This window comes from Felis catus, chromosome A3 (genome assembly GCF_018350175.1).
Source record: "Felis catus isolate Fca126 chromosome A3, F.catus_Fca126_mat1.0, whole genome shotgun sequence".
In the NCBI taxonomy this organism is placed as follows: domain Eukaryota; kingdom Metazoa; phylum Chordata; class Mammalia; order Carnivora; family Felidae; genus Felis; species Felis catus.
In genome coordinates, this window is record NC_058370.1 from 14,528,838 (window position 1) to 14,592,217 (window position 63,380).

The 63,380-nt window shown below is 43.8% G+C and overlaps 2 protein-coding genes and 1 long non-coding RNA gene across 3 annotated transcripts; 2 read left to right on the plus strand and 1 right to left on the minus strand.

Moving 5' to 3' along the window:
- Positions 1–4,797: 4,797 nt before the first annotated feature.
- LOC101084866 (thyrotropin-releasing hormone receptor-like) lies at positions 4,798–12,169 on the plus strand. The gene is made up of 2 exons (XM_003983507.4): positions 4,798–6,533; positions 8,918–12,169. The coding sequence occupies exons 1-2, from the start codon at positions 5,769–5,771 to the stop codon at positions 9,230–9,232; spliced, it is 1,080 nt and encodes a 359-aa protein (XP_003983556.1). The 5' UTR covers positions 4,798–5,768; the 3' UTR covers positions 9,233–12,169.
- A 3,466-nt stretch (positions 12,170–15,635) lies between these two features.
- On the plus strand, positions 15,636–55,526 carry LOC102899752. The gene is made up of 3 exons (XR_002740946.2): positions 15,636–15,763; positions 18,118–18,176; positions 53,883–55,526. It is a non-coding gene; the product is annotated as an uncharacterized LOC102899752 (long non-coding RNA).
- Positions 22,695–34,841, minus strand: LOC123384294 (putative zinc finger protein 840). Its single transcript, XM_045053520.1, has 5 exons — positions 34,330–34,841; positions 33,946–34,034; positions 31,726–31,852; positions 31,020–31,115; positions 22,695–24,550 (listed from the first exon to the last, which is right to left on the minus strand). Exons 1-5 carry the CDS (start codon positions 34,406–34,408, stop codon positions 23,304–23,306), a joined length of 1,638 nt encoding a protein of 545 aa, XP_044909455.1. The 5' UTR covers positions 34,409–34,841; the 3' UTR covers positions 22,695–23,303.
- Positions 55,527–63,380: the final 7,854 nt, after the last annotated feature.

Here is a 63,380-nt window from a genome sequence, read left to right on the forward strand (position 1 = left end):
CCTCTGTAGGTGCTTGGAGCAGACCTCGTCTGGGAGCTCTTCCCTGACACTGGCGTGGATGGGTGCTCCCCATTTCTTTCACCCAAGGTGGGAAGCACAGGAGGTGAGAAAGCAGCGTAGAGCATGAAATTTAAGGAGGCACTCACTGAGGGTCACGTGTCTGTAGGATCTCTCTGTCTCTCTCCGTCTCTGTCTCCCCCTCCCTCTAGAACTGGTTACAGAAGATTACAACCTTCCCAGAAGCCCCCCCAGCAGCAGCCATTCATGACTCATTAACTAGAATTAGCCACTTGTGAATTCCAGCCCAGTCACTGGTGAAGGGTTGGGATTACCAAGACTGGGTGAGATGTTTTTTACATGGTGGGTCACCAACTGTGGATCAGGAACCAGATTAGCAGATTGTAACCAGTATTTCTTAAAAAAAAAAAAAAAAAGAAATAGACTAGGAAAAACCAGCATACATTGCTATAGTAAGTATAAGCATAATTTTGTAGACCTTGTTTCACTGTGTGTGTGTGTGTGTGTGTGTGTGTGTGTGTGTGCTGGGATGCTATATGAAATGTATTTTTTTTGTGTCGGTACTGGGAGAAAAAGAAAACTGGTGTCTTACATTAATTGTTTGGAATAGGGTTGGTGATGAGCCAGAATGACCATTTCAGTGGCTCTGCTGACATGTCACTTTCTTGGGGACGCATTCCCTGAATCCTGTACCCAAGCCTCACTGCAGACTAGACATGGCACTCCAACACACATTGCCATAATAGCTTCAAAACTCTTACGGTGGGGCGCCTGGGTGGCTCAGTCGGTTAAGCATCCGACTTCGGCTCCGGTCATGATCTCACGGTTCGTGGGTCCAAGCCCCGCGTCGGGCTCTGTGCTGACAGCTCGGAGCCTGGAGCCTGCTTCGCATTCTGTGTCTCGCTTCACCACTTCACCTCAGTTTCCCCATCTGCAAAATGGGAGCGGTCGTGCCCACTCTGCCTAATTCCCAGAGCTGACTATTCATCCCAGTGACCCAGATCAGTCCCTAACTCAAAACCAGTAAACATGTGTTCAGTTATTGAATGGGTTTCCCTTCCCATGGCGATAGTCTTTACTTCCTGAAAATTGGCGATAGCCCGAGTCACACGAGTCCTGCTACTATCTATTGCGATGTAGCAACCACCCTGAATTTAGTGGCATAAACCAACAACCCATGTAATAATGCTCGTGGATTGGATTAAGAATTTGAACAGGACAGTGGGGATGGCTCGTCTTCGCTCCGTGATGTCTTGGGCCTCAGCTGGAGTGACTCAAAGGGCTGGAGGCTGGAATCTGGGGGCTTCACTGACATGTCTGAAGTCTGAGCTGGGATGTCCCATCTGGACTGTTGACCAAAGTACCTATAGGTGGCTGCTTCTGTGGCTTGGACCTCTCATAGCATCTGGGTTCTGAGAAGGAGCATCCCAAGAGCAAGCATCCAGGAACGAGTGTTTCAGGAGAATCAAGTGGAAGCCGGTGGCTTTTTATGACCTATTCTCAAAGTCACATAGCACTGCTTAGGTCATGCCCTATCTGTTGAAGAAGTCTCAAGTCCACCTAGATCCAAGGGAAGGGAACATAAACCCTACCTCTCATGGAAGCAATGACAAACAATCTGGACCATTATGAAAGACCTCTACAATGGGGGGCCCCTGGGTGGCTCAGTTGGCTAAGTGTCTGACTTTTGATCTCAACTCGGGTCATGATCTCACAGTTCGTGAGATCGAGCCCTGCGTCGGGCTCCACACTGACAGCACAGAACCTGCTTGGGATTCTCTCTCTCCTTCTTTCTCTGCCCCTCCCCATCCCCACATAAATAAGTAAACTTTAAAAACTTATTTCTAAAAACAAAAAACAAAACACCTCTACAATGTGTCTAGGCCCATAGCAATATTTGTTGAATGACTGAGTGAATGGAGCCTCTATTTCCCCATCGGTTGGCATGACCTTTGCTCCCACCCTAGGAACCACATGCCCACGACTGGGGGCATCTGGGCTGGGCACTGAGCTGAGGAAATCGTGTACAAAGTGCAGAGGCTCCAAGGCAGGAAGGTGCTTTCCACGGCTGCGGTCAGAAATCACCACAGACTCGGGGCACCTGGGTGGCGCAGTCGGTTGAGCATCCGACTTCAGCCAGGTCACGATCTCGCGGTCTGTGAGTTCGAGCCCCGCGTCAGGCTCTGGGCTGATGGCTCGGAGCCTGGAGCCTGCTTCCGATTCTGTGTCTCCCTCTTTCTCTGCCCCTCCCCCGTTCATGCTCTGTCTCTCTCTGTCCCAAAAATAAATAAAAACGTTGGAAAAAAATTAAAAAAAAAAAAAGAAAAGAAATCACCACAGACTGAGGGGCTTAAAATACCAGAAGCTTATTCTCTCACAGTTTTTGGAGGCTGGAAGTCTGCAGTCTAGGTGTCAATGAGGCCGTGCTCCCTCTGAAGTGTCAAGGGAAGAATCTTTCCTTGGCTCTCCTAGCTACTTCCTTGGCTGTAGCCGTAGTGCCCGAAGAAGACCTCGTACATTGGATTTAGGACCACCCTGGTCCAGGATGACCTCATCTTAACTAATTATATGTGCAAAGACCCGATTGCCAAACAAAGGCACGTTCTGGGGTGCTGGGGAGACATGACCTTTGGGGGGACACTATTCAACCATCACACCTGATAGCCGGATAGAAATATAGAGGCTCTGGTTGAGTAAGAGGGAGCGGTGGGGAGGTGTCGCTTCGTGCAGGGCACTCTAGGGCTCACAGAAGGAGTTTGGGCTCATTTTAGGTGCAAAAGGATGCCGTTGAAGGGTGTAAGCAGGGGAATGGCTTACATTTTTAAGAGATCACTTGATTCTATATGACGAGGCTGTAGAGCGAGGGGCAAGAACGTAGTGGAGGTCCACTATGGGAATTGGGATGGGTCCACAATGGCAGTTGTCCCACCAAGAGGTTAGAGACGGAGGAAAGTGCTGGAAGAGGACGTGGTGGTGAAAGGTGGATTAATGTGAGGTGTGCTTTGGAGGTTGAATCGAGGGATTTGCTTACGTATTGGATGTCAGCAGTGAGGGAGAGAGAGAAATAATTCCTGAATATTTGGTTTCAGCGACTGGCGCCTTCACTAAGATGCCTTTACTAAGGTGAAGAAGACTGGAGATGGACAAGGTAGGGCGCGGGAAAATGAAGAGTTCCGCTTGAGATGTACTTAGTTCATTGTCAGGTACTGCCCTTTGCTGCCAGCAACTGAACAGCTCAGTTAGGCAGGAGAGAGAACTGAGCTGGCAGACTTAGAGGGCAAGAAGCCCAAGGAACCACTTGCATTTAATAGGGCTAAAAGAATTGCTCTGGACCACAGCCAGGGAGGACTGCCACTCTCTGGACTGGGAAGGAGGAACCCTGGGCTTCACTGGCACTTGGTAAGGGACCAAGTAAGGGACCGCTGGGGTTGGGGTGGGGACAAGGGGAGTGGGGTCCTGCTTCCTGCTTGGCCCCCGCCTGCATCACATTGGAGACCATTCCTCTCTGGACCTCAACGTCCTCATCTATAAAATGGGACTAATAATGCCTGCGTAGCCAGTGTGGGAAATAAAGATAATGAATATAAGACACACAGCACCACGTCTGACCCTGAGTAGGATGCTTTGCTATTGTTACTGCTGAAGATCCCAGAGAAGAGTATAGTGCCGAGAGGTGGAGCGTGTGTGTGTTTGGGGGGGGGGGGGTGGGGAGGGATAAGAATGGAGAGTCTACAGCCAAACCACTGGGCTAAAATGCTAGCAGCGACCCCCCCCCCCCACTAACCTATGTTAGTCATTTAACCTCTCTAAGCCTCAGTTTCTTTGTCTGCGAAGTGGGGACCTAATAATAACGTCCCAATAGGATATTGTGATTATAGAATGAATTAATATGCGTAAAGCACACAGAGCATCACCAGGCAGAGTTGTAGGAGCTTCATACACCCTAGCATCATTCCTTATAAAGACTGACAGTGGGGGATGTCTTGCTGGTGCTCCCAAGATACTGTCCTGCCAAGTTCCCCATCATTCATTTCTTGTCCATTTATCAGATCGGTAGACTGAGAGTTTGGGGTCATACATAAGGCAGGGGGGAGGATACATGTTAACACAACTGTCATCACTTAATATATTCACCCCCTGCCCCAGTCGAGCCACAGCTAAGCACTTGGCATGGATTTTTTTCCTCTGTCACTCATGTAAGCCTCCCAGACGAAGAAATCATTTTTAAAGAGCATAACCGATGGGTTGGAAGCAGCAGACAATCCCACAGCATCTGCTCTGTGCGGGCACCGAGCTAGACTCCCTGGAAAGCAGCCCTTTCATGAAGCTTAGTGGGTTCCACCTTCAGGAAGAAACAAGTTCTTTCTTTCATTCAACTACCATTACGCACCTTTTCTGCAGTGGACACAGAGCTAAGGATTCCTAACTGGTTTGTGCCTCGTGAGTGGCACAGTCTTAGAGATGGGAGAGATCCTTGTGAGGGTGGGGCACACCCGCTAAGAATTTCCAGATCTTCTGCTGGGGGGAAGAAAGGAAGACTAGGGGGCCGCCTGGGTGGCTCAGTCGGTTAAGCGTCCAACTTCGGCTCAGGTCATGCTCTCACAGTTCGTGGGTTCAAGCCCCACTTGGGGCCTCTGTGCTGACAGCTCAGAGCCTGGAGCCTGCTTCGGATTCTGTGTCTCCTTCTCTCTCTGTTCCTCCCTCACTCATGCTCTGTCTCTCTTTCTCCTTCAACAATAAAAAAAAAAAAAAACATTAAAAAAAGAAGAAGACTAGGAAAGGGTAGCAGGAGAAAGTGAAAAGTAACCAGTTTAGGAGGAGAGGGGATCAACCCAGGTCTAGATGGGCAAATACCTTCTCTTCGCCCCAGGTCTAGGCCTCCGCTGGCCATTTGTCAATAGCAGGGCTGAGGTTTCTGCCGGCGGAAACAAGATAGGATTTCTGGATTGAGTCCAGAAGCCAATGGGTGGCCGACTCCTCCCCCAGTGCCCAGTGGAGCTGCCTTGTAGAGGAGAGAAAGAGGGGAGGGAGCGAAAGCCCAGGCCAGAGGCGCGGGAGCAGGGTGCTTAAAGCATCCCTCCTCCCTCCCACCCCCCACCGCACCTTGCATTCCCCAGACCCCAAGTGTCGGGCGTGCGGTGCCAGGAGCCAGTGGGAAAGAACGGGTGCTGAGCTCGGTCAACCAGCATCAGCCCAGCTGTATCCGTGGAGAGAGCCGACGCGGGGTGGTGGCGGAAAGCCGAGCCAAGAGAAAGTCCAGCGAGGCGAAGACCCAACACCACACACCGCGCCTCGTTGACGGGACACCCCAGATCGGAGTCCTGAGACCCGCGAACCTAGAGAGCGGAGGGAGGGAAGACCCGAGAGGGCTGCCGCAGTCGGTCCTGTGGGAGGCGGCGTCTGGGCGCCCAGTGCCCTCCTGGAGCGCCACGCTAGTCTGCGAAGCGCCCCTGCAGCAAACCTCACCCCGGGAAAGATCGCGCCAGTTCAGGCTTAAAAGTCGTCTTGGAAACTGAGCGGCACGCGCCTAGCTCCACGTTCCTGCTCCTGATTCCTCGGAGTCCTCAGCTTCCTGAGCGGCGACAGTGAGACCCTGCACGGAGCTGAGAAACCTGTTCGGCCGGAGACAGCTGCCGGACCCCCAACTTGCGGCTAGGAGAGCGCCTCCAGATCGCCGGAGGGCACCTTTGCAGCCGGGGTGATCCCCCCAACTCGCCACTGCCTTCGGGGTGCAGGGCGGACCCGCGCGCATGGAGGACCACACCGAGCACCCTGAGCGCGGGAACGCGTCGAGCCTGGGCACCTTGCCCCAGCCTCCGCCGGCTGTACAAGCGGTGACCTTGACCCTGGTGCCTCTCGTGTGCGCCATGGGTGTGGCCGGCAACGCCATGGTGGTCCTGGTGGTACTCCGGGGCCGTCACATGGTCACGCCCACCAACTGTTACTTGGTGAGCCTGGCCGCGGCGGACCTGCTGGTGCTCCTGGCGGCCGGAGTGCCCACCGTCGCCGAGGCGGCGTCCGCCCGCGTTTGGGTCTTCGGCCACGCAGGCTGCCTGGGCATCACCTACCTGCAGTACGTGGGCATCAACACGTCCACGGGCTCCATCGCCGCGTTCACGGTGGAGCGCTACCTCGCCATCTGCCACCCGCTGCGCGCCCAAACTCTGTGCACCGTGGCGCGGGCCAAGCGCATCGCGGCTTTGCTGTGGCTGGGCACCAGCGCCTACTGCGTGCTCTGGCTCTTCCTGGTGGACACACGCGAGACCGCGTACGCCGACGGCGTGCAGGTGCAGTGCGGCTACCGCGTGTCGCGCTCTCTCTACCTGCCCGTCTACTTCCTGGACTTCGCGCTCTTCTACGCGCTGCCCCTGGGCCTGGCCACCGTGTTCTACGTGCTCATAGCGCGCGTCCTCTTCGCGCGGCCGCTGCCTCCTGCACACCCGGGGCACTGGGGCTCTGCGCACCAGGGCAGCTCCTGCAGGGGCAAGAAAGGCGCCCTCAACTCCCGGAAGCAGGTGGGGACCTCCGTCTTCCTGGAAACCCTTGTACTGAGCCAGCAGATGGAATGGATGGGAGCTTGGGCCCTTTTGGAGTCAAATTCCTCAAGTATACACCCCTGCCGTGCCACTTACTAGGCTTGCTTTTGAAGCTCTCACTTCTCCCTTTCTGAGCCTCACTTTCCTCTTCTGTCATATGGGGTGATGACAGCGCCGACCACACTGGGGGGTCCCGAGAAATGGGATGAACCATGTGAAGTCTGGAGCCCATTTGAAGCCACATCACAAAGCAAATGTTCAATCAGTGCTGGCTATTATTCAACTTGCACAACCAGTGGCTGGCCCCCACGGTGGTATTCTCCTAATGATGGGGAGACCGAGACTCAGACAGGGGAAGTGACTTTCCCGAGTCCACACCACAGCTAACACTAGAGCTGCCTGGATGGCCTCGGGGAGCCAGACAGACCAGATGGGCATGGATTGGGGTGAGGTCAGCAGAGACCCAGCACTTATGGAGCACCTGCTGTGTGCCTGGTTCTGTGATCATTCCTGAAATTACCCCTTGTTTGGAGACTTAACACCCATTGTTATAGATAAGGAAACAGGCTCAGAGGGGACAAGGGAGTGAGGTGACACCTGGAGGCACCTGAGGTGAGAACCCAAGTGTCCAGGCTCCTTATGTCCTCTACCCGTACTCCAGCAGTGTGGCCTCCCAAGGGTATTCAAGGACTGCAGGTGGGAGGAGGGCTCCCAAGCCCAACCAGTCTTAATCCTCAGCCTTCCGCCCATACCCTCGGCTTGAGGAGGAGGGGGGAGGCTACCTCACCCTGCTGAGTCACTCCTGAGCCCGGGAGGACCATCCGTATCCTCTCCCTGCCTCCCCCCGGGGTGGGTGCACTGTGGGGGGCTCTTACAGCCACCTCAAACACGGTGGTCTTTAGAGGAAAGGGGGGCAGGACACAGGCTAAACTGGTGTGGACCTTTAGCTCTGGCTGTAGGCCCATCATGACCTGAGGCTCCAGACAGAGGCCCCTCCTTCCCTCCCCCCACTCATCTACTTCTCCATTTACTACTTTCCTGCTCAGCCTGAAAGGGCTGGGCTCAAGCTCCCCGCTGGCCGATGCTTTAGATGAAACTTTTGCTGGTACAAATAGTACTCCAGACCTGGGTGGGTTCTTTCTGGCCCCCAGCTTTGTTAACATCTTGCCGCGTGGCCTTGGGTGAGTCACTGAACTTCTCTAAGCCTTGATTTTCAACCCTGTGAAGTTATTAGAATTATAGGAGTGAATTCCAAATCTGGCACCTAGTAAGTGTTCAATATAGGGTACCTGTTATTACCCAGTTGTTGGCACATGAATGTCTTTTTTGACAGTGGGCAGTCTAAGGACTGAGCATTCTCTGATGCCCAAGAGAGCCCTTGCAGAATGCCACCTACGACAGCAAGAGGGAAGGTGCCTCCCATGAAAGCAGAATGTGTCGGAGAGCAGGGTGGGGAATACTATTGCTGATAATAATAACTATATTATTACTATATACATCCCCAATTATCGGGGACTTGCTATGTGCCGGGCACTTTACACAACTTAGCCTGTTGAGTTTTTGGTAACAACTCCAAGGCGTATAGACTGTTACCATCTCAGTTTGACAGACGAGGAAACTGAGCCACAGAGGGGCAGTCCCTGGGTACAGAACTGGTAAGTGCTAGAACCAAGATTTGACCCCAGGCAGCCTGGCTCCAAAGCCCACACACGGGCATCCAGCGTGTATCACCTAAATGAACCTAAAGTGGAGTAGAATTAAATCTGAATCCGGTAAAACCAGGAGCCGAGACTGTCTAGGGAATCCCTGAGATTTTGGGTTCCTGGGGACTATCACAGCCCTGAAGTCTACTGATTTAGTCAGGGCCAGGCCTCGTTGCAGAGGTCGCTTATAGGGACTACATTCCTGGGCTCTGAGAAGCAAGCTTAAGCCCAGCTGTGCCTGGCTCTGAACCCCATGCACTTGTACCGGAAGGAACAGGGGCTATGTCCACAGCAACAGTCAGCCACAGGGCATTTATCGCCTTCCCGGCACTATTCTGTGTTCCTTAGCTGGGTTCACTCCTCTAATCCTCACCTGTGATGTGTAGATGGTGACCCATCCAAGGGCTTTGGGGGTGGATTGGGGTGGCGGCTCCCCAGCGAAAAGGACTGGAGCAGGGCCTGCAGGGGTGCACAGCAGTTTCCTAGCCGGGAACGGAATTGAAGTGGTGGGGAGGCGGGGGGCGAGGCATGAGGGCACAGTTTGGCAAAGGCCCGGATGTTCTTTGGGCTTTCTCCTCTTGCAACCCTGCAGAGAGGCCTGGAACTTGGGATTCTCCCTTGGCACCCACGTGTCCCTTTTTTTCCTGTCCTACCTGGCAGGTCACCAAGATGCTGGCTGTGGTGGTGGTGGTTTTTGCTCTGCTGTGGCTGCCCTACCGCACCCTGGTGGTGGTGAATTCCTTCCTGAGCCCGCCCTACCTCAACCTTGGCTTCCTTCTCTTCTGCCGGCTTTGCATCTACCTGAACAGCGCGGTCAACCCCGTCATCTACGCCCTTATGTCCCAGCGCTTCCGGGAGGCCTTCCGGGGACTATTTCAGTGCCAGCTGGCCCGGCCCCAGCTCCCGCCCCAGGAGGCCACCCCGGTGTACTACAGTGTCATCAAAGACTGTCCCCAGATCAGACTGGGCTCTTAGAGGGAACCAGGGAGTATGATGTGCAGACAGGATCCTGGCACCTGAGGGCAAGGCCCACTACTTTATTTCTACCGAGGAGGGAGCGGCGGAGGAGGGAGTGGCGTCCAAGGCTGTTTAGCAGAGGTGCGCAGGTTGTGCACTTTACAACCCTAGGGGTCACTGTTCACATCACAGCCTAGATTTGTATATTTAGTAAAACAATTTCCAAGTTTAATAAATAGACAAATCTAAGCGGGAGGCACCTTTTTATAATTTACACAAAGGCACTCGAGGGCCTAGAGGCAGCCTGGGTGGGTCAACATTTGCAGAGACTGAGTAGGGTAGGAGCTATTACCGGGGATCTCTTGGGAATCTGTGGGCCCTCTTCCCGAAAATTCAGAGAGCCTTCCCCCACCCAAGGATAAACCCCAGACGCTGCCTCCCTCTGAATGGTGACATGTGACTTTGTCGGGGACCTGCTCCACACAGGGCAGCCTGCTGGGCATTACAGATACTACGGCGAGGATGCCAGCAGGGCCCCTGCTCTCGCGAGCTCCCAGTCTAACGGGGAGGGAGGAAGGACATGTCCATCCTGGCACTGGAGTCCTGGCTGATGTGCCCAAGGAGGCAGCCAAGTGGGTGCTGGAGACATCTGTCTTGTTTCAACTGGGCCTGAGCCCTCTGGTCTGTGGCCTGGGTCCAGGCTTCTAGGACCACCCAGCCTGGTAGTGCAGGGAAGGAGGACAGGGAAGGACTTCTAGAACCAGCCTTACCACAGGCAGGGGCTTCAGGACTTCATTTAAGGGAATGTGGGACGTTCCCTCCCCTGCCCCCACCACATCTACTTATATTTTTTTCTCTATAGGTGCCACCAAGCCACCGTGGGTACTTATTTGAAGTTGTTGAGGATTGTGTTTCCCAGATACACGCATGAGGAGTTAACGGAGTCCCTGAAACTTCAGTGTGGATGGGAAGTTCTGGAAAGCTATTCCTCTAGAAAGGATTTGGGGTGCCAAAGGTTACAGCACAAAGAAGATACCATTGACAGGTAGGAAGATCGGGCAGAGATGGTAATTAGGGCAGGGAGGACAGGGGGTTTCTAGGACCTTGGCAAAGCATTGTTAGGGTAAGGTGGTCCCTTTGGGGTCCTCACTCATCGGGCTCAGGAAAAACTCAAAGACATCTCATAGAACAGGTTGGGCTAAGATTTACCGTGTAGGGAGTAAAGTTCAAGTCGAGGGTCAGGGAGAGAAGAAAACGCACAGGTCCCCCCATCCTACCGCCACCCCAAAGGAATGAGTGAGGGCACAAGGATTTACTGGACTCTCAGTGTAAGTGATTGTGTTCTGGGGGAAGGACCCCACACCTATCACTGTCCCTTCTTGTGGGGGAGCATGTGAAAGCAGCCTCATCAATGAAGGGAAGCGACAAACTGGGCACCAGGCAGAAGGGATTGAGGTTGCCTGTGGTTCACCGTTGTCTGGGGACTGCACCTGCTTTTGGGGACACTGGGGAAGGTACAGCCTCTCCTGCGGAGGAAAGGACCCCTGGTCTCACAGGAGCTAAGAAGGAGGCACTCCTCCTCGATGACCCAGCTGGCTCGGTGCCCAGGCAACCCCGTGAGAACTTTTGGGAGCCACTTTCGGACGACTCTGTACCTGGCAGGATGTTTCTTTGAACATCCCCTACACGACGGCATGGGTGCACCCGGCGGCCGCAGAAGCGGTATTAGGCATTTTATTAGCATCCACTCGCTTTGGTTCTTTGACTTCTGACCATACTTTCTGTACATGGGAAGTCACCCACGTGTAAATCTTGCTTAGGAAGCAAGGCACTCGCTCCCACTATGAACACCTCAAAAGCCACACACTTGCTTTCTTCACCCCTGGCACGTGGCCGTGAGCCATGTGACTTGGGTTCAGCTAATCAGACGCCTGGGATTGGAATCTTCAGCAACTGATACAAATGCACGGGGAGAGCATTTTATTTACAATGTGGCAACAGTAACAGCGGTGTCCGTTATTCAGTGGCGGTGGAGGCAGCCTCAGCAGCGTGACAGCCAAGGCCTGGGGCAGTGGTATCCCCACCAGAGGTAGTTGATTCCTGCCACTCAGCCTACCCTCTTTCTCACCGTATTCTGACTTGGTTCTATGAGCCTCCTGACACCCTCATTAAAAAGTCCCCCTCTTTGCTGATCTGAGTCAATGTCTGTTGCTTGCAACCAGATTTCCTGACTGATCCTGAGGCGTTTAACCTCTAACTCTTCTCTGGGCTCTGACAAGCTAAGCCAAGGGGATTCCCTAATTCCGAGATTCTTCTCCAACCGTGTCCTAGCATTTCTACCTGGATGGCATACCCACTAGAGCCAATCTGAATCACCCTCTTCTACCCGGATCGCTTCCACCCCACTCCTGAGCCAAAACCCTGGAGTCAACCCACTTCTGCCCCCTCCTCCCTTCATATCCAAACGGTTACTGATGGTTGTAAGTTTCTGATCATCTCAACTCCCATCTCTTCCTGGACCCCAGCCTCCTCGCCGACCTGCCTTCAGCCTCTCCTGCTCATCTCCATTTCTCCATGGACTGTGCACATCCGAGGGCACCCGCGGGGTGGTCACTATGTACGTGAGCTTCGGGGTCAAACTGGAGCTGGAGGGAGTATTCACCCCACCACTCCCTGAAGTGTGACCTTAGCCAAGTTACTGAGGAGAATGACACCTTGTCCACGTTTGCCCAGGACGGCCCCAGTTTTAGTTTTGAAAGCCCCCGGGAAAATCCTATGTATATTTATACATTATTAATGATATCTATTTATACTTAATGTAGGCTTGGTGATCACATCTGTGAAATAAGGCCCCCAGTAGTATTTAATCTGCAGTATTGTTCTGGTGATTGCTATGGGACATAGAAAGGGCTTGCCCTTAGTGAGCCTAAAATAAATGCTATCTACTTAAAACTACCTTCCACACGGCCTTCCATTCTTTTCCCTCCCAAAGCTCCTCACAATTCGGAATTATACAGCTATTTGAAATGCTATAGCTAGTTGTGGCTAATAAATATTGTGGTCTCCCTCACCCGTTTCTGAATAGACAGATTCCATGAAGGCAGGGGCCATGTCTGTTTTTTTCACTGTTGCTTCTGAGCCTAGAACAGTGCCTGGCACGTAGCAGGTATCCAGAAATATTTGTTGGATGAAGAAATGATGGATAATGAATAAAGACTAGCTGAATCTTAATACTCAAGACGCTTTGCTGTGATTTGGCTTCTGGTTTGAGGTGTAGATTGCGACTTCTTGAGATTCTTTGTTGGCAACAGAGAGTATCTCTGAATAACTGCATTAAAAATGAATTTGTTGGAGTTGGAAAGAACCAGAACTAGGATAACTCTAGAGACCTACATAATAGGAATTAATGGGCAGTTGCTTCAAGGCATCCATATCAGAATGACTCAGTTCCGCCTAGGCCAGGGGTAGGATGGGCAACTTACTAGACCACAATTCAGTGACTGCCATTGACAGTTGTATAGGTCTGGCACTGCTCAATTCCAGAAGATACCACTCAGCAATGTACATGGATGAATCCAGGGCGCCTGGGTGGCTCAGTCAGTTAAGTGTCTGACTTCAGTTCTGGTCATGATCTCACGGCTCGTGAGTTTGAGCCCTGTGTCAGGCTCTGTGCTGACAGCTCAGAGCCTGGAGCCTGCTTTGGATTCTGGGTGTGTGTCTCTCTCTGCCCCTCCCCTCCCCCTCTCAAAAATAATAAACATTAAAAATTTTTTTAATAAATAAATGGATGAATCCTCTGGAGTTTTGCAGCGTGCCTATGCAAGCATATATATATATATATATATATATATATATATATATATATATATATATATATATGGCAGACCTTAACAGAAGTGTGGGAGTTCCCCCGAGCAAAATTGAACTGATGTTATCAGAAAAAGGCAGCATGGATGTGAGGAGGAACCAAAACACCAACAGATATCAGCCACAGATGAGTTGACTAGGTTAACATCAGTAAGGAGCCTCTGTCATCCTGGTAGTCAATGACAGCTGGTCCTTGTGAATACTGTCACCTGGTGGCCTTCGAGGAAACAGCATTATCCAATATCTGCTTTGCAGGCCTCCCTTTTGATGTCTTTTCTTCCTCTTTCCCAGCCTCCCTCCCTCCCTCCCTCTCTCCCTCCCACTTGCTGGCTTTCTCTCCTTTCCCTTTCTCTGCCCTCCCAATCTCTCAGCTTCCCTCCTGATCCCTTGGCTCCACTCCCCTACCTGTCTCTTCCTCCCCCTAGACTCACTGACTAACTCAGACGCTCTAGAGACCAGTCCCTGAGTGTTGTGCTGGCCAGACTGAGCCCCAGAGTTGGGGACCCAGCAAGCTATAGAACTCAGACCATATCCTCTCTCATCACTTTCCCTATTTTCCTCTTCCTTCTTGCAGTATCTTCTCTCTTTTGGAAACCATGCACTCAGCAAACGTTTGATAGCTGGAGCACCACCTATATGCCAGCATCAGCCCGAGATTCACTAACTCTGCTGGAGATTCAGTGCGTGGCTTTCTACCCTTCCAAGACCTACTTACGTTGTATTGCCCAAATACCTCTGAGGAGAGATGCCCATACACATATCAAAATAAATACGAGCCCATATTTCATTTCATTCTACTACAGCTATCAGGAAAATTGCTGGATGGTCATTCTATCCCCCAAAAGGATGTTGAAGTTTTAACCCCCAGTATCTGTCTATATGACCTTATTTGGAAATAGGGTCTTTGCAGATCATCAAGTGAAGATGAGGTCATTTGGGTGAAACTTAACCTAATACGACTGTATCCTTACAGAAAAGGGGGCGGGAGAATTTGGACACAGACGTGTGCAGGGGGGAAGATCATATGAAAACACGGAAGAATACCACCTACAAGACAAGGGACGCCTGAGGCTACACAAAGCGAGGAGATGGGCAAGGAACAGATCTCCCTCACAGCGCTCAGTACAAACGAACCCTGTGCACCCCTCGATTTCACACTTCCTGCCTCCAGAACTATGAGACGATGAATTTCTGTTGTTTAAGCCACCCTGTGGTGACACCTTTTTACACACTCTTTAGCACACTAATACAGATGGTGAGATGGCAGAAAGAATGGTTTGAGGACAGACAGAAGTTACTGAGACATTAAGGAAATTTTTGGAAAGAAAGTCCCTTAACATCAAAAATAAAATTTCCCGGGGCGCCTGGGTGGCTCAGTCAGTTGAGCATCTGACTTTGGCTCAGGTCATGATCTCGCAGCTCATGAGTTCAAGCCCCGCTTCAGGCTCTGTGCTGACAGCTCAGATCCTGTGTCCCCCGCTCTCTCTACCCTTCCCCTGCTCTCTCGCTCTCTCAAAAATAAATACACATTAAATAAATAAGAATTTAAAAAATTCCCTATAAACCCGTACCTATAAGTGATGAACATTTAATATTTTCATTTCCAGTACTTAGTTCCATGAGAGTTTGTGTGTGTGTTTATTCTATTTTCTCTCTCTACACAGAGATACACATTTGAAATTCAAATTAATAGGCCAAGGATGCCTTGATATTTCTCTTTCATTTTGTGTATCTTTCATACATAGAATGGAAATATCATCCATTTTACTAATCTCATCTCCTGTGGCTTACCATTGTTAATTTGGGAGCATATCTTTCTAAATGTTATCTGAGTTAATACCTACTTAAATGCGCATATCTTTATCCAAAAGTGTATATGTAAAAGATAAAATTATGCTTTTTATATTTGTTTGCCTATTGTCGTATTTAAGAGTATACCATACTTATTATTATTATTATTATTATTATTACTACACTCCCATAGATTTTCTTTCAGCGTGAATTCCTGGATAGATGTTTGAATTCTACCACGCTTTCACACATTCAAAATGTTCGTATGGATCCACCAAAGTGGGTGAAGGCTTCACTGTGCGGCTACATTCTTCTGAGTGCCCCCCTATAAAGGAGAATTTATCACATTTAGAATGTTCGTCGGGTCATTCCCGTGTGTTTTCTCTGATGCTCAGTGGGAAAAACAGTACAAAGAATAAGATAAACGGCTTAAAGAAGAAGAAAAGTTTAGGAGGAAGATAAAGATTTTGGAATCATTCACGTTTGGGTGGACATTTCCGAGGCTGTAATCTTCGCTTCTCAGCTATAGTCTTCGACGAAGTTAATAAGCAACTTTTCTCCTTGTATGAATAGTTAATAAGCGATCAGCCAAGCCCGGTAATCAAAGTCGACCTTCCTGGAGAAATCCTTCAGCTTGGGGCGGGAGGGAGGGAGCGCGCGGGGCGGGGCCGCGGTGCCTTATGGGGACTGTAGTTCGGAAGCCGACAATCGCCCCTTAGGTAAGCCTGGGAAGGGCCGCCCGGAGGCTTCTTCTGCGCATGTACAGATCCTGGTGCTCTACCTGGGCGCTCCTTCCGGTTCTCCAGGTCCTTCCGGGGGCGGGTCGTGCCGGCTCCGAGCTGCTCGGGTTCCGCTGTTCGCTGTACTTGGTGCGAAGTGGAAGCGAAGCAGGTGCACCGGGGAGCTGCGGGAAGGGCTGGCGGGGGCCTCCGGACCCTCGGAGGTCGCAGAGAAGGAGGGGCGGGGCTGGCCTCGGTCCGACGAGGGGGGACGCGCCCTCCCCCACCCCTCCGCCTCCCTCAGCAGGGAGGCCCCGAAGCGGGTTTCCAGTGGTCCAGGAGACGGGCGGCGAGAGCCGGGCTGAGCCCCTGACCCCCAGGCCTCAGGGTGGGCGCTCCCTGCAGCCCTTCCTTGCCTGAAGAAGGTGCTCTGTGAGGGTGGAAGGTTTGTGCATCCAAGCGACTAAAGCCTGATTCCAGAAGTTTCTCTGATGCCCTTGGCTTTGCAGGCTGTCGGGCTGGAGGGCAGCAGGGAAGGGAACACATAATCCTTATGAGAAATAAATACTGTTATTGTTAGGTTAGTTGTTTTACACTAACGATCTGTTGGGATAAAGATGCGAGCTACGGTTGAAGGGAATGGCCAGGGTGCAGAACTGACTGGACGACAGTTCAGTGAGGAGGGACTAGAGGGTGCGGGCGGAGATGTTGGCAGCATTGCATAAGATTTTAAGAGCCTGATGTTTGGGTTCAGGTCAGGTCCTGTCACAAAACAGCATCGCATCCCAGGGCGTGTTATTTAGACCAATCCTGTTTCCTCACCTGTAACATGGGCACAGGTCCAGCCCACCAGGCACTTGACCCTTGGGACTCCCAAGTGTAAGTTCCAGCTGCTGGAAATGTGGCTCCAAGGCCCAGGCTGACACAAAACCAGTCCAGTGAAGTAGGAAGCAGCAGGCCTGGGGAACAGAAATCACGACGGGAAGAACATATTCCTGAACTGAAACCTCTCCCTAGAATTTCAGTGTGGAGGCAGAAGAATCCTGGAAAGGAACGTGCTCAAGTTACTGGCCAGAATTTTCCCCTCTGGTGTGAGCAAAGTCTGGGCGATAACACCGTAATTGTAGCTCAGCACAACTTTAGTTCAATTTTCAAAAGAACGATGTGAGCTGCAATTGAAGGGAATGGGCAGGATGAGAATCTGATACGAAAAGACACTTTCCTGAAGGATTTGGGGGCTATGGGTTGAGGAAAAGGAAGGAATAGGGACCAGCTATAGCCAAGGAAATGGTTTCTCATCACTTCCCAAGCCCATATGTGTCATTCCCTGTACCCTCCACTCTGTTTATTCTGAGCTGCTCAGACCATATTTACCACCACCCTTGGGGTTCATTGAATGGCCCCCTTATAGAATCGCAGTGGAGGTAAAGAGAAGGTTTCTAAAACTCTGTAACTTTGCCTTATTTTTTTAAGCTTATTTATTTATTTACTTTGAGAGATACAGAGAATGCAGGTGGGGCAGGGGCAGAGAAATGGGGGGAATCCCAAGCAGGCTCCACGCCATCAGCGCAGAGCCCATGTGGGGCTTGAACTCACGAAACCGTGAGATCCTGACCCGAGCCGAAATCAAGAGCCAGATGCTCAAATGACTGAGCCACCCAGGCACCCCACTCTGCCTTATCTTATAAGTAGAACTCAGAAAGTAAATATCCAGTTACACGGTTTGCTGGTAACAGCCAAGAACTGAATCCAAGTCTCGATTTCCAGGTCGGGGCTCTATCGTCTCCCACATTTAGGTTAAAGCAAGTTTGTCAGCAAAAGCTCCTCTTGTGAAACTTCATCTAAGAGAGGCCAGACAAAAAGGCAAACATCTGAAAACACTTGCCCTCCTTTCTGAGCCTCTGGATTCTCTGCCCTCAAGCGGCTAAAAAATATTAGGAAAACAGGTAAATGACATCATTTCAACATTTCCCGTGCCAAGAAGTATTGTAATCCTAGTGTTTTTAATGCTGGAAAAGTGTTCCAAACTTTGTATATCCTAAATTGTATTGTTCCAGTTACTGCACACAGGTTCTTTCTGATTTTTTTCAAAGGCTTAAATTGGTGGTAATTCCATAAAAAACAACGGTTTATATTCACTCAGTAAGAAAAGTTCTCTGTGATCATTTCAGAATTATAAACAGGCAAGTGGAGGGGCGTTTGGGTGGCTCCGTCGGTTAAGCATCTGACTTCAGCTCAGGTCTTATCTCACGGTTTGTGAGTTTGAGCCCCGCGTCCATGTCTGTGCTGACAGCTCAGAGCCTGGAGCCTGCTTCGAATTCTGTGTCTCCCTCTCCCTCACCCACTCACACTCTTTCTCTCTCAAAAATAAATAAACAGTAAAAAAAAAATTTTTTTTTTAAGTAAATGGACAAGTGGATAATCAGTCGCCAGATTGGTCAAAGGACCACTCTCTTGATAAGTAATCCTAAGCCGCTGAGTTACCCAGACCTCTCATGATTCCATTCCTCATTCTTCCTTACCCAGCTCTGGTGTCACCACTCTTGGCCCTTTCTCAAGAGCATCCGAAAATGAACAAATCCCAGGTAAGTTGTTTAGGGCTTTACTTCCCACATTTTACAGTGGATTTCGAGGAGGCTGATAGTAATTTGTACATGCAGATGAAATAGTAGAAACGTGTAAAATAAAGCATCAGAGAAAAGTATCAGATCACCACCGGAAAGGCTGGCATAAATATACAGAAATCATATGTTCCTATGGACTTATTCAAGTTATACCAGAAAGGCCCAGACAATATGAACTAGGTTTTACACTGGCTATTTGAATGGCTTTCTTGTCATTTTCTTAGATGGTCTCTGAATAACTGACACAGAGGGCAGTCTTGCCAAGGCAATGGGTTTTCTGTGACTTTCGTTCTCCGTTATTAGAGGGGACCGATTCATTGTCATCTGAATAGACACCATGCAGATGATTCCCTGTGATCTTGTTTTTATCCAGGGATAAAAACTAGAATAATGGATTGCATGCTCCCCAAATAGTGCCCTGTAACTATTTCTTTCAGCTTTATCTTTGAAACAGGCTTAGAGGGAACAATGCAGTGTTCTGTTCTGTGGATAAAACGTCCTCACTTGACGGTGTCATTTCAACTCACTTCATGTAGTCTTGTATCTGTTCCCACCACTCCCATGGATCTGGTCAAAGTTGGCAGTAGCCTAAATATTTTCACACCCAGTGGGTGTTTTCCAGTCCATGCTTTATTGACTCTGTGGCCTCTGACAGTCGATAATATAGATTATAATATAATCTAGCTTGGTAATTTCTAAATTATTTTAGACCCCTCCCTAAAAATCATCTAAGAGCCACTGATTTCATGCAAATATCCAACATTGCTTATGTGTACAGCTGATTATAGTATGCTGTGCACTTACTCCCACTTTGCATTCTACGAAAGTTGAATTGTCTTCAGAGATAATGTGATCTTTATTATTTTTTAATATTTAAAAAATTTTAAGTTTATTTTGGGAGAGAAAGAGAATGCGTGGGGGAGGGGCAGACAGAGAGGGAGAGAGAATCCCCAGCAGGCTCTGCACTGTCAGTGCAGAGCCTGACTTGTGACTCGATCCCATGAACCAGGAGATGACCTGAGCCAAGATCAAGACTTGGACACTCGACCAACTGAGCCACCCAGGTGCCCCGATAACTCAATCTTTAATACAGGGAAAACGTTCATCCAACAGCAGTTATTTTGTGTTGACTCCCATAAGGACCTCGTCGATTGGATTTTGACCTCATCTTGATTTTATCTGCAAAGGTCCTATTTCTAAATAAGGTCACATTTGCAGGTAGCAGGGTGTGAGATAATAGAAAATACATATATTGATTTCTGCTCCTGGTTCGTGGCACAGAGCTCCTAAACCCCTTAGAGTTTCATCGCTGACCGTGGTGTCTTTTCTTGTAACGGGGTGACTCTTGGTGGGCTCCTGGATGGGAGACAGTCACCAGAAGGACCAAGCCACGATTAGAAGCTTGAAATTTTCAGCCCACCCCCATTCTCCAGAGAGGGGAGAGGGGCTAAACGTGGAGTTCATGATCCATCATGCCTACATGATGAAGCCTCTGTAACAAAAATGCCAATAGCACGGGCTTCGGAGGCCTTCCAGGTTACTGAAAGCATGGCGATGCTGGGAGAGTGGCGGCCCCAGGACGGACATGGAAGCCCTGTGCCCCTTCGCATAGCAGGTCCCACACATCTCTTCCGGTAAGATGTTCGTCCTTACCCTTTATCTCTTTTTATAATAAACTGGTGAACAGCAAGGACGCTTTCCCTGGGTTTTGTGAGCTGCTCTAACAAATTCATCAAACTCGAGAAGGGGATCACAGACCCTCTGATTTGTAGCTGAAGGGTCAACACAGATGACGACCTGGTCTCATGATTGGCGTGGGGGGGGGGGGCAGTCTTGTGGGACTGAACCCTTAACCTGTGGGATGTGACACTGTGTCCAAGTACATAGGATCGGAATTGAGTTACACTGCAGGATACCTGGCCCAGGTCACAGAATTGCTTGGTGTGGGAACCCCCCCCCCCCCCGCACGGCTAGTGTGGTCGTTGCGTGAGAGTAAAGGAGAAACACAGGAGGACAGAGTGTCTCTGCACATGGAGGTTAAGACTTCAGCTCAACCCACAAACATCCTGTTAGATTATATCTTCAGATGTGTGACAATGAAAACAAAGTAAATAAGAATTTCGTGATTAAAAGCAAAAAAAAAAAATTTAGTTGTATACACTAGGTTAGTATTCAGATGACATTTCAAGTTTAAATAGAAGCCTTTAGGGACACCTGGATGGCTCAGTTGGCTAAGCGTCTGACTTCAGCTCAGGTCATGATCTCACAGTTCGTGAGTTCGAGCCCTGCCTCAGGCTCTGCGCTGCCAGTGTGGAACCTGCTTGGGATTCTGGCTCTCCCCTCTCTGCCCCTCCCCACTTGCGCTTTCTCTCGCTCTCAAAATAGATAAACTTCAACGTTTATTTATTTTTGGGACAGAGAGAGACAGAGCATGAACGGGGGAGGGGCAGAGAGAGAGGGGGACACAGGATCGGAAACAGGCTCCAGGCTCTGAGCCATCAGCCCAGAGCCTGACGCGGGGCTCGAACTCACGGACCGTGAGATCGTGACCTGGCCGAAGTCGGACGCTTAACCGACTGCGCCACCCAGGCGCCCCAAAATAGATAAACTTCAAAAAAATAAATAAGCATTTATAACTTTGCTCTCCATTATTTATCACACCAACAACTCCAGTTAAACAATGTAAACATCTTATGTGATTTTAATATTAAAAATTCAATTGGAAATAAGCAGAAAACAAAAATTTGTGCTGAAATTTTATAATGTCTCGAATAGCCTAACTTTTGCATGAGGACTTTTTTCTTTTTCTTGTAATTGAGGAATTATGGCTTCTAATTAGTGATAGCCCCCAGGAAACATGGCAGATCTAAAAAAGTATATGAGGAGAATTTTTGTTGAGATCGAAATTTCTGTTGAGCTTAGTGATGGCAAATTTGGAGGTCAAGACTTTTCAGAAGATGTTCTGTTCTATTAAGCTTCTTTCTTTTCTTATAGACTTTAGAATTAGCAGTTTGATCCTGATAGGAGCCATGTTGGAAAGGTTAATGGATTTGAAGCACGTGAAATAGTTCGTTTAATTTTAACTCTAACCTAGAATTTTGAGAACCAAGTTTAGGAGTAAGGAGTCCACCACACAAATTTTTTTCTCTTTATCCCAATAACCATTTCTACTTCTATAGTTGTATTGATAAGTGTGGATGATTTTTTTTTTTTTTTAAGAGAGGGAGAAAACAAGTGAGCAGGAGAGGGGAAGAGGAAGGAGAGTGAGAAACGCAATAATCTACTGGTGAACAGCAAGGACACTTTTCCTGGGTTTTGTGAGCTGCTCTAATAAACTCATCAAACTCTGGAAGGGGGTCATAGGACCACACTGGGCGTGGAGCCTGACACGGGGCTCAATGGCACAACCATAAGATCACGCCCTGAGCCAAAAGTCAAGAGTTGGACACTTAACGGACTGAACCACCCAGGTGCCCTGATTCTGTACTCATTTCAAAAACTTATTTCAGTTGTAAGAGCAGAAAACAAAAAAATCTTATTTCAATTGTATCTTCAGCTTATAACTTAATCTATAAAACTATAAGGGGTCTTATTTATAAAGGTAAGCCATATATATATCACACATACATATACACATGTGTGTGTGTGCCTATATATATATATACACACATATATACACACACACATATATATATGCATACACACACACTATTTTCTTAGAGATAAACACATAAGGAATAAGACGAGGAGGGGGCCCCGTCTGGGGATTACACAATTTAGCTCTGTGCCAGCCACTGTAACATCTAGGAAAGCAGAAAGACATGGGAATAACAAAGAAGAAACAGGATGCGGTCTTCCCGTCACTTTCTGTGGATCGAGGCCAGTCGCTAAACAGACTTGTTGGGCCACACCTGTCCCACCTGGCTGAACAGCAAGAAGTTGCTACCAGTAATGATGGGAACCGATTCAGGGAAGTATAATTAGATTTCTGACCCAAGGCCCGAATGGATTCAGCATCATACACCCGTGTTAGCACATAACTAGAAGACTTAGTATTTATTTATTCATTAAAGCATACAGGAAATCAACTTACTTCAAATTACACGGCAAGTAATAGATACTCTGTGTCCTGAATCTAACTAGAATTGTTGCCATTCGTCCATCTCTTTCGGTTCTCTAGATACATCGAAGCAGTGTGTAACTACTCAGGGAGGCTGGATGTTCCAGAGTTATATCTGCTTTGACTAGAGGGAGAAGCCATTACGCCCCCAACCAACAACCTTTAGATTTCTTATGTCCACTCTTAGCTTTTTAGCCTTCAAATCATGATCAGCTTGGGTGCCCGGGTGGCTCAGTCTGTTAAGCATCCGACTTCAGCTCAGATCATGATCTCACAGTCCGTGAGTTCAAGCCCCGTTTTGGGCTCTGTGCTGACAACTCAGAGCCTGGAGCCTACTTCGAATTCTGGGTCTCCCTCTCTCTCTGCCCCTCCCCTGCTCATGATCTCTCAGTCTCCCAAAAATGAATCAACACTAAAAAAACAAATTTAAATCGCGATCAGTTTTTCCTCTTTCATGGTCCATTGGCAAAGTTTCTTCTTTTTTGATAGTTCTAATTCCAAAGGGAAGGCTTTCCCCTCCCCTGCCCCCTTATTTATGCTTAGATTCAGGTTGGATCATCTCCCTACAAAAGTTTACATCTTTAGAGAGCTGGCTCCGTTAAAAATAGGCTTTTTATTCATCCAGCGAAAATAGATTATGAACAAGCAACAAAACCAGCGTTCTTTTCGCTCCACCCTTCTAGCCACCTCCTAGCCTACTTTTCATGATAGGAGCAGCCTTCTACAATTTCCTGTTTCTGGTGAACATGTGCAGCCATTTTTGCTCAAAAAAAAAAAAAAATCCAGTCAATGCAATATATATAATCCCATCTCCGTCTCTTCAACATACACATATTTCTGTTTCTCTGATGTTTTACACAAAAGGCTTTGAGCAAAAACCTTTTTCCACATTGACCTCTTTTGTTAGAATTGGGAATTGAACCCAAGCGGAAGTGCTTTCGAAAGGCCTCTCTGCCTCTTACAGCTGTTCAGGGTTTCTTTTTATCATGAGTTTTCTGATGTCGAGTAAGTTTGGAGTTTAGGCTAAAAGCTTTTCCACATTGGTTACATACAAAAGGTTTCTCTCCAGTATGGATTTTCATGTGTTTGTTAAGATTTGAGTTATTGTTAAAGACCTTTTGACATTCACCACATTTATAGAGTTTTTCTTTGGTATGAATGTTTTTATGCCGGTTAAAATCTGAGCAGAAGCGAAAGGCCTTTTGGCATTCAGGACACGTAAAGGGCCGCTCTTCAGAATGAGTTTTCTGATGTTTCATGACGCTTGACTGATACTTAAAGGTTTTGTCACAAACATTACACTTGTATGGCCTCTCTCCAGTATGACTTCTTTGATGTTGAGTTAGGTCTGAGAAACGGACAAAGGTCTTTTTACAACTGCTACAGATGTACTGTTTCTCTCCAGTGTGAACGTGTTGATGACGCTGCAGATCGATGAGCTGGGTAAAGGCCTTTTCACAGCTGTCGCATGAAAAGGACTTCTCTCCAGTGTGAATTTTCTGATGTTTTTTAAGATTGGAGCTGCTCTTGTAGGACTTGTCACAGTCATTACATTTGTAGGGTCTCTCTCCGGTATGAACTCTCTGATGGAGGACAAACTGTGAGTATGGGCTGAAGTCCTTTTTGCAATAGTTACACGTGTAGCATTGCTTTCTCACGTGAATTTTTTGGTGCTGCATTTTCTCTGCGAAACTGTCAAAGGCCCTTCCACAAGACTTGCAGGCAAAGAGTTTCTTTCGAGAATGAGGTTTTTGGTGGAGGATCAGGTTTGGTCTCTTGCCGACGTGAAGCCTGTGGTGAACGTTAAAGGAGGAGAGAAACCTGAAGGCCTTTTGACACACACCACACTTGTAGGGCTTCAGACTGCTGTGCGCATCCTGGTGCTGAATAAACTTGGAAGTCCCGTTAAAGGTTTTTCCGCACTGGCTACACTCCAAGTGCTTATCCAGAATAGAGAGTCTTTGAAGCGTTGTAAAGGATGAGGGATGTCTGAAGGCCCTTGCGTTTTGGCCCGGTTTGTGGGCTTTCTGCACTGTGTGAATTCTCCGATGTCCAGTAAGATGGGAGAGGTGGCTGAACGCCATGCCGCAGCCCTCACAGTCATAAGGCTGGACAAAAGTACAGAACTTTTGATATTTCGCATGGTGACAGCTCGGTCTGATGCCAGTCACAGATTCACTAAGGGCATGATAACTGGCCAGTGCTGGCTGACATGCTGTCGGGAGAACAATAGGGAAGCCGAATTAAATTCAGGCACTGCCACAAACATCAAGATCATTAGTAAGTGGGGTACAGGGAGGGAACGGCTCAGTGACTGGGGACTTCAGAGAGATAGGAGGAAGGAGAGACCCATTCTCCAAGTAGAAGAATAATTTAAACGACCAACAGGTGGCCCGTGAAAGATTTCTGCAAACTTGAAATACTTACATTGGTGACCATGTTAAAAAAAAAAAAAAAAAAAGGCGAGTAGTTAAAATTTTAAATACCAAATCACCAAAGCTTAAAGAATCTAAAAAGAATCACATGAAATTCTAGCGGGGAGTAAAAGTTGATTTTCATTAAGATCCTTTAAAATAGCTCTGCCATATAGATACAGCAATTTGTAAAAGTGATTATACTTTAAATATTTTCCATTAAACGATAAAATTGGGGGTATTTAAAAAAAAAATTTTTTTTCAACGTTTTTATTTTTTTGGGACAGAGAGAGACAGAGCATGAACGGGGGAGGAGAAGAGAGAGAGGGAGACACAGAATCGGAAACAGGCTCCAGGCTCCGAGCCATCAGCCCAGAGCCTGACGCGGGGCTCGAACTCACGGACGGCGAGATCGTGACCTGGCTGAAGTTGGACGCTTAACCGACTGCACCACCCAGGCGCCCCAAAATTGGGGGTATTTATATGAGTAGATATAAACCTGGCTTCTTAATTTTACTGGTGTATGATGTAGATTTTATATATTTGACTGTAGGACAGAGTCAATATTGATTGGGCCAGTGCTCTACTTGGGTGGTTGAGTTGTATTTTTGTTACTTCAAAGAACACCAAGCACATCTTATATATCCATCCTTGTAAAATTTTTTTGAAATGAATTCTAGGCATAGATTCTTCAAAATGAAAGGGAGTCCCAGATTCTGATACACACCCTACACTCAAGCTTTATGATGCACAAGCACATCATTTTCTAGTATCTTGATGACCCACTGTTAAACTTAACTTTTTTGTCAGAGTGTGGGGCTAGAAGTTCTAGCTTTTGTGATAAAGAAACCTAAATTAAAATTGGTTAATTGCTAGGGAAAAAAATCATTTTGAGCATTTCTGCAGAACACAGAAAGTTTTATATAGATTAATAAATATAAAAAGTTTTACAGTGCCAAGACGGTGAGCTAGCATGGGTTTCTGTGATCTTCCTCATTCTAGATCTTGAGAGGTACTGAAGTGAAAATGGATGGGTACCGAGGAATAGTTTGAAACAGACAGGAGTAATATTTTCTAAAAGATAAAAGGTCATTATAACGTAAGACAGGATCAGGTGAGAATTAAAAAGAACAAAGTAGAAATAACTTGTTTGAAGGTATAAGGTTTAAATAAACTTAATAGTTCACATTTATAGCAAAATTATGCAAAGACAAAGCAGGAACATGGAGATCCTGGTTGGAGAACTTGAGGAAAAGGGCTGAAGAACTCGGAAGCTGGAATAGAAGGACTAAAAGAGAAGGATCACCATCCATTAATAGAAGTCCTCGAGAGGAAAGAAAAGAAAAAAAAAAGGTGAGAGAATTTACCAACTTCACATGGCTGAGTACATGGGCAGCTGGAAGAGAGGAGAAAGAAGGAAGGACCAGAAAAAAAAATATTTGAGGGAATAGACCAAAAACTTTCCCAGCACAATGAAAACTATAAACCCACACATTCAAGGAGCCCCACAAATCCAAACTTGAGAAACGTGGAGAGACACCAAGGCACATGATGATCAGATTGTTCAAGATCAGCAATATAGAGAAAACTTTTTTGAAAAAAGAATAAAAAAGACATTCTGCACATTGAACAAAGATCAGGATGATGAAGGACATCAGATTTCCCACTGGAAACACTACAGGCGAAACAATAACAAAAAAAAGGGAGTAGAGCAAAAATTTTAGTATCCTGAAAACAAACAAAAAACACCCTACCAAGCAGAATTCTTGCGCCCAGCAAAAAACTTTCAAAAATGAAGGCCAGGGTGTCTGGGTGGCTGAGTTGGTTAAGCATCTGACTTTGGCTCAGATCATGATCTTGCGGTCCATGGGTTGGAGCCCCACAATGGGCTCTGTGCTGACAGGTCAGAGCCTGAAACCTGCTTTGGATTCTGTCTCTCTCTCTCTCTCTCTGCCCCTACCTTTCTCGCTCTCTGTCTCTTCCTCTCAAAATTAAACAGAAGAAAAAAAAAGGGCAAAAAAAAAATTCAGAAATACAGAAGTTGAAAGATTTCCAGCAGAACTATACTACAAGCAAATGTAAAAGACTTAAATTTTTAAAAATTTTAAGGCAAAAGAAAAAGGCTACCAGGTGGAAATTTGGCTCTATACAAAGGAACAAAGAATATCAAAAATTGTAACTACATGGTAAATATGTAAGGTTTTAAAAATTACCTAAGGCTCTTTAAAAGAGTATTGGGGCACTGGGTGTCTCAGTCAGTTAAGCATCCGACTTCGGCTCAGGGCATGATCTCCTGGTTTCTGAGTTCAAGCCCTGGGTTGGGTCTGTGCCGACAGCTTGGAGCCTGGGGCCTGCTTTGAATTCTGTGTGTGTGTGTCTCTCTCTCTGCCCCTCCCCTGCTTGCTCTCTCTCTTTCTCTCTCTCTAAAATAAACAAACATAAAAAAAAAAAGTATTGGCTGATTCAACACAAACAACAACAGTGTGTTGTGGGGCTTGTAACAGGTGGAAAAGTAAATGTGTGGCAACAGCATAAAGGCCAGGTGGAGAGAAATGGAAGAACTGGTGTATGAAAGATGGATACTACAGGGGCGCCTGGGTGGCGCAGTCGGTTAAGCGTCCGACTTCAGCCAGGTCACGATCTCGCGCTCCGTGAGTTCGAGCCCCGCGTCAGGCTCTGGGCTGCTGGCTCAGAACCTGGAGCCTGTTTCTGATTCTGTGTCTCCCTCTCTCTCTGCCCCTCCCCCGTTCATGCTCTGTCTCGCTCTGTCCCAAAAATAAATAAAAAACGTTGAAAAAAAATTTTAAACTAATTAAAGATGGATACTACAAACCCAAACCTTAATGCAATCACGCATAAAGAGTTATAGCTAATAAGCCAACAAAGAAGATAAAGTAGAATTCTAAAAAGATAGTCAACTCAAAAGAGGGCCATAAAGGAGACAAAGGGGAATAAAGAACAGATGTGACAAATCAATAACAAGATGTGTTCAAACCCAACCATATCAATAATCATATTAAATGTAAATGGTAATAAACTAGGTTTCTCAGTCGGGGCATTATTGACAATTTGTACCAGATAATTCTTTGTTGTACAGACTGCCTTGTGCACATAGGATATTTAATAGCATTTCTGGCCTCTGCCCCCTAAATGCCAGTAGCACACTCCCATCCCCAGCTGTGACCACCAAAAAGGTCACCAGACACTGGCAGATATCCTAAGGGGACAAAATCCCCTACACACACACACACACACACACACACACACACTGAGAACTACTGGTATAAATATTCCAATTAAGAAGGTAGAGATTATCAAGATTGAATAAACAAAGCCAAATTATGTATTCTGTAAAGAAACTCACTAAGTATTTAAAGACACAATTAGGTTAAAAGGAAAAGGATGGAAAATATGTCCACCATGTTACCAGTCAAAAGAAAGCTTGAGTGGCTAGTTATACTAATAGTAGACAAAACAAATCTCTGAGCAATAAATATTTCCAGGAATGAAAATATTCCGTAATAATAAAGTGATCAGTAGCATAGCAACCTTGAAGTTCATGCACCACAGAGCTTCAAAATACATGACACAGAAATAGACAAACACAATTATAGAGATCTCAATACCCTTTTCTCAATAATTGATTAAAGAAGTAAGCAGAATATCAGCAAATATATGATAGGTTTGAACAGCACTATCAAGCAACTAGATCTGATTGCTGTTTATGGAACATCAACCACAGAATACACTTCTCAAGTGCACAAGGAAACATTTCCCAAATTGGACCACATTCTGGCCATAAAACAAGTCTTAACTCAAGAGGATTCAAATAATGCAAAGTAGGCTCTCTCGCTCTAACAGAATTTAAAATTTAGCAGAAAAATCCCTGCAAAATCCCTCAATATTTTCAAACTAATATACTTCTAATTATGTAAACAAGAAATGAAAAGAGAACAAGTATTTTAACTGAAGGAAAATGAAGACACAATATGTAAGAATTTGTGAGATGCTACTAAAGCAGTATTTGTGTAAAATTCTTAGCACTAAGTGTCTATATTAGGAAGAAGAAAGGTCTCAAATCAAGGACTTCAGCTTCCACTTAAAAAAATTTTTTTATAGGAGCAAATTAAACCAAAGTAAGCAGAAAAAAAAGGAAATAAAAAAGAAGAAATCAGTGACCTAGAAAATAAGAAACCAATACAGACAAAAACAGTAGGACAAAAAGATGATCCAGAAAAGTGGTAAACCTAGCCAGACCTATCAGGGAAAAAAGGAAGACACAAACTACCAACATCATGAATGAAATGGTGACCTAACTACAGATTCTACAGCCGTAGGAAGGGGAGTAAGGGAAGGGGTACCTGGGTGACTTGATACCCATAAGGTAATAACACCAGGGGCACCTGGGTGGCTCAGTTGGTTAAGTGACTTCGGCTCAGGTCACGATCTCATGGCTCGTTAGTTCAAGCCCCGCATCGGACTCTGTGCCGACAGCTCAGAGCCTGGAGCCTGTTTGGGATTCTCTGTCTCCCTGTCTCTGTCCCTCCTCCCGCTCATGCTGTGTCTCTCAAAAGTAAATAAACATTAAAAAAATTTTTTAAACAGTATATTGCACTACAAAATAAGGCATATATGTAGGTATATAGAGGTACACACACTACGTGCACACACATATGACATGTAAAGATCTCAGAAATAGAAATGGAAAGATAAGAGAGGACACTTCACAACACGTCATGCAAATTAAAATGCACTCATATATGAAACAGTATTTTATATCTGATATGTGCATAGGTAACATAGGAAATACATCGGACTGGCTGTGGGTAGAGAGAACCAGACTGGACTACAGAGGAAGGGATTATAAAATCATGGGGGATTCTCGAATAGAGCGACAGTGATCATTAGCTATCAACTGAAGAATCTGACTGAATTCTTCTTACGTGATTGCCAGTCTGCCCACCACCTCACTGCCAGCCATACTGTCTAAACTGTAATACTCAAATTGGTGTGTGTGTAAGTGGTGAAAGCAAACAGGTTTGTTTTCTAAAACCACAAGTCTGAAGAGAGGAGGAAAAAATACTGTAGGAAATCTAAAAGTGACTACAACTTGGTAGAAAAGTATGCAGCAGTGCACAAAGAATGAGAAGGTAAGGAAGAAAGGCAAGACACTAATGGAATAATGAGAAAGTCCAGAGAGGACCCCTCTGACTAGATGAACGAGCTTGGCGTGAGAAAGGCGTTTGGGCCAGGTCAGGAAGTTTTTAAAGAATAAGAAGGGGGCACCTGGGTGGCTCAGTCGGTTGAGGCTCCGACTTCAGCTCGGGTCATGATCTCATGGTTCGTGAGTTCAAGCCCCGCATCGGGCTCTGTGCTGACAGCTCGGGGCCTGGAGCCTGCTTCCAATTCTGTGTTTCCCTCTCTCTCTGTCCCTCTCCCCCTCACACTGTGTCTCTTTCTCTCAAAAATAAATAAACGTTAAAAAAATTAAAAAAAAAAAAAAAGATTAAGAAGGCCCAGTGTTACTTGGAATTCTTGTGAACAACCTTACAAAAGCTTTGAATTTCTTCCTGGGTTCCACGCCCTCTTCCCAAAATGCCTATTACAGCTTATATGCATTTTGGGATTTTATTCCACTCTTTGGATCTAATAATGTCCCAAGCCAGATCATCATCTGTTCCAGCTTTTAACTTTCTATCCCCGGACTTTCAGGAGTCTGCCTTCTGTATTGTGCCCTGAAACTTAAACACATTTCTCTTAAATCCCCAGTGAACTTGCATTCCGGCAGCTTCTACTTTCTGTTGGTGATGGGGGTGTCCTTGCTCTCCATTAGATGGCAAATTGGATTGTTTTTCTGGGGATGGTTCATCTGATTAACCTATTAGCTTAATCTAGAGATAAAAAAAAATCCCTCTCCAGAACGCTTTCTTGGGGGGGAAAAAAAAGGCTTTTCAGGACACTTTTCTGAGCTAAGGCATTCATTCATTCTAATTACTGATCAGTTATTTGACCAGTTCAGCTATTCATACTTCTAGCTCTTCACATGGTAATTTTAGCCTCAGGATTTTACCAGCATGCCATTTAATGTCCTGAGACTAGGGGTATAATAAAAGGAGTCCAGGGAGAGTAAGAAACATGCAGGGGAAAAATAAGAGTTCTTTGGAAGCCTGTGGGGAGCTCTTCTGTCACTTCAAGGGTCCAGGTTACTCTGACTAACTAGTCGGGATATAAGCTAGAACAGTTTCCACCTGCTTGGTGCTTGTCAGTTACCTGGGCACGGAGCACCGGTCACTTCTCTCTCTACCATCAAGAGGTCTTTGCCTTGCTTCAAAGAGGATATGACTTCCGCCTTGTAAGTCCAGTGTCCTAAGAGAAACCAATGACCTTGATCGTGCTGTGGTCATTACAGAATTTAGACCCACACTTTTCAGTAATAATGTATCTCCTTACCACCCTAAAAATCTCCCAGCAACCTCCAAAGTATTATTGTTTTTCTTTTTTAAAAAAGTACCACTCAGGGGCACCTGAGTGGCTCAGTCAGTTATGCGTCCAACTTCAGCTCAACTCATGATCTTGAGGGTCAAGAATTTGAGTCCTGCTTTGGGGTGTCTGCTGTCGGCACAGGGCCTGCTTCAGATCTCCTGTCCTGCCCCGCCTCTCTCAAAAATAAACATTAAAAAAAAAAAAAGGACCATCTACATTTATAACCGTTCCCCAGCTGTTTCTGAGGCACGCAGTAGCCCGAGAAGCATGGTTCTTAAGGCAAGTGTGATGGTTTGGAAGATGGTGGAGAAGGTGAAGCTTGGGGCATCACAAGATGAAAATGTCCTTTCCTAGCATCACAGGGCCCCAGTCCTTTGCTGAAGGAGGTCAAGTTGAAATTCAGTGAAGCGTTCTCAGGGGTTTTGAGATATTCACACAGAAGGAAAGATTCCACCACAGGCAGTTTTAAACCAGCAGGGAAAGATCTCCTTACCCAAAGACACAAGGTAATCACAGTTATCCAGCATCACATCCTTATACAACTGTCTCTCTTCAGGGCTCAGATAAGCCCACTGGTCCGGAGAAAAGATCACAGCCACGTCTCTAAATTTCACAGACTCCTGAAATAACAGTTTATGCTTTATATGTATGCAAGCTTCCGTGTGCCTCTTGGTAGTTTTCACGTTGGGCATAAGAGGGTGACAGCATATAAGGATAGATAAGGGGACACCTGGGTGGCTCAGTCGGTGAGGCATCCAACGCTTGATTTCGGCTCAGGTCATGATCCCAGGGTTTGTGAGATGGAGCCCCGCATCGGGCTCTGTGCCGACAGCACGAAGCCTGCTTGGGATTCTCTCTACTCCCTCTCTCTGACCCTCCCCCACCCATCCTCCCTCTCTCTCTCTCAAAATAAACATTAAGAAAGAAAAAAGGATAGGTAAGAATGTGTGGCCGAAAGCGGTAATGGAAAGCGGAAACTGTAAGAAATATACGTTGCCCTTGTAGAGTTTGGGGAGGCAAAAATCACCCATCCTCATGAAACAGGAACAGCTAAAGAAAGATCTTTGGTGTGTGTGCCGAAGTCTCAAGCCTGCCAGATTCCTGACTGGCACTTACACCGTCGACTTCCCCGATTCCCAGGCTCTCTTGCTGGGCTGGAACTACACCATCAGCCCTCCCGGGTCTCCAGCTCGCCAACTACAGATCTAGGGACTTCTCAGACTTTATAATCACATGAGTCCTTATAAGAAGTCCTGTATATCTCCTGTTGGAGAATCCTGATGAATACAATCACTTGTTAAATGCCATGCAGTGTCGATTGATAAAGATTGACAATTACAGGAGCTGAGATATCGTGGGGCACCTGCAGAAATGAAGTAAATTTGTCCTTTGAACAGACCCCTTTGGTTCTGCCATGATGGAGTAGCTGCTGGGAGTTGCCCCTTTGCCGTGAAAAAACTAAAAAGCTAGATAAGCAACTCACTATTCTTACACTCTAGAAAGTGACATATCCAAGGCTGTGACTTTTTGACAGAAGAAAAGCGCATGATCCTGGCATTCTCTTGGATGGCACTGCTAGGGTCACAGTGCAGGAACATAGAACCCAAGCTGGGATCTTGCTGGATGGTGGGAGAGGATATCAGAGTTTGGAGCTTCCTTCCAACACAGCTGGGGTGTGGAGGGCAGGATGCTGGAGGGGGAGCCCTAAACACCTATATAAGAATTTCCCTCAGGCCCTTGGTGGACATTGAAAATGTGCCTGTACAGGACCAGACTTGTGAGAACAGCTCTTGGGATACAGAGTCCGACAGAACTCTTGGAGGTCACTAATCCTACTTTCTTGGGTTAGAAGGTAGGATTCCAGACTATCCCAGTGCTCAGGGAGAACAGCGTGACTGAGCATTTAGTGGAGGCCATACACCTAGAGTTTTTTTTTTTTTTTAAGTTTATTTGTTTATTTGGAGAGTGAGAGAAAGAACTCAAGTGAGGGAGGGACAGAGAGAGAGGGAGACAAAGAACCCCAAGCCGGCTCTGCGCTGTCAGCCCCGAGCTCGACATGGGGCACGAACTCATGGAACCATGAGATCATAACTTGAGCCAAAACCAAGAGTCAGACACTTCACCAACTGAGCCACCCAGACACCCCCTAGATTTATATACCCAGTAAAGAGGTCCTTCGAAAATGAAGGCAGATACAAATTTATCAATTTGAATTTGAAAAGCTGAATGACCAGTAACCACAAGACAAAAAGAAACTTCTCTCCCAGAAGAAATAAGTTTTGATAAGTTTTTGTGTCTGCCTATTACAGATTCCTAACAGGTCCCCCCAAAAAGTTACATTAAAGTCCTAATCCCTGGTACCTCAGCATGTGACCTGACTTGAAAATAGGGCTTTCACAGAAGTAATCAAGTTAAAATGAGATTAGGGTGGGCCTTACTCCAACGGGACTTATAAAGGGGAGATTTGGACCCAGAGACAGACATGCACAGAGGGACACTGCATGATGAGACGTGGGGAGAATGTGATGTAAAGAGAAAAACGGAGATTCGGGAGAGGAGTCTACAAGCCAGGGAGCGCCCAAGATTGCCACAAAACCAGCAGAAGGTAGGGTCGAGGCCTGGAACAGATTCTCCCTTACAGCCCAAGCAGCAAAATGTTTTCAGGCCCTGTAAATTCGTATTTTAGGAAGGAGATCAGAAGAAAGCGATTCACCTGTGATATCACCTTGAGAAATGAAAGAGCCATTTTTCTTTCCTCCTCCTCCTCCTCTTGGGAGAAAGCAGACTCCTGGGAAGCCACACCTTCAAATCGAGGGCAGAAGCATGTGAAGCCAGGCACCCCAACCTCCATCCCCACCCCAAATCACTACCAACTCAACCACACAGAGGAAACCAGGAATACACAACAGCCTCCCAACCTTGACCTGCAGGCTCCCCTACAAGGGCCCAACAAGGAGCCCACACGTGATGCTGCAGCAGCTGCGATTTGGGGGCACATGGGGCCTCCCCCCATGTTCCAAAATGTGTAGCTCTGCTTTCCAGATCTACCCTGAACAAAGCTCCCTCTACATCCCAGTGGAACAGAGCATGAACTCACCCCCCTCGGAGAGGTCAGCTCCAACACGGTCAGCAAGCCCGGCACGCACCTGAGCCTGCTTATGTAGAGCCCGGGTCATCGCACCCAGAAACTTCTCATTTGCCAATCAAGGCCAGTAACTGCCCGCAGGGCTCTCAGTCCTAATGGCCCCAACTATAGTATGAATAAGAAGGAGCAGGGAACACAGGAGTGTCTGGTCAAGGTCGAGGCTGAAAATTCCCAAGTGCTCTTTGTTCATGCCTACTGTGTACCCCAATCGTGATGTCATACAACACACACCACAGAAGGGCTGTGACACACTTCCCACTTAAGGCTTTGAGATGGGGGGATCTCACCTGATGCCCTCTATGTGAAGCAGCTGCATGGAGAAGAAGCAGTGAGGTGCCTTCAGTGGGGTGATGGTGTAAAAAGGCACCTCCTCTTTCCCTTGGCCCATCGGTGACTTGGGGGCCATGCGGTAGGTGCTGTTTGCCCCAGCAGGGGTTGTGAATGATGGGAGGGTATGGTAGGCAGAATAATGACCCCACCACCAGCACCCCAAGAGGACCACATCCTAATTCCCAAAACCTGTGACTATGTTACCTTACATAGCAAAAGGGACTTCACAGGTGGGATTAAGTTAAGGTTCCTGAGATGGGGAGAGTATCCTAGAATGTCCAGGTGGGCCTGATGTAATCAAAAGGGCCCTTATAATAAGGAGGCAGGGGCATCAGCTGATGAGAGGGGGTCAAGAGTTAAGGAAGAGCAAGCAACCTGAGACTGCAGCTTTTCAGAGCAAGTCCCTTTGGTTTTCTATTCAGTTTCTTTTTCTTTCTTATCATTTGGATTTCAGTACTGGAGTTGTGGACTGGTAGGAGTTATTTGGGCCAAATATATGCCATAGATGCCATTCAATTTGCTTTAGCCCTGGATTTTAAGAACCAAATAAGGTGGGAGAGGAGGTTTGATGCATTGTCTCATGAACTTAGGAATTTATGAGCCACCTCAGGCCTGTAATGTCACTATTTTCATGACTGTGTTTCTCCTCTCATCTCCATTTTCTCAGCCATTTCTCAAACATATTTTAGTTCACTTCTCAGCCAAGTGCTGTTAGATTTTCAGCTCCTCTACCTTGAATCCAGTCCAAGTGGAGTGAGCCCTGTATAGGTACAAGAACTTAACATCTGTATCCACTTTAACTTGGAGAAAGATATTAGCGAATGTGCTCGCAAGGCTCATCTGGAAATCCAAAACAAACTTTTCTTTAGAGAAGCCTTAGTAATATCTGAGAGAGAAGCATTCTGGGCAAGAAAGAGAAATTGAGGGTCCTATTCAAAAAATTGTCGGTGCATTGGGATCAGGTTCAAGAGACTTGTTAAACTAGACCCTCTGCCTTAGGCTGGGCAGGGGAACTTCATCACTAATGGTTGAAGGAATTCACCCTGCAGTGTATGATAGGTCCTAAGTTTGTAAGGTCAGAAATCCACTAGGTAGCAGATACTAGAAAGGTTTATTGCTTATTAAGTCATTAGCAAATGTAGTTACTTTCAAGCAAAACACTACTCCCAAGTAGGTTCTCCAGGGGCACCTGGGTGCCTCCGTCAGTTAAATGTCTGACTTCCACTCAGGTCATGATCTTGCAGTTCGTGAGTTTGAGCCCCACGTCGGGCTGACAGCTCAGAGCCTGGAACCTGCTTCAGATTCTGTGTCTCCCTCTCTCTCTGTCCCTCCCCTCCCCATGCTCACTCGCTTGCTCTCTCTCTCTCTTTCTCTCAAAAGTAAATAAATGTTAAAAAAAAAATATTTTAAGTAGGTTCTCCAGTTTCTGAATGCAAGCCAACAGCCCTCTGTTGTAATAAGTCAGTATCCTCATTTTCCTCTAAATAGATCGAAGACTAATGATAATTCCATGAGGCCAGAAGACACAGATATCAGTGTTTGTCAGCCCCAACATTTTAATTTATATTACAAATGTCAATACCCATCAGTAGTCATTCTTTACATTCTGGTTTCAAAACTAGAGAAAAATCAGTTGAAGGGGTTTTTTTTTTTTGTTGGTTGGTTGGTTGGTTTCTGCAGATAGGAATTTTTTTCAATAGTTTTTATCTCAGAAACAGAGTTCATATCACTTCTTTATGTCTACTTGGATTGGGTGTAAAGTGTTCCACATGAAATCTTTTGATCATTTACCATATTGCCTCTGTACCAAAAGTATTTATGATCTAATTCATTGTCTTCACTGAATAACCTAAAGAAAAAAGTTTTCCTGATTACATTACTCTTCATAGCTTCCTAGTTTCAATACAGGGAATATGATAAAGACAATGCCTTGGTTTATTCCAAATCCTAGGCTGAATCCTCTCATTTTTGTGGTGGATATTTCAAAGAGCCATGGTCAAAGGAAGATAGAAAATGCATCTGTAATCATACAATGCTCTTTCCTTGCTGAGTTTGTTCTTAAGTTTCATACATGAGTTTTATATTCTAAAATTTTCCAATAAGTATGAATTCTGAGGAACAAGGGTTGAATATTCAGTACAGAAAGCTGTTTAGCTATAGATCGGGTCTCTCTGGATGAATTGTGTGGTGTTTAGTAAAGATGCGGCACCTAGAGATCTTTTCAGCCCTTTTAGAAATGGTTTCCCTTGTGTTTTATGATGTTGAACAAGGTATGACCTTCTTTGAAAAGCTTTTTTATGCTGAATGCAAATAAAGGGTTTCCCTTCTGAATGAGTTCTTTTATGATAGCTGAGATTAGATGTAGTTCTGAAGGTCTTACCACACTGGCTACCTCCATGTGGCTTTTCTCCAGTATGAGTTCTTTCATGCTGGGTAAGATCATAGTTACTGCAAACATCATGTCCACACAGCTTGACAATAAAAAAAGTTTCTCTCCAGTGTGATGTTTTTTTAATGCCATTTCATGGCTCCTTGACTAAAGATCTTTCCACATAGATTATGCTTGAAGGGTTTTTCTCCAGTATGAGTTCTCTGAGGTCTATTAGACTGTGAGTAAACCTTAAAGCATTTTTCACATTAATCACATTTGTATATTGTTGGTTCAATAAGAGTTGTCCAGTGTTCGGTAAGCTTTGAAATTTTGTCAAAGTTACCTCCATATCCGTTACATTCAAAGAGTTGCTCTGGGGTGTGAATTATTTTATGTCACTTCAAGGTTGCCTGTTGGCTCAAGTCCTTCATACATTCATCACACTGGAGGGTTTTTTGTCCAATGTGAAGTCTCTGATGTTCAATAACGAGGGGACACAGTGTAAGGACCTTGTTTGTTACAAGCATCACACTTGTGTAGTTTTGGTCCTGTCTGCTTTTTCTGATACTGTATAAACTTTGAAGCTCTGATAAAAAAGATTTCTATAATCATTACATTCAAAGAGTTGCTCGAATACATGGGTATTTTGGTGAGTAGAAAATGATGAATGATAGATACCTTCAAAGGCCTCTTAGCGTGCGCGTTGTATTTGTCTGGTTTCTCTACTGTATGAATTTTCTTATGTTGAGTAAAGGGACAGACATGACTGAATGTTCTTCCAAAGCCCTCACACTCCTGCCTCTGCATTACAGTGTAAAGTCTTTGTTGTGCATTCAAGGGTGAGCTCTGTCTGAAGGCACTCATGGCTGCATTAGGGGTGGAGAAAAATCCAAAGTTGGTTGGCATGCTGACGGGGGGGCCAATAAGAGAAGAAAATAAGACTAGACTCTCACATCACAATATAAGTCACAATGAGTTATTGTGTGTGTGGAGGCTGCAAGGATACCGTGACTGCAGGTTAGGAAGGGGCAGTATATGAGGGTGAAGAATGAGGGGTGTAGCCATACAATTTGAAGGTCTCATTTAAAAGCAGCACCAGGGGTGCCTGGGTGGCTTGGTTGGTCATCCAACTCTTGATTTTGGCTCAGGTCATGATTCCAGAGTCACGGGATCAAGTCCCACATAAGGCTCTGCACCGAGCATGGAGCCTGCTTGAGACTCTCTCTTAGCCCCTTTGCCCTTCTCCGTCACTTGTGTGTTCGTTCTCTCTCTCTCAAATTAAAAAAAAAAAAGCAACACCAATATTTTTTAAACAATAAAGAGGCACAGACATTATTCTTTAAACTGAAAGTCTTTTTCTGTAAGAATTACCTATTAAAAATTTTACACTTAATAGAGTGTTAATTGGATTTTACTCTCAAGTTTTTCTTTTAGCCGCAGATTTTAATGAGTTAATATGTGACTAAATATAAATACAGTACATTGATTTTAATGCTACTTCAACCCTAACAATTAGAGTGTCACACTAGACTTCCCATTGATTTATTACATAGAATTTACATTGTGTCCGTTTGTTAATACAAAGAGTGGTTCACTAAATCGTAGATAGGCCTTTATGGATTTGATCACCAGTATCTTATATTTAAAGTTCTAGAATTAGACTTTTTCAAAGAGGAATCTCCATTGTATACTTTAAAGCACAAAAGTGAAGTTCTGGTCAGTTGGCACTTAAAGTCTAATGTGTGTGTATATCATTGTTATCACAATTTCTACAAACCCAGGTTCTACCAATGTTTTATATTTTTGCCAATCAGATATGAAGTTTTATCATTGATCTTTTTATTTGGATTTATTCAGTTGCTAGAAAATGGTTGGTTTTTGCTTCATGAGATAAAACAAAATAAATTACAAAAATATGAAGGGGTAAATATAAGACTCTCCACCACTGACAAAAAGTGTAATTAAGCAGAACATCCTATTACTTGCCTGCATCCGAACTGTGGGTAGGGCTACTCTGGTCTCAAAATGATGGCTAAGTTATCATTAATGTGAAGCAGGATCAGAAAGTAATTTTATTTTATTTTTTATTTTTTTAATTTTTTTCAACGTTTTTTATTTATTTTTGGGACAGAGAGAGACAGAGCATGAACGGGGGAGGGGCAGAGAGAGAGGGAGACACAGAATCGGAAACAGGCTCCAGGCTCCGAGCCATCAGCCCAGAGCCTGATGCGGGGCTCGAACTCACGGACCGCAAGATCGTGACCTGGCTGAAGTCTGACGCTTAACCGACTGCGCCACCCAGGCGCCCCGAGAAAGTAATTTTAAAAACAAAGTAGAACTATTGGGAATGAATACAATAGATGGTATAAATAGAAGAATAATACAGGCAAAGACAAAACAGTAAAATGGGAAGTTTATGGAGAATTCAGAAAAATCCAGATTGGATTTAAAAGAATATTAAAATTAAGACAAATATAAAATAAAGAACTGTTACTAACTAGAAGCCTCAGAATAAAAGAAAAATTAAATTTGGAGGAGAAAAATAATCCAGAATATCTGAATACTCCCCCAGAAATGATAGGAGTCTTGGTGAACAGGTTTGGTCTCTTGCCTTCAACACCGTGAAAGTTTCTTCTCCCTGCCTCTACCCTCCACCATTTTTGAAAAGCCAGCTGCGAATTATACTATTGTTTTCCTGTACATGATGGGTCAGTTTTCTCTTGCCAGTTTCAAGATTTTCTCTTTGTCTTTGGCTTGTCACAGTTTGATCATGATGGAGGGAGTTGTGGAATTCTCTATTTTCCCTGTGTGGAGTTTGTTGACCTTCTACGCTAGGCAGATTACTGTTTTTCACCAAATTTGAGATCTTTCTGGTCAATATTCAAATATTTTTTCTTTCTCTCTCTCTCTTCTTCTGAGACTTCTACTATGCATATATTGGGCTTGAGGGCATTCCGCTGGTCTTTGATGCTCTGTTCATTTTTATTCTTGTTCTTTCTGTTCTTCGGATTAGGTAATATCTATTAATATATCTTCAAATATATATTCATATTTTATATTCATATTTTAGTCATATTCATATTCATATTTCGTATAATATATCTTCATATTTCTGCCAGCTCAAATCTACCTTTGAGCCCTCCAGTGAAATACTCATTTCAGTTACAGTACTTTTAAACCCCGAATCTCCAGTTTTCATAAATTCTGTCTCCCTAGTGATATTTATTTGAATCATTGTCATACCTGCAGTGGTTTCCTTTAGTTCTTTGAACATATTTACAATAATGGTTTTTGAAGTCTAAGTCCAGCATCTGCCCCCCAACCTCCCCCCCCACCCAAAATTTCAAAATTTCAAAATTTCTGTTGGCTGCTTTTTTCTGTGTGGGTCACGGTTTCCAGTTTCTTTACATGGCTTGTAATTTTTTTTTTCTTAAACACAGGACATTTTAGATAATATTGTAGTGACTCTGGATTCTGATTTCTACCACAGGAGGGCATTATTGTTGCAGTTTTTTGGTGACTTGTCTGAACTAATCCTTTGGAGTCTGTCTCCCCTGTGGTATACAACTACTGTTGTCTCTGCCCCATATTTTAAATGTTTTATTTATTTTTGAGAGAGAGCGCATACATGGAGGAGGGCAGAGAGGGGGGACAGAGGATCCAAAGCATGCTCTGCGCTAACAGCAGCAAGCCCAATGTGGGGCTTGATCCCACAGACTGTGAGATCATAACCTGAACCGAAATCAAGAGTCAGATGTTTAACCGACTAAGCCACCCAGGCATCCCTAAAAATTCTTGATTTCCTTCATAAGCCTGATTTTAATCCTGTTTAGCATAGGTTCATAGGTAGCCACTGATTGGCTGAAGATTGTGCTCCAACATCTTGAGCCAATAAGGCTTCTACCCTTTGCCAACCAACCTATGTGAATGTTGGGTATTGAATTCAAAGTTGAATCTGTTTACAAGTCTGCTCCAGGTTTTATTTTCCATGGTACGCTCTCGTGTCTCTCCTGAGCATGGCCTCCCATTTAGTCAGGAAAGGGTAGATAGTTAAGGTCCTCTCTCCTATCCTAAGCCTGTGCCCACCCTTTCTCAGAATTCCGGATCACCAGGGATATGGGGAACTCATCAGGGCTAACTATACCTATCTCATTTCTTGGATTTCTGATCAAAAGTTCTGGCTAGTTTGCCACTTTGTTGCTGGCCCCGGTGAGGATCACAACCTCAGGCTAACCACAACCTTGACCTTTGTCGTTCATTTGCACCAAGCTCACTACCGTTTCCAAAACTACCCAAACGTGGGATTTTTCCTAGCTTCTAGGTTTCCAAATTAAGTCAGTCTTCTCTTAAAGCAAAGTGTCTAGTTTTCTAGCTTGCCGTGAGGCTACTGGCCTGACAAAGCTGGGGTAAAACACCAAGAATCTCATTGTTCGTACCCCTAGTTCAGTAGTTTCCTTGGAGAAATACTTCTCAATTTGTTGTATCTCTTCATCCACTACCAGAGTCCTGTTCAGTTTTATCAGTGCTTTTGGAGAGAGGATGTGCTAAGCTTCTCATTCTACTGTTCTACATGTCCTAGGAGGTAGCTTAAGTACCACGTACTGGAAGCTAGCATTGAAATGTATATATAACCAGGGTGCCTGGGTGGTTCAATGGGTTAAGTGTCTGACCCCCAGCTCAGATCATGATCTCACGGTTTGTGAATTCGAGCCTCGCGTTGGGCTCTCTGCTGTCATTGCAGAGCCCGCTTTGGATCCTCTGTCACCCTCTCTCTCTGCCCCTCCCCCCTCTCAAAAATAAATTAACATTAAAAAAAAAAGTACTGGAAGCTAGCTAAATGAACTGAGGGCATTGGTGTGTGACTACCATAACTAACATGGGAGTGATCTGATAATGGTTAGATCTTAGTAAATGTTCAGTTGATAATTTTAAGATTAGAAATAAATGTTAATTCAGTTCTCGCAGAGTGGTAGATGGGGGTCATTTCTTATGTTTCCTGAAACTTTATAGATTGGCATTTGATTATATATCAGTTTATATTTTTTAAAATGTAATTTAAGGAAAGAACATTTTCTTACATTTAACATGAGTGATCATAACTCAGGTTATGCTATCCTGCAGTCAAGTTCATACTTTGACTATTCTAAATGGAAGCGTATTAAGGTCACCTTGAAGGAGCAATTTTTAACTCAGGAAGCTCAATACCGAGATATCACTTGTGATTCCTAGGACTGAGTCTCAGAAATATATATTTTAAACTTACTTCTGGGCTTCCAGTGCACATTAAAAACTGATTACACCTTATCTACATTTGATCTATTCCCTATTCTTTGAGTTTAATTATGACCCAAAGCAGAAATAATAATCCCCTAAATTTTTAGACATCAGCTAATGGGCAGTGACTTCTTTCAAAATGCTATTATAAAACTTCAGGAGAAGATTGTATTTTACTATGTCTGAACTCTGGGTTGAACTTATGTTCTATGTGATTTGAAATCCTGGTGGTTTCTATATTGATATTTAAGGTCACAGCATCTCTCCCCAGGTAGATAAAAACTTCTTGATTATTTGAGGTTTGTTTTCTTTCCCGGTTTGATTGTTGCTTTACTATAAACATTTTTTATTTTTTTTAATTTTCTTTTTTAAGTTTATTTTGAGAGAGCATGCACACGAGCAGAGGAAGGACAGAGAGAGAGGAGGGAGAGAATCTCTAGTAGGCTGGGCACTGTTAGCACAGAGCCCCACGCAAGGCTCAAACCCATGAACCTTGAGATCATGACCTGAGCCAAAATCAAGAGTCTGATACTTGACCAGCCAAGTCACCCAGGCGCCCCACCACAAAGACAGGCAAGAGTATCTACCTCTTTGGGGCACCTGGGTGGCTCAGTGGTTGAGCGTCCAACTTTGGCTCAGGTTATAATCTCATGGTTCATGAGTTCGAGTCCCACGTCAGGCTCTGTGCTGACAGCTCAGAACCTGGAGCCTGCTTCAGATTCTGTGTCTCCCCCTCTCTCTGTGCCCCTCCCCTGCTCATGTTCTGTCTCTCTCAAGAAAAAATAATTGAAAGAAATTTTTTTAAAAAGAGTATTTACATCTTTAAGAAGAAGGATGTGGCAAGAGGGACTCTAGAAGAATAATGATGGGTAAAAACATCCATTTTCATATTCTTTTCTCCACTGTAGGGAAGCCCAATGCAAAGAGCTCATGTCTCCTCACCTCAGGGACTCAGGTTACTCTGACCAGTTAAGGTGTGAGTTGTGATGGCTTCCACCTCTGCTCCCTGTGTCAACAACCTGAGCATGGCGTATTTGCCCCTCTCTCACCATCATCCAGGGGTCACCGTCTTGCTTCAAAGAGACCTCACCTCTGCTTTAAAAGCCTATTGCCCTGCACAGAGGAAAATACAATGCTCTTTTTTTCAATGCTTTGAGTATCAGAGAATTTAGCGTTTGCACCACTGTCTTTGAGAAAGGCATTAAGATTGGAGCAGTCTGTGATACATGAAGCTTGGGTGTTCGTAGCATGAATGTGCCCATCCCTTCCTTCAAAAGCCCCCACAGATTATTTAGAGATAGCTGAAATTTAGGTAAGCATTTCAAGAGTTCTGTAGACATTTGTACAATAGGAAGAAAAATCTCAAAGTAGGCAGCTTATCAACAAATGGGAAAGATACTCTTACCCAAAGTGATCAGATGTTTGTGATTTTCCAACATCACCTTCTTGTGTAGCATCTGGATATTCCCACTGCTTCCAAACTAAGTCAATGAGCACATCTCCAAATTTTATTGACTTCTGAAACAACAAATACTTCATGATTCTCCAACTGCCCATATAGTCAAATAGTCCTAGAAGGATGGGTCATAAAAAGTGGGAGTCTGAGTCTAAGCATAAACTTGGATAGCAAGGTGGACTAAGAAGAAAGAGAAGACACAAATTAACAATATCAGGAATGAGATAGTAGCTAGCCATCGCTGCAGACCCTCCAGACATCAAAAAGATAATAAGGGAATATTATGAACAACTCTATACACACACTTTGGCAACATAAAGGGCTCCTCAAAAAGCATAAACTATTATAACCCACCCAATATGAAATAAATATCCCCCAAACTAATAAGGAAACTGAATTCATGATTTTTAAAAATTATAGAAATGGAGAGCAGATTAGTGGTTGCCCAAAGTTAGGGATGAAGCAGGGAGGGGCTGGGTGTGCCAGTAAAGGGGTAGATGAAGTTTTTACAGTGATGGAGTAGTTCTGAGTCCTGAATGCCATGGTGGTTCTACTAATCTATACCTATGACATAGGATGATTTACACACATTATACCAATGTCAGTTTTGTGATTTTTATATTGTACTATGGTCATATGAGTTATAACCAATGGTAGAAACTTGGTGAAGGGTACAGAGAGCCCTTCTATATTGTCATTCTAACTCCCATAAATCTGTAATTCAGAATAAAGGCCTAACGAACATACAGTGGGAGGAATCTTGAGTCCTCCACATCGGGTTATTGGGGAGCACATATGCCCCTTGCTTGTCAAATTGTGACACAGACTGAATACTGTGGAGCATTTTGCCCTCATAGAATTTAAGGTTTGGGGAAGGTGAATTACTTATATTCGTTAAAAAAATATTACGTTGTTAAAATGTCAGTACTACCCAAAGCAATCTACATATTCAATGCAATACCTTTCAAAATAATACCAACATTCTTCACAGAGCTGGAACAAACAATCCTAAACTCTGTATGGAACCAGAAAAGACCCAGAATAGCCAAAGCAATCTTGGAAAAGAAAACCAAAGCAGGAGGCATCACAATCCCAGACTTCAAGCTATACTACAAAGTTGTAATCATCAAGACAGTATGGTACTGGCACAAGAACAGACCCTCAGATCAATGGAACAGAATAGAGAACCCAGAGATGGACCCACAAACGTATGGCCAACTAATCTTTGACAAAGAAGGAAAGAATATCCAATGGAATAATGACAGTCTCTTCAGCAAGTGGTGCTGGGAAAACTGGACAGAGACATGCAGAAAAGTGAATCTGGACAACTTTCTTACACCATACACAAAAATAAACTCAAAATGGATGAAAGACCTCAATGTAAGACAGGAAGCCATCAAAACCGTAGAGGAGAAAGCAGGCAAAAACCTCTTTGATCTTGGCCACAGCAACTGCTTACTCAACATGTCTCTGGAGGCAAGGGAAACAAAAGCAAAAATGAACTGTTGGGACCTCATCAAAATAAAAAGCTTCTGCACAACGAAGGAAACAATCAGCAAAACTAAAAAGCAACTGACAGAATGGGAGAAGATATTTGCAAATGACATATCAGATAAAGGGTGAGTATCCAAAATCTATAAAGAACTTATCAAAGTCAACACCCAAAAAACAAATAATCCAATGAAGAAATGGGCAAAAGACATGAATAGACATTTCTCCAAAGGCATCCAGATGGCCAACAGATATGAAAAAATGCTCAACATCACTCATCAGGGAAATACATCAGGGAGATACCACCTGACACCTGTCAGAATGGCTCACATTAACAACTCAGGCAACAACAGATGTTGGCGAGGATGTGGGGAGAGAGAGGCTCTCTTTTGCACTGCTGGTGGGAATGCAAACTAGTGCAGCCACTCTGGGAAACAGTATGGAGGTTCCTCAAAAAATTAAAAATAGAACTACCCTATGACCCAGCAATTGCACTACTAGGCATTTATCCAAGGGATACAGGTGTGCTGTTTCAAAGGGGGCACATGCACCCCAATGTTTATAGCAGTACTATTGACAATAGCCAAAGTATGGAAAGAGCCCAAAAGTCCATCGATGGATGAATGGATAAAGAAGATGTGGTATATATATACAATGGAGTATTACTCGGCAATCAAAAAGAATGAAATCTTACCATTTGCAACTACATGGTTGGAACTGGAGGGTATTATGATGAGTGAAATTAGAGAAAGACAAATGTCATATGACTTCACTCATATGAGGACTTTAAGAGACAAAACAGCTGAACATAAGGGAAGGGAAACAAAAATAATATAAAAACAGGAATGGGGACAAAACATAAGAGACTCTTAAACATGGAGAATAAACAGAGGGTTACTGGAGGGGTTGTGGGAGGGGGGATGGGCTAAATGGGTCGGGGCACTAAGGGATCTACTCCGTAAATCACTGTTACACTATATGCTAACTAACCTGGATGTAAATTAAAAAAATAAATTAAAATTATTACAACAGGTAGTGCTAAATGTGTTACATTGGCCAAGGGATATCAAAAAGTGAGATCACTATTTGTATAGAAATGTTGCCTTCAAAAAGAAGGTAAATTTGGATTATGTCATAAATGAAAAGGCAGGGTTAAACAGAGGAACTCCCAGAAATGCATCCTAAGAGAAATATACAAGAGTTAACTAGAAATACGTCCATAGTACTGTTTTATCATAGTGAAAAAAGAAAAAAATTGTTTACATTGAGGGATTAGTCAGATTATGCCTACTTATGGGATATACCACAAAGAAGCTATTAAATATTAAAGTCAAGTTTAAATTATAATCTGCCATTGATAATATCTAATGACTTGTAGAATTTACGTTAAACTGATATATTATAAATTTTTTATACTGTGCCTTTGAAAGAAATATACAGTTCCTAGGAAGGATGACTAATAGTGGAAGTCTGAGATGTGGCCATATAGATGTATTTTCTTTGTAACCCATACTTTCAACTTTTCCACTGAATGGGTATGTTGTTTTTTTTTTTTTTCTTTAAAGTATTATTAGAATAGCAGGAAGGTTGTCCAGGACTTTTGGGTTGACTGAGGAATGAATCTCATTCTTGAGCCTGGAGTAACTGACAGAATTGTGTTTTGGAAAGAAGGTTATCCTGGAAATACATCTTTGTGAACATTCCTTTTGGGACAGATGAAGTATCCAGGACTCAGAATACACGGAATACTCACGTTTAAAATCGCCAGACCTTGGGGCGCCTGGGTGGCTCCGTCGGTTGAGCGTCCGACTTCGGCTCAGGTCATGATCTCACGGTCCGTGAGTTCGAGCCCCGCGTCTCGGGCTCTGTGCTGACAGCTCATGCTCTGTTCATGCTCTGTCTCTCTCTGTCTCAAAAATAAAAATGTTAAAAAAATAAATTAATACATTAATTAATTAAATAAATAAAATCGCCAGACCAGAAAAATCACTAAAAGGTTAGATGGCCCATGCAGAGTAAATAAAATAATGTAAATAAGTCACAGTGTATATAGTAGGAACTCCTTATGCTCAAGGACCGACTTTTCTCTATTACATTTAATTTGGAAACAATAGATGTGGAAACAATAGATGTGCCAGAATATTCCTTTGGCACCCATTAAATCCTATGCTCTCAGAGTCCCCGCCACCTTTCAATGCCTATGTAGTGATAGGAAGAGAACAGAAAGGTTTTTTTTAAGTTTTTTAATGTTTATTTATTTTTGAGAGAGAGACAGAGTGTGAGTAGGGGAGGGGCAGAGAGAGAGGGAGACAGAATCTGAAGTAGGCTCCAGGCTCCGAGCTGTCAGCACAGAGCCCGATGCAGGGCTCGAACCCACAAACTGTGAGATCATGACCTGAGCAGAAGTCGGACGCTTAACCGACTGAGCCACCCAGGCGCCCGACCACATAAACAATGTCCAAATGTTCTGTATCAAAGAGACAAAGAAGAATTGTACATTGATAAATATTAGCCTCCAGATTCTGTATTAGTCTTTATGCACCAAAGCTGTATGCTTTAAATCAAGTAAAACTTAATAGAAACAAAAAGAATTTTTTGTTTTACGTCTGTCTCAGAAAACTGTTTACGTGGGCAAATTGAGTACAGAAGAAGAGTGTCACAATTAAACTTGACATAAATGTTACAAAGTTACTATATACCCAACATTTATTTAATAGCCAGCCCTTTGAGTTTTGCAATGTATTAGGAACAAAGAAAATCTCCACAGATTCTAAAAGCAGAAATTCTATGTCTGGGGCACCTGGGTGGCTCAGTCGGTTAAGCGTCTGACTTCAGCTCAGGTCATGATCTCGTGGTTTGTGGTTTTGAGCCCCGTGTCCGGCTCTGTGCTGACAGCTCAGAGCCTGAAGCCTTCTTCGGATTCTGTGTCTCCCTCTCTGCCCCTCCCCCCTGCTCATTCTCTCTCTCTCTCTCTCTCTCTCTCTCTCAAATATTAAAAATCTTTTTAATTAAAAAAAAATGTATGTCTGATTTTCTGCCCAAACTGTGATTGTATTTATTAAAAAGCCAAACAGAACAAAATAATAAATTATTGTCTGAAAAAATGTTTTCCTCCAAATTTTTATTTAAATTCAAGTTAGTTAACATATAGTATAATATTAGTTTTAGGAGTAGAATTTAGTGATTCATCACTTACATATAACAGTGCTCAACACAACAATCAGCCACTTAGCCCATCCCGCACCAGCCTCCCTCCATCAACCCCCAGATTGTTCTCTATCATTAAGATTCTTACAGTTTGCCTCCCTCTCTGTTTTTATCTTATTTTATTTTTCTTTCCCTTCCCCTATGTTCATCTGTTTTGTTTCTTTAATTCTACATATGAGTGAAATTATATGGTATTTGTCTTTCTCGGATTTATTTTACCTAGCATAATACGCTCTAGACCCATCCATGCCATTGCAAATGGCAATATCTCATTCTTTTTGATGGTTGAGTAATATTCCATTTTACACACACACACACACACACACACACACACACACACACATCTTCTTTATCCCTTCATCAGTCAGTGGACATTTGGGCTCTTTCCATACTCTGGCTATTGTCGATGGTGCTGCTATAAACATTGGGGTGCATGTGCCCCTTTGAATCTGTATTTTTGTATCCTTCTGGCAAGTACCTAGTAGTGCAATTGCTGGGTCATAGAGTAGTTCTATTTTTAAGTTTTTGAGGAACCTCCATACTGTTTTCCAGAGTGACTGCACCAGTTTGCATCCCACCAACAGGGTAAAAGGGTTCCCCTGAAAAAAAATTTTTTTTTAATTTTGTAGCGCAAGCAGGGGAGAAGGGCAGAGGGAGAAAGAGAGAATCTTAAGCAGGCTCCATGCATAGCATGGAGCCTGACACGAGGTTCAGTCTCACGACCTCAAGATCATGACCTGAGCTGAGATCAAGAGTCGAATGCTTTACTCACTGAGCCACCCTGGTGCCCCTACCCTAAAGATTTTTTAATTATGAAACACTACAGCAGGGGCGCCTGGGTGGCGCAGTCAGTTGAGCATCCGACTTCAGCCAGGTCACGATCTCGCGGTCCGTGAGTTCGAGCCCCGCGTCGGGCTCTGGGCTGATGGCTCAGAGCCTGGAGCCTGTTTCCGATTCTGTGTCTCCCTCTCTCTCTGCCCCTCCCCCGTTCATGCTCTGTCTCTCTCTGTCCCAAAAATAAATTAAAAAAAAAAAAAAGAAAGAAACACTACAGCAAAAGAATTATTAATTCAGATTTTGAGCTATTTAGAAAATACAGCTATTTAGAAATTGAGGCTAAATGTGAGCTATAGCCTTACCTGTACTTATTCTTAAAATAAGTACAACTCAGCGAAAGGTGCTAGTGGGAACGGGACATGAAACCAAAACCAGAGATTGCCAGACCAGCCCCTTTCTACCATAAAGAAAAGTGACATGTCTGTAAAAAAACCTATGATTCTTTAAACAAAATCATTTCTTAAAAAGGGACATGGCCTTGACCATTTTATGCAGAAAGCCAATCAAAACTTCAAAGGAGCCTGGGTGGGTCAGTCAGTTAAGTGTCCAACTCTTGGTTTTGGCTCAGGTCATGATCTTGTGGTTTGTGGGTTTGAGCCCTGCGTCGGGCTCTGCGCTAACAGTGCAGACTGCTTGGGGTTCTCTCTCTCTGCCTCTCCTTTCTCTCTCTCAAATAAACTTAAAAAAAAACTTCAAAGGGTAGGAACACCTAGCTGGCTCAATCAGTAGAGTGTGTGACTCTTGATCTTGGGGTCGTGAGTTTGAGGCCCACTTTGGGGGTAGAGTTAACTTAAAATTTTTTTTAATAAAAAAATCAATAAATCAAACTTCAAAGAACACATTTCCTTATTATACAAAGCAGAAGAAAGAAAAGATATGGGAAACTTAACCACCTTATTCTAGGAGACAAAGACACCCCCCAAATAAACAGGGCAAGCATAGTACATACATGTAGTCACAAAAGAATAAACTAATTTCTATTTTAAACAGATACAAATTCTAAATACAAAATAGCAAAATTATTCTGCTATATAGTTAATAAATTTTGTTTCTGGGATGAACATAAACATTGATTATTGATTACAAAGATCCTGTTGTTTAAATTTGTTACATTAAGAGAGGAAAGAAAAGCTTCCAATGGGCACCAAATTATGAATTTGATAATATTCAGCCAATTAAAAAAATAATACTGTATGCAAATAAGTCACAGATGAAAAATACAGCATAGAGAATGTAGTCAATAAGGTAATGTATGGTGACAACACTTATCATTGTGAGAACTGAGTAATAGAATTATTGTCAAATCACTATGTTGTACACCTGAAACTCCTATGACATTGTATGTCAACTATACTTCAATGATAGCTTTTTTAATGCAAAAACTGAAAAAAATACTCTTTGAAACCAAGGAAGAAAAGAAAATCACTTAGATAACAAGCATTGCTACTCAAAACCCATTGCACATAAACATCTGAAATAATGAAACAGTGGGAATATTTTCATTACAACAAAAATGTCTAGGATGCTCCTATTGTCATTTAGCTTTCTTTGAAAAAAAATTGACAAGGGCAATAAAACACATATATGCGTGTCAAACTATATATAAATATATAGACAAATAATCAACAAAAATGAAAAACAAAATGTGAACAAGTTTATAAGTCAGGAGATTTCCCATCCAGGAAAATGAAACATTAGAGAAGAAAAAAAAGCATTTCATTCTCAATGGCAGAGCACCCCTAATTAAACAGCTGGTAATTCAAAAAGAACTGTGTAAAACCTATGGAGAGAGCAAAAGTAAAGTCTGAAGGGAATGCTGGAAGCTCCGAATATATTAACCATCAAAAATTCTTGGAAGGAAATATTAATACCAGAAACATTAGTTCTCGAAAGTTGATCCATAAATTTAATGAAGTACCAATAAAAATAGCAATGTTTTTTTTTAAGTTTATTTATTTTTGAGAGAGAGAAAGTGGGAGTGGGAAAGGGACAGAGAGAGGGACAGAGAGAATCCCAAGCAGGCTGTACACTGTCAGCATGGAGCCCAATGCAGGGCTTGAACCCATGAACCATGAGATCATGACCTGAAACAAAGACGGACGCTCAACCGACTGAGCCACCCAGGCTCCCCTCAGCAGGTTTTTTTTTTTTTAATGGAACTTCGTAAATAGATGCTAACATTCAAATGGAGGGGAGTGTGGGAGATGAATCCATTTTTTTAAGAGAATAAGGAAGGGGTTCCCACATCCACAGAATATAAAGCTGTAGTAGTTATAGAATAATAATTGGCATAGGAACAGGTGAGCAGATCAATGGAATCGAGTAACAAGCCCAGAAATCCACATATCAATTGTAAAATGATTGAATGAACAACAAGTAGATAAATGAACATCCTCTGGGGGAGGAAGAAGAGAAGAAGAAAGTCTGTATCTGGAGTTGTCCACAGAAGTAAATTCCAGATGAGACAGACACTAACATGAAAAGGGCATACCAATGTTACAATAAATTACAATAGTTGGGAGTCAGAGGGGAGAGGAGGTCTTAAGCAAAACTTAAGGTTCAAGAAACAAAATGGAAATGACTAATACAGTCAATGACCCTATATTAAAGATAGAAAATCTACCGGAAGCAAAGTGATAGGCAACATATCTGGAGACATTTGCCTAGGGCATAGCCAAAATTAATATTCAGAATCTATATGCAGCTTAATAACTAAGAAAAGGAGAAGCTCTTGGTAGTGAATAAGACTCTGTGAAAATTCATTGTTCAAATGAAGACAAAGGGCCAATAAAGGTGAAAGATGGTCAGATCCAGTAGGAATCAGGGAAATGCAATTAAATTACTCATGAGCTCTAATTTCTTGGCAAGAAAGTCCCAATACCCAAACACAGATAATATCTCCTGTGGTCGAGCTCTGGGAACAAAGAACTCCCCAACGGTGGAGATGGGTTTAAAAATTGGTCCGTGTCTTTTCAAAGTACAACTTGGTAATACTTCTGAAAACAAGAATAGCTCATATCTTTTAATGAACTACGTTTTCGTAGAAAAATATTTGCACATCCACAGTACATTTACAGCAGATTATTGCAACAGTAAAATACGCAGGGACTGTATGGATATATAATTAGAGGAGTAGTTTATGGGATAATCAGACTGTGGAATTGCATGCAGAAGTTGTAAGAATTAGAGTGCTCTCTATGGATAGCCATAGACCTATCTCTAGAGGGAGCACCTGGGCGGCTCAGTTGGTTGAGGGTCTGATTCTTACTTCGGCTCAGGTCATGATCCCAGGGTCGTGGGATTGAGCCCTGCGTCGGGCTCCACGCTGAGTGTGGAGCCTGCTTGGGATTCTCTCTCCTTCTTTCCATCTCGTGTGCTCTCTCTCAAACACACACATACACATAGAATACTGTGAAGTTTTTAAAAAGTGTTTACAGGATATTACATAGGTTTTCCCATTTTTATACAAAAATCTAAAAATGTTAATTATATGTATAATTATGTATATGCACACATATAAATGCCTAAAGAGTCACAGTCTATAAAAACTGGAGGAAATGAGATAGGGTTGGGAATCAATGAAGGATTTCACTTTTTATTCTGCACTTTTTTCATTAATACGAGAATCTGCAGGGGTGCCTGGGTGGCTCTGTCGGTTAAGTGTCTGACTTCAGCTCAGGTCATGATCTTGCAGTCTGTAAGTTCAAGCCCCACATTGGGCTCTGTGCCAACGGCTCAGAGCCTGGAGCCTGCTTCAGATTCTGTGTCTCCCTCTGTCTCTGCCCCTCCCCTGCTTGCGCTCCATCTCTCAAAAATAAACAAACCTTTAAAAAATTGTTTAAATATGAGAATCTGTAAGTATGTTTATAGTTTGAAAGAAGAGAAGTGTGATATGCCAGGACAAACACAGAATTCAGTTTAGCTTTGTTTGATTCTCAGGGTCCAGCTTAATAACCACTACACTCTACTCAATGACATCATGTATATTATATTCATGAAAATTCCTTAAACATTTTAAGAAATATTTTGATCAAATTAAGTATAATTGAATTAAATGTACTTAAAAGTCCTATTTTCTATATGTGGGTGTTTGGCTTGTTTCCAATTCTTTGATGTCATACATTGACTAAGCTTTGTCCTCTTATGTTAAATTCTGCAAAAATTCAATCACCTAACCTTTCTGTCTACATTGATTTGTTTCTGAATGTTCACCGTCATTGCATTTAACCTCTCAACATTAAGGCCAATTTCATTGTACCTTGGTGAGATTAATAAAAGAATTTGGTAAGGGTGCCTGGGTGGCTCAGTCAGTTAAGCATCCGACTTCGGCTCGGGTCATGATCTCACAGCTCATGAGTTCAAGCCCCCTGTCAGGCTCTGTGCTGACAGCTCAGAGCTTGGATCCTGCTTCAGATTTGTGTCTCCCTCTCTCTCTGCCCCTCCCCTGCTCCCACTCTCTCTCTCTCAAGAAATAAATAAGCATTTAAAAAAAAAGAATTTGGTAGTGTGCATAATCCCTAAATTTCTTTTTTTATCCAGATGTATCCTGGCATTGCAACAGGTTCACACCAGTCTGTCCTAGCTGACCGTTCGCTTTACCCCTGATCAACAGGAGGTTTCAGAACAACAGATGCAACTCCAGCCGGAGATTTTGCAACTCTTAACAAGTCCTAGCAATTCCAGCAAGTTCCCAGGTGGTCCTGATGCTGCTGTCCAATACCTGCTCTCTAGCTCCATCCCCAACTCAGTTGGTCTCTGCTGCACCCCCACAGTGAAATTCCTAGCAAATCCCCCGGCACCGCTCATAGTAGACCGTCTTCTGATACCCTTTAGTCAGTACCTCCTCGAGTCGTTTGTTGAGTGACTATGTGAGTCTTGGAAGAGAACGTCTGCTTTCTGACTAGTTTCATCTGGAGAGACAGACGTGGAAAACTTGCCACTGGACATGAGAGTATGAGAAGCCGGGACACCCCAGCAGCTGACGTGTTAGGAACTGCCTGTCGGCATCTCAGAAGAAGAGACGAGAAGCTAATGCGTCTGGGACAGGATTTTTTTTTTTTTAATGAAAGAATCATTTTCTCCTCCCCCTTCTCCTCTTCTTCGTTCCGTCACTAGAGAAGAACAGACTCTGAGAAGCCACACCTTGGAACTGAAAACAGGAGCATGAGAGACCAGGAATCCCACAGCCCCCACCCCCCTCCCACCACAGAGCGGGAACAGACTAGACTGTTTCAGACCCCCTAACTTGGACCCTCTGATTCCCTGCTTTACCTGATGGGCCCACAGGGTTGCCACAGCAGCCAGGACCTGGGGTAGAGCAGGCTGTCCCAGTGATCTAGAGTCTGAACTGCCCTCCCTCACCAAATCTGTCCTGGAAAATGAAACTGCCTCTAGCATCCAGCAGACAGGGAGTGAACTCCCTTTCTGCAAGAAGGAAATCCCACTACGAGGGCGGACCCGGCCTACACCCGAACCCACTTATATGGGGCTCAGATAAACACACCCGGGACTTTCTGGTTTCTCAGTCAGGGCCAGTCACCTGCCTACACGTTGCCCAGCCCTTCGGGCCCACAGTGTAATGAGGAGAGGATTAGAGCAGCCATCCTTAACCTGAGCTTGTACCACAGGCACTTGTCAAAACATCCATTGCCAAGCCCCACCCCAGGCTCTCTGAATCAGTAAGTCTGGTGTGGGGCCCAAGCGTTTGTATGTCTCATAAGCTTCTGGGTGCTGCTGGTGGAGGACCATACTTTGAAAACCAGTGGACTGAGGAATAAACAAGGCTTAGGCTGAAAAATTATGAGCGTTCTTTAGCAATGCCTGCTATGTGCCTCAGTTGTGAGGTCTGTAGTACACAGACCCCGCAGGCCTTGTGACCCATTTCCCCCTTGACACTTTGAGACTAAAGGGTCTCACCCGGCCATCCTTACCTTCACAAGGTAGCTACAGTGGAGGAGGAGAAGTAACTTGGCACCTTAGGCAGAGACACCTCCCCATCCCATGGGCCAACACTGACAAGGTGCCCTCGGGCAAGCAGCACATGCTGTCCCCCTAAGCGTGGCCTGGGTGAGGGATGAAGTGGCCCCGATGTGAATACCTAGACCAAAGGCCACAGAAGGGGGCACCAGATCCAGATACACTTGTACCCAAAGACAAGTGACACCATCATTAGATGGGGCAGAACAGAAGCCAAAATCGAAGACCAGGAAGGATCGGATGACCGTGTCAGAAGCAAGCAGGACCCAGCAGACGACACCCAGACCAGACATCTTGTCCCAGTCCCGGGACTAAGAGCCCTCTGCATAAAGACTAGATAGATACTGAGGCCCAAGAGGGAGAAGTGGAGAACTCTTGAGGAAGAACGTGCTGAATATCACTTTTGAAATAGGAAAGGAAAAAAATTCCTTAGTCAAGAAATGGTTAAATATCAGGAGCTGTCCCCTTGAATGGGATCAAAAGATGAATTTTTATTTCGTCTCATCAGGAGTGAGTTAAAAGCATGCCTGCTACCACCACGTCTCCTCAACATTGCAATGATCTTAGTGCAAAAGGAAAGAAAAAGAAATCAAGACAGAAGGATTGGGAATGAAACTATTTGCAGAAGACATGATTATGTCTATAGGGGCACTTGGGTGGCTCAGTTGGTTAAGCGTGTGACTCTCGGTTTCAACTCAGGTCATGATCTCACGGTTAGTGAGTTCAAGCCCCGTTTTGGGCTCTATGCTGACAGTGCGGAGCCTGCTTGGGATTCTCTCTCTTTCTTTCTCTCTCTCTCTCTCTCTCTCTCTCTCTTCCCCCCTCCCCCACTTGTGCGTGCTCTAAATAAATAAATAAATAAATAAATAAATAAATAAATGGATCTAAAAATTATTTCAGGTAAATGAATTTAGCAGGTGCCTAGATATGAAGTAAATATCTTTTAAGTCAGTGGTTTTTCTGTATGCCAACAAACAGATAATAAATGAAAATTTTAAAATATTAAAATATTCATTTGCATAGTATCAGAGTCATTTCATATAAAGGAATAAATCTAGCAGAAGCTATATTGGGTTTTCAATGCTGAAAACAACAAATAATAAGGAGAGAAATTTAAAAGGTTCTGAATAAAAGAAAGAATGTACCATGCTCTTAGGCCTGAAGACCCCCATATTATAAAGATTGCAATTTTCCCTAATTGGTCTGTAGATTTAATGCATTCTCAGTAAAAAAAAAAAAATCCCAGCAGATTTTACTGTTGAACACCTCAAGTTGACTCTTAATATGTCAAGTTGACTGTAATATGTACACACAAATTTGAAGGTCCAGTAACAGCCATGGTCAAATCAAAGAAAAATGACAAAGCCGCAGGATTTCCTAACAACGAGTGACCCTTCCCATTTTTCTATAAGAAGCCCCCTTCAGGAAGATCTCTGTGATTTGGCTTGCTCATCTCCTTCACTTTTTCCTTTGTGACTGGTCTAGGAGTAAACTTTTCTGAGACGTTGTTATAATAGCACTAAGAAAACGAAACAAGGGGCCCTTGGCTGGCTCAGTTAGTAGAGCACATGGCTCTTGATCTCAGGGTTGTGAATTTGAGCCCCACACTGGGTGTAGAGATTACTTTAAAAAAGAGAGAGAAATGAGTGTCACCAATCCTGCTACTTCAGGCTGGGTTAGATAAGAAAAAATATGCCTGTCTCTGCACATTGTAATTATATAGACAGCTATGTATGGAACTTTTGGGATATGATTGGATCATGTACTTGATTTTTGTGCAACAGCATTCTACTGCACCGAGAGTTACTACTGCATTCATAGCACGTGGGAATCGGTATTTTGGAATGAGTGGAGTATGTTTGCATACTGGGTAGGGAAGTGCTGGGTATTTTGTGAGTGATTTGCATAATCTGTTGAGTGGGGATCTCAGTCTTTCTTTAAAGATACAGATTATGCAGAAGAATATTGCTATGTAAGAATATGTATGTAGTTTATATGGCTTTCACAAGCTCAATAATGGTAAGTAAGGCCCCAGAAATAGCTTCTACTTAATACTTCACACCCATCAATTACCAATTAGTTTGCATCTGATTGCCAAAATATTTCTCAAATCCATTCCCTTCTATCTGTTTCCAGATGCATTCCTAGACCAGGTGCCTATTACAGCCCCTGGGGAGCTGAGTGCCCTCAGTCCCTCAAGCTGCCCCTTCTCCTCCACCCTTTCCTGCTCTGGGAGGTCGGTGGGGGATCCCCAGTGTGCCAACGCTCCCCTCTGCTTGTCTTTCAACAGGAAAACTATATGGAGCCAGTCCTAAGCCATTCTGATTATTAAAAGTATTACTCTGCTGTTCTTAAAAAAAAAAAAAAAAAAAAGTCCTGCTGGTTTCCTAATTAATTTCCTTTCAGATGAACTTCTAGAACCGTCTGTCAGGGCACCTGGGTGGCTCAATCAGTTAAGCATCTGATTGCAGCTCAGATCATGATCACAGTTCTTGAGTTCGAGCCCCGCGTCAGGCTCTGTGCTGACAGCTCAGAGCCTGGAGCCTGCTTTGGATTCTGTGTCTCCCTCTCTCTCTCCGCCCCTCCCCGGCTCACGTTCTGTCTCTCACTCTCTAAAATAAACACTAAAAAATTAAAAAAAGACTGTCAATAAAACAGCAAAAATAAATCCGATTTGGGTTGGGTTTGTTAAACCAGGACAGGCTTTTCTTGTGTGCAGTTTTCTTCATGCGGCTTCTTCACATTTGTTTTTTTCTTTCTCTTTTTACTTTTTTTTCTTCTTTCCAAGGCAGTTTGTGGGAAAAAGTGGTAGCAGGATTGGCCCCGGTGGGCTGGAGGCAAAGCTTTGAGATCACCCCATCCGTGCCAGCAAGGACCCCCTAAATTCTTTGTTTCTCAGCTTACTCTAAAGTCACCCCAGAGACAAGGAGACCAAAGTGGACCTCAGCCGGAGAGCTCCTTTCCAGGGCTGGAGAAAGCTGATTTCTTTCTCAGTAAGTGCACTCTGTGCGTTAGTTATGGCCATGGAAATGTACAAGAATTCTCTTCCTTGACGTGGGTGTGGTTACACTGGTTTCCCATTACAGTAATTTGGTAAGCTGTACATTTGTTTTGCATACTTCTCCATAAGTGTTTTATATTTCACAAATTTAAAAAGTAAAGAAAAAAACGGGTTACCAGAATTGATTCCATAAATGCAAGGTGCTTGATAATGAAGTACTTGAGGGCAGCTGGTAAGATCACTGACGTTGTTGTTGTTGTTGTTGTTGTTGCTGCTGCTGTTTAGTTTCCCTGATAAGGGATCATCCGCAGTGCTTGTGTGCTTTGTAGAACCAAACATGCCTGGCTTCAAATCCCAGATCTGCCCCTGAGAGGCTCTCTGACCTTGAGCAAGCTATTTAATCTGTGTTATTCTGTTTCCTCTTTTGAAAAATGAAGGTGCTGTTATGAGGATTGAATGAGATTAGAAAGGAAAAGTTTTAGCACCTTGCTACTCAAAATGTGATGGGGATGGGGGCACCTGGGTAGCACAGTCGATTGAGTGTCTGACTCTTGGTTTCAGCTCAGGTCATGATCTGTCATGAGACTGAGCCCTGCACTGGACTCCATGTTCACAATGCACGAGCTTGGTTGGGATTCTCTCTCTCTCTCCCTCTCTCTCTCTCTCTCTCTCTCTCTCTGCCCCTCCCTGCCTCAAATAAGTACTCTTAAAAAAAATGGGATAGGGGGCCAGCAGCATGGGCATCACTGGGGACTGTCAGGAATGCAGGATCTTGTGCCCTACCCCACACTGGCTGAATAGGACATCTGCATTTTAACAAGGTTCCGAAGTGATTCTATGCACATCACCTAGTACCTAATAGACGCATAGGCATCCGATCAGTGTTGTTATTACAAGCCTCTTTATTTAGGTTCTTAACTATCTCCACCTTCACAGTCATGAGGTTAGGATTTTTTTTTAATTTTTTAAAATATTTATTGATTTTGGAGAGAGAGAGAGAGAGAGCGAGCAAGTGGGGGTGGGGCAGAGAGAGAAGGAGACACAGAATCCAAAACAGACTCCAGGCTCTGAGCTGTCAGCACAGAGCCTGATGCGGGGCTTGAACCCACGAACCATGAGATCATGACCTGAGCCAAAGTTGGACACTTAATGGGATGAGCCACCCAGGCTCCCCGACGTTAGGGTTTAAATCCTCATTTTGATAAATAAGTAAAGTAAGGCTCAGAGGTGAAGTAGAGGTCATATAGCTAGTGGATGGAGTTGCTGGGATTCAAACAGATACTTAACTCTAAATTTGATTATCTTTTCAATACATGTTTATGCCTAAAATTAAAAATGTCTGCACCATTTTATCCTTAATATTAAAAGGATATAAAGTATCTGTAATATCCTGTGTCCCACATGCCAAATAATTGTGGAGAAAATATTGAATTAATCTTACTATTCTGATGATTGCATTTCAAAGAGTCAGACAGTGAGAAAGCCTCTCTAGTCTGCCTCTGTCCTCAGTCACCCAGTTTAGAGTTTACAGCCAAGTCTGAGGTTCTAGATCGAGTTCATTTGACACCCAGGCACATGTCCAAGCTCCAGAGGAACACAAACGAGCTCAAAAGAAGGAAGAAGGGGGATGGTTCTAGGAGTACCTTGGAGAGTACCCTTCCTAACCTGAGACCTCTTAAGGCAGTGTGTCACAGTGTGACAGTGGAAGCTATGAGCAAACTTGGAGAGAGGAGCAGTAAGCCAGGGCAAAAGGGACTGGTAAGGGACAGGGTCTGAGGGGGAAATAAACATTACTGTAGGGTGTTGGAGGGGTTGGCACTGGAATAAGAGCTCCCCAACCCCAGCAGATGAAGTGTTCTCCACTCTCCCCTAAACTACACACCAATTTTATTTTCTGCTTCCTCTTTCCAGATTCTGGGCTGGTTTTTATACCATATGCGTTACCATACTTATGGTAACTGATTTTTTTTCCCCCTCGATCCTGGCCAAGGTGAAGAAAAGCTTTTCCTCTTAGCTAGAGAAGCACTGAAAGGTAGTACAGGAGTGAACTTCGCAAGTTATCTAAATCTTGCTCCTTGTTTAAAATAGCAATAACATTAGGATAGAATGAATAACTCGCCTGGGATCACATATATCGTTAGCAACAGAATTAAGACTAGAAATTGAGAGAAGCCTCCTGCTATTGTTTTTAGATGAAATGGATGAATGTCTAGGAAAACATCAATTACTAAAACTGACAACAGAAGAAATAGGAAATCTACATAATTCTTTCACTATTTAAAATTCTTTTAAAAATTCATTCCATAACTTAAAATTTGAGGACCCAGATATTATCACCAATTAATTGTACCAAATATATAATGAGGAAGTAATACAATCCTGTAGGAATTGTTCTAGAGAATGGAACAAGAAGAAGTATTCTTCAACTTATTTTATTGGCCAACATAATCTTGATATCAAAACCAAATTAAGGATATTATAAGAATGAAACATTAAAAGTCAATCTCATTCATGAAGTAGAAGAATCCTAAAAAAATATTAGCAAATTGGACATATTTCTTCCAGTTCTACTGAGATATAATTTCCAGTTCTATTGAGATACTGTACTGACATACGGTACTGTGTAAGTGTAAGATGTACAGCATAGCTTGGCGGCTCAGTCGGTTAAGCATCCGACTTCGGCTCAGGTCATGATCTCACGGTTCATGGGTTCGTGCCCCGTGTCGGGCTCTGTGCTGACAGCTCAGAGCCTGAAGCCTGCTATGGATTCTGTGTCTCCCCCTCTCTCTGCCTCTCCCCTGCTTGTGCTCTCTGTCTCTCAAAAAATGAATAAATGTTAAAAAAAAATTTTTTAAGATGTAAAGCATGACTTGACTTTTTTTTTTAAAGATTTTATTTTTTTTAAGTAATCTTTACACCCAATATAGGGCTCAAATTCACAACCCTGAGATCAAGAGTCATACATTCCACTGACTGAGCCAGTGAGGCACCCTGACTTGACTCTCACATTTTATGAAATGGTTACCACAGTGAATTTAGTTAATATCCATTACCTCACTTAGATACAAAAAAAAAGCAATATTTTTAAAAGGTGAGATTTCATGATCAAGCTGAATTTAGTCCAGGAATACAGTATTTGTTCAACTCCAAAAATTAATCAGTGAAACAAAAATATATTAGCAACATACAGGTCATAGCAATAATATGGAAAGTGCATTTGTTAAAATTCAGTCTAGTCATAATTTTTTAAATTCATAATTTCAAAGATCCTTAGCAAACTAGGAAGGAAGGAGGTTTCCTAAATATGATTGATAATGGACATTTATAAGAAACCAACAGCAAGTATACTAATGCTTCATATTAGGTACAAATTTCAATATAATACAAGCCTTTTGGAGTTTCCAAAATTGTAAGGAACCACATAAATTATAAGCAGTAAAGAGCGCTAATTGTGAGTTTTGTTTATGTTACTGAGATTTGGCTATGTCATCTTAGCAAATAAACTAAAATTCACCCATTTAACAATCAAGCTCAGGATTGTTAATGTCCTTGAATAAGTACACTGTTACTAATGCTTTAGGATATTTTGAGTGATTTTGTTACTTTGGCAGTTATTTTAACATTCACCGTTATTAAAATTTTAAATATTTTAATTACTACACCAGTCTCATCCAAATACTCATTAAATGGTAGTGCTCTTAGGGGGCTTAAAAATTCATGAAGACCAATTACTTTGAAGTGAAAATTAGATGTTACAATATACTACAAAGACACTTAAACAAACACCATAATGCACTGTGCAGTTAATTTAGCGGAGAACGCTCAATACAACATCAGAGCTAATGCCGAGAAAATAAAACGAGGCAGTATTAAAGCAGATACATTCCACGGTGGGTGCGAATTTATGCTCCCTGAGAATGTTTTCTTCCTATTTTACATCTCTTCCTAGGGGGATATGAGAATTGAATAATGCAGGCTTTGAATTTTTCCAGGTCTTATGACCAAAATCCTTGCATAGACTGCTCCACTGTTACGTATGAAATAAAGTAATTTTAAATTTTTTTGGTTCAATTTTGTTCCTGTATTTGGTTTTTACATTTGCTTTTATATGCTTACACCATTTATGATTTTCATACAAAAAAAGATCAATACCTTATATTTTTTGTAAAATGCGTATTATTTTTAAAAAATTTTTAGCATCTATCTATTTTTTGAGAGACAGAAGGAGTGTGAGCAGGGGAGGGGCAGAGAGAGAGGGAGACACAGAATCCGAAGCAGGCTCCAGGCTCTGGGCTGTCAGCACAGAGCCTGATGCAGGCCTTGAACTCACAAACTGCGAGATCATGACCTGAGCCAAAGTCAGATGCTTAACCAACTGAGCCACCCAGGTGTTCTGAAAAGTATATTATTTTTTAAATATTGTAAATTCTCCCCATGTCAGTTTATATATCTCGGCCTTATGAACTTTCATGGTTACCTGATATATTTCCTACCTTATGGATTCCTACAACCCGTTTTCTTTTTTTTCCCCGTTTTTCTGTTTTGTTTTGTTTTGTTTTGTTTTGTTTTTTAGATTTAGATTCTCTTTTAATGTTTATTTTTGAGAGAGAGAGAGAGGGAGACAGAGGATCCGAAAAGGGCTCTCTGCTGTCAGCACAGATGCAGGGCTCAAACTCACAAACCGTGAGATCATGACCTGAGCCAAAGTCAGATGCTTAACTGACTAAGCCACCCAAACGCCCCTAGATTTAGATTTTTGACAATGTGGCGCTGTTGACATAAATCGTAAGAAATGTGCTTATATGTGTATCTTTAGACAATTATTTCCTTGGGTTGTATCTCTAATAATAGAATTGCTACGTTAAAGTACATGCTTCTTTAAATCTTGGTACAGAGTAGCTTCCAAATTGTTCTATAAATTATATTCCAAATAGAAATTTATGAGAATGAACATTTCCCCAAACTTATGCCCACCGTGGATATCATTTTTTCTTTATAATCTTTGCCAACTGTAAAGGCCAAAAAATGTATTTAAACATTTGCATTTTTTATTTGTAGTT

Bases quoted from the DNA above. Each gene is read 5' to 3' on its own strand.
- LOC123384294 (XM_045053520.1), bottom strand. From the start codon at position 34,408: ATGACCCGGGCTCTACATAAGCAGGCTCAGGTGCGTGCCGGGCTTGCT. The intron at 34,035-34,329 runs GTGAGTTCATGC...CTCGATTTGAAG, and splicing joins AGCTGACCTCTCCGAGGGGG to GTGTGGCTTCCCAGGAGTCT. The intron at 24,551-31,019 runs GTAACTGACAAG...TTCTCCCGACAG, and splicing joins GACCGGTGCTCCGTGCCCAG to CATGTCAGCCAGCACTGGCC.
- LOC101084866 (XM_003983507.4), top strand. From the start codon at position 5,769: ATGGAGGACCACACCGAGCACCCTGAGCGCGGGAACGCGTCGAGCCTG. The intron at 6,534-8,917 runs GTGGGGACCTCC...CCTACCTGGCAG, and splicing joins CCCTCAACTCCCGGAAGCAG to GTCACCAAGATGCTGGCTGT.